This window comes from Odocoileus virginianus, chromosome 19 (assembly GCF_023699985.2).
Source record: "Odocoileus virginianus isolate 20LAN1187 ecotype Illinois chromosome 19, Ovbor_1.2, whole genome shotgun sequence".
Classification (NCBI taxonomy): domain Eukaryota; kingdom Metazoa; phylum Chordata; class Mammalia; order Artiodactyla; family Cervidae; genus Odocoileus; species Odocoileus virginianus.
The window spans coordinates 51,489,718-51,561,806 of record NC_069692.1 but is presented as its reverse complement, the minus strand read 5'-3'; the positions used below and the strand labels follow the sequence as shown (position 1 = coordinate 51,561,806).

The window sequence follows — 72,089 nt, the reverse complement described above, 5'->3', positions numbered from 1 at the left end:
GTTTATCTTTCTGGCTTACTTCACTCTGTATAATGGGCTCCAGTTTCATTCATCTCATTAGAACTGATTCAAATGCATTCTTTTTAATGGCTGAGTAATATTCCATTGTGCATATGTACCATAGCTTTTTTATCCAATCGTCTGCTGGTGGGCGTCTAGGCTGCTTCCATGTCCTGGCTATTATAAACAGTGCTGCGATGAACATTGCAGTACATGATTCTCTTTCATATCTGGTTTCCTTGGTGTGTATGCCCAGGAGTGGGATTGTGACTTTTTAACACCATACAAAAAAATAAAATCAAAATGGATTAAAGATCTAAATGTAAGACTAGAAACTATAAAACTCCTAGAGGAGACATAGGCAAAACACTCTCCAATATAAATCACAGGAAGATCCTCTATGACCTACCTCCCAGAATACTGGAAATAAAAACAAAAATTAACAAACAGGACCTAGTTAAACTTAAAAGCTTTTGCACAACAAAGGAAACCATAAGCAAAGTGAAAAGACAGCCCTCAGATTGGGAGAAAATAATAGCAAATGAAGCAACAGACAAAGAATTAATCTCAAAAATATACAAGCAACTCCTGCAGCTCAAGTCCAGAAAAATAAATGACCCAATCAAAAAATCGGCCAAAGAACTAAACAGACATTTCTCCAAAGAAGACATACAGATGGCTAACAAACATATGAAAAGATGCTCAACATCACTCATTATCAGAGAACTGCAAATCAAAACCTCAATAAGGTACCATTACACACCAGTCAGAATGGCTGCTATCCAAAAGTCTACAAGCAACAAATGCTGGAAAGGGTGTGGAGAAAAGGGAACCCTCTTACACTGTTGGTGGGAATGCAAACCTGGAAAAGCCATTTTTTTCCAAATTCATTTTTCAGCCTCATCAAGAGGTTCTTTAGTTCTTCTCTACATTTCTGCCATCATCTGCATATCTGAGGTTGTTAATATTTCTCCCAGCTATCTTGTTTCCAGCTTGTGAGTCATCAGCCTTGCATTTCACATGATGTACTCTGCATATAAGTTAAACTAGCAAGGTGATGATATACAGTCTGCATGTACTTCTTTACCTGTTTTGAACCACTGCATTGTTCCATGTCTGGTTCTACTTGTTGCTTCTTGACCTGTATACAGGTTTCTCAGAAGATAAGGTAGTCTCATATTCTTATACCTTTAAGAATATTATATAGCTTATTGTGATCCACACTGTCAAAAGCTTTAGCCTAGTCAATGAAGCAGAAGTAGATGTATTTATAGAGATCCCTTGTTTTTCCATGATTCAACAAATATTGGTAATTTGATATTCAGCCATTACAACTTGATGAATAGAGAATCTTTCCATATACGTTCATGTTTTTGTTTTTGGTTTTTTGGCAGAAAGTCAAAAAAAAAAGTGTAAATAATATGATAGTCACCACCCATGTTTCATTTTTATTTCAGTGAGTCCATCTAAAATTTCTTTTTTTATGTTTGAGAAGATTTTCCATAGAAAAATAAAATCTCTTTAATAATGTTAAGGAATGTATTCTGGAACTTTATTTCTTTTAAAAATATTTGTTGGTGTTTAAAAGATTATTTGCTAGCATTCTTGTTGATTTGCTTTTATTTTACAAATAATATGGTAGATTGTATTATGGTTCCCAGCTGTATTCTCTACTTCCTATAAAAGCATTTATTTCAGTTCAGCACCACATGATAGCCAGTGTCTCTTTTAGGAGGGATACACTGCCCCCTTAATGATATATGTAGATTTGTAAAGCCCTGGATCAATGACATTTGGGAAAGTATGAAATATTCTACTTAATAGCAAAGCTTTTAAAAAAAAATCACAAATTTTCATCGACTGTCTTGTATTTTTTGTGAGTTTTTTCTTTGCTTGTTTTGCTTTTGTTTTTCCTCCTCTGCTGAGAGAATGTATCAAATAGAGATCCTCCTCCAGACTAGTTTCCAGGCAAAGAAGACCCCAGGAGCATATCTGAACAACCTATGGTTATTAAGATAAAACAAAAACAGAACTGAGACACTTGTCAGTATCAAAGAATTTGGAGTGATTAGTCATCATAGCATTATGGTATCCAATTTTTATCTTAAGCCTCTTAGAATCAGTGAAGATGAACGTAAACTAGTACCTTATCTGAACAATGATCAGCATGATATTCATCATATCCTGAATCAAACAGTCTCCCCATGCCAAGTTTAAATGATAATCCAGCATGATAAAATATGCTTTTAAGTCAATATTTCCACCTTCAGTTTTCTAGTACTTAGGTTTATTTAGACTGCCCCCATCCTTAGAGATTTTTAAACTGAGTATATATTTTTTTATGCTTACAATTAATTGTCAGGTTTTCCATTTTCTTCTCTGTCCCATGGAAGTTCATACATCCTAATATCATTCATTAATTAAAAGTTAAAAGCAGTCTTCTTGAAATTTATTTTTGCTTTCATTATACTTATTTTTTCTTAAACTTTTGACTTTTTAACAGTTTGTATTAAGTGAAGTTTTTAAAGTTTTTAAAACTCTTTGTAAAAAGATAAACATGAACCAAAAACTTCCAGATGTACAAACTGGATATAGAAAAGGCAGAAGAACCAGAGATCAAATAGCCAACATTTACTGGATAATGGACAAAGCAATGGAATTCTAGAAAAACACCTATTTTTGCTTTGTTGACTACACTAAAGCTTTTGAGTGCATGGATCACATCAAAATGTAGAAAATTCTAAAAGATATGGGAATACCACACCACCTTAGGTGTCTCCTGAGAAACCTGTATGTGGGTCAAGAAGCTACAGTTAAAACCAAAAATGGAACAACTGACTGGTTCAGAATTGGTAAAGGAGTATGAGAAGGTTGTATATTGTCACCCTGCTTATTTAACTTATATTCGGAGTACATTGTGAAATGCTGAGCTTGAAGAATCACAAACTGCAGTCAAGATGGCTGGGAGAAATATCAACTACTGCAGATATTTAGATGATACCACTCTAATGATAGAAAGTTGAAGGGGAACTAAAGTGTCTCTTGCTTTAGAAAGAGGAAAGCAAAAAAAGTTGGCTTGAAACTCAACATTAAAAAAGCTAAGATCATCTCATCCAGTCCCATCACTTCATGGCAAATAAAGGTGAGGGTACAGGAAATGGAAGCAATGGCAGATTTTATTTTCTAAGGTTCCAAAACACTTGCTCCTTGGAAGAAAAGCTATGCCAAACCGAGACAGCATTTTAAAAAGCGGTGACATCACTTTGCTGACAAAAGTTCATGTAGTCAAAACTATGATTTTTCCATTAGGCATGTATGGATATGAGAGTTGGACCATAAAGAAGGCTTAGTGCCAAATTGATGCTTTTGAATTGTGATGCTGGAGAAGACTCTTGAGAGTCCCTTGGACTGCAAGGACATCAAACTAGTCAATCTTACAGGAAATCAATCCCAAATACTCATTGAAAGGAGTGATGCTGAAGCTATAATACTAAGATCACCTGATGCAAAGAGCTGATTCATTGGAAAGATTGAAGGTAAAGGAGAAGAGACTGGCAGAGGATGAGATGGTTTGATGGCATCACTGATTCAATGGACATGAACTTGGGTGAAGTCCAGGAGATGGTGAGGGACAGAGAGGCCTGGCGTGCTGCTGTCTGCAGTGTTGAAAAGAGTCTGACATGACTTAGCAACTGAGAAACAACAACATACTCATCTTATTCTCCTCATCTTAGGTATTTCTTGTCATTTAACTTTCTTTTTCTACTATTTCCTTCAGGTGTTTCTCATTGCATAAAAATATGTCTGCTATTGTTTATTCTCCACTTCTCCTTATTTATTACTGTTTGGGGTGATATACATTTCATTCATTCTATAATTTTATCAAGTATATATGTTCTATGAAAAATGTTAACAGATATATTCAATTTTCCACACTTACTAAAATTCCTTTTGTAAGTTCTTTATTCTTTCTTTCAAGGCTCAGTTTAAATGATACATTCAATGCCAGATCTCCTGAAATTCCAAAACAGAACACTACTCCTCCGTCTTTGCTCTTCCACAACTTTGCTCTTCATGTTAGTATAGCAATCATTACATTATATTTTAGCTACATTTGGACATATTTATGCCTTTTCTAAACCGTGTTTTACTTTGTAGCATTTTGTTCATTATTGAAAACCATCTGGCATATGGTAGGTGCTCAGTCCATTTTTGCTAAATTCAACTGGAATTCACGAAATCGTCATCCATCATATTCATCCTCCTTAAATTATCAGGTATGAGCTGGCTCCAATTGAAACTCAAATGAGTAGAAGGGGTAGAACTTTTTTTCAAATTTCCAAGACTTGTATTTTTTTCCTTTCATTAAAGTAAATATGTGTACCAATACAGTATACTAACGCATATATATGGAATTTAGAAAGATGGTAACGATAACCCTATATACAAAACAGAAAAAGAGACACAGATATACAGAACAGACTTTTGGACTCTGTGGGAGAAGGCGAGGGTGGGATGTTTAGGGAGAACAGCATCAAAACATGTATATTATCAAGGGTGAAATAGATCACCAGCCCAGGTTGGATGCATGAGACAAGTGCTCAGGGCTGGTGCACTGGGAAGATTCAGAGGGATCGGGTGGAGAGGGAGGTGGGAGGGGGGATCGGGATGGGGAACACATATAAATCCATGGCTGATTCATGTCAATATATGGCAAAACCCATTACAATATTGTAAAGTAATTAGCCTCCAACTAATAAAAATAAATGGAAAAAAGAAAAAGCAAATATGTGAAATTCGATGCATGGGACAGAGTGCTCAGGGCTGGTGCACTGGGTTGACCCAGAGGGATGGGATGGGGAGGGAGGTGGGAGGGAATTTCAGGATGGGGAACACATGTACATCTGTGGCTGATTCATGTCAATGTATGGCAAAACCACTACAATACTGTAAAGTACTTAGCCTCCAACTAAAATGAATAAATTTATTTAAAAAATAAAAAATAAAGTAAATATGTGAATTAATATTTAAGAGCAATATTTCCTTTTTCCTGGATTTTTAGTTATATAAATGTAAAGCAGATATCTTGTACTAGAATGCAAATTGTTAAGAAGAGAAGAGGTAAATAGTTCTGTCCATAATCTTAAGAGTGTTTAGACTGCAAAGTATTTCTGTTTCTGATAATATGCTTCTAACATGTGTAGGTGGAGTAAGAATTGGAGAATTCCAGCCAGGAGCTGCAGACATTTGAGCCCTTTCCGGGAATGAAAGTAAGGGGGAGGTGAGCAAGTTGTCCTCAGTAAACAAGTCTCCAGACTAAATTAGAATGGATTGTTATAAAGGACCTCATGCTATGTACTTTTGAAGTAGTCATATTGTATACATATTATGATTTTTCCCCTTTGTGCATTGTTATTCCTTACTGTTAATCCTATTTTTTATGTAAAACTTGGTTAAATGTTACTTGGCTTGGAAAATGAAAGAAATTAAAATAGTAAGATACCTGGAAAATAGAGACAGCAAGAGCCATCTGGAAAAGATTATTGTAACATATCATTCATTCATTCAATCAATCAAAAATATTTGTCAAACACCTAATATGAGCCAGATAATGGAGATAGGGCAGTGAACAAAACAGACATTATTCCTTTCTATAATCTGCTCAAGCAAATTAAACATATATTTTATGTTTTAAACATTTTAAACAAATGTTTAAATTAAAAATTAAATGTATTTCATCAACATTTAATTTTTTTTTCAATTTTGAAGATTTTCTTTCACTAGTTGAACTCATAAACAAGCATGCTGCTGTGTTGCTATTGGGATCACTATCACTTTAATACAGAAATTGTCATAAAATATAGAATTGAATTTTAGAATTAGAAAACTTGCCAAACTCCTGTAACCATAGATTCACCCTCCATTTAGAATAAATACCTATCAAGTAAATGGATTTACTTCTTTTTGGGATCAGCACTTACATTAAAGATATTCTCATGATGGTTATAGCAAGCATCTGCTGATTTTACAGTAAACTATAATCATTTGTCCAAGCCCTCAATTTGCCTGCCTTCAGAAATTAGGGAGTTAGCCATTTACCAATACTCAGCAAATATTAAAACTAGCTTTTAAAATGGGAGAAAATAATTCAAAAGATAAATTTCTGTGAAGATAAGTGAGAAATTTCTCATTAATTTTATCATACAAAGAAGGAGATAAAGAAAGAGGACTAGAGAGTGAGGTAGCGTGAACAACATTAAATACAACTGCAAAAGTATAACTTGAAATCTAAGGAAACCATTGCAAATCAAAATAAAGGGAAATGAAGTTTACTGTTGTTTGGTATGCATTCCTCATGTATAAAATTCCCAAATGTGGAAGCTAGCATTATTAGTTTACCAAAAATGTACTTACCTCACACTTATGACTGCTCCTCTATTCCATGGGCAATACAAATGTAGTTCAATGGAATTACTCATTGGGAGGTTTATAATTTTAATCCCTGATAAAATATTTCTATCTTGAGCTTCATGCTTTCTACTGTCTGACACATCACCATGTCGAAACTTCAAGTTCTTTCCAACTTACTTAAAATGAAAGCAATGAAGAATTTTTTATAAACTCCATGAGGTTACTGATTTAACAACTCATATTTTGCCCTACATAACAAAGACTAAAAAATGGAGCTAATCCATAGGGATAGAATGACTCAGGAGAGTACCTCTCATTTCTGTGTCAGTAGTTAAAATCCAGTGCAAACCTGTAGTGACTAAATCTGCTTCCATCTGGTGTTACACAGAAGCAAGTAAGAGAAGGAGGAGAAGAGACTTAACAAGGTCTGATAATCCTCATTGACAGGTAAATAACCCTGGTGGCCCCTGAAAGGATGGTTGATGCAGGAGATACAAAAGGGAGACTGATGAGGAACAGAATGGCCTTCTTCCCAGGGCTCTTCCTTCCAGATAGGGAGGAATCCTTTCCATGTTTTTGTTGTTGTTGTTTTGTTTTGTTTTGTTTGTTTGTTTTATTTAAACCTGATATAGGAATTGTCTTTAATATTATTTTGCATGGTTAAGTGTTGTTTTGTACTCTTAAGAAGGGAAATATTTTAGAATTTCATTGAGATACAGTTCAAATGACGAGAGTCAAGAAATAAAACAGAGATAACAGTGAAGTTAATGTGTGAATGCATTCTGTACATTTAAAGTATCATTATAAATAGGACATCTCTAAAATTAAATGCTTAATTCAGAGCTGCCCTTCATTTATCAGTTCAGTCGTTCACTTGTCTCCAACCCCTTGTGAACCCATGGATTGCAGCTTGCCAGGTTGTCTGTCCATTACCAAATTCATGTCAATCAAGTTGGTGGTGCCATCCAACCATCTCAATCCTCTGTCACCCCCTTCTCCTCCCACCTTCAACCTTTTCTATCATCAGGGTCTTTTTCAATGAGTCGGTTCCTTGCATCCAGCGGCCAAAGTGTTGGAGCTTCAGCTTCAGCATTACTCCTGCCGATGAATATTCAGGACTGATTTCCTTTAGAATTTATTGGTTTAATCTCTTTGCAGTCCAAGGGACAAACAAAAGTCTTTTCCAACACCACAGTTCAAAATCATTGGCTCTTCAGTGCTCTGCCTTCTTTACAGTCCAACTATCCACCATACATGACTACTGGAAACACCAAACTTTTGACTATAAGGACCTTTGTTGGCAAAGTGATGTCTCTGCTTTTTAATATGCTTTCTAGGTTGGACATAGCTTTTCTTCCAAGGAGCAAGCGTCTTTTAATTTCATGGCTGCAGTCAACATCTGAAGTGATTTTAGAGACCAAGAAAATAAAGCCTGCTACTGTTTCCCCATCTGTTTGCCACAAAGTGATGAAACGAGATGCCATGATCTTAGCTTTTTGAATATTGAGTTTTAAGCCAATGTTTTCACTCTCCTCTTTCACTTTCATCAACAGGTTCTTCACTTCCTCTTCATTTTCTGCCATAGGGTGGTGTCATCTGCACATATGAGGATACGGTTATTTCTCCTGGCAATCTTGATTCCAGCTTGTGCTTCATCCAGCCTGGCATTTCCCATGATGTACTCTGCATAGAAGTTAAAAAAGCAGGGTGACGATATACAGCCTTGTACTCCTTTCCAGTCTTTCCAATTTGGAACCAGTTTTCTTCCATATCTGGTTCTAACTGTTGCTTCTTTATCTGCATACAGATTTCTCAGGAGGCAGGTAAGGTGGTCTGGTATTCCCATCCTGTGAAGAATTTTCTACAGCTTGTTGTGATCTACACAGTCAAAGGCTTTGGCATGATCAATAAAGCAAAAGTAGATGTTTTTTCTGGAATTCTCTTATTTTTTCTATGATCCAATAGATGTTGGCAATTTGATCTCTGGTTCCTTGCCTTTTCTAAATCCAGGTTAATTTAGATCTGAAAGTTCTCAGTTTACGTACTATTGAAGCCTAGCTTGTAGAATTTTGAGCACTACTTTCCTACCATGAAAGGTGAGTGCAATCGTGTGGTAGTTTGAACATTCTTTGGCCTTGCCTTTCTTTGGGATTGGAATGAAAACTGACCTTTTTCAGTCCTGTGGCCACTGTTGAGTTTTCCATATTTGCTGGCATTTTGAGTGCAGCTCTTTCACAGCATCATCTTTTAGGATTTGAAATAGCTCAACTGGAATTCCATCACCTCTACTGGCTTTGTTCATAGTGATGCTTTCTAAGGCCCACCTGACTTATCATTCCATAAGTCTAGCCCTAGGTGAGTGGTCACATTGTCATGGTTATCTGGGTCATGAAGATATTTGTTTGTATATTTCTTCTGTGTATTCTTGTTTTCAGATTTTCATTTCCCTTAGTTATCTCATGATACTATTAATTCTATTGAACCAGGGACTAAAACATGATCTTTTCTCTTCTTCTTCTTCTTCTCACATTCATAGTTCCTAGGTCATTATTTTTTAACATTCTTTGTCACCTATGGGTTCATATCTAAATCTAATGCTTGGTATGGATAGATAAGATAGATAGATATAGATATAAATATTTGTTTCAATCAGAAAATGTTTCTACATGTAAGTTCATTTCACCAGTATCTTATAGAATTAATGTGGAGATTTTCTTTCCAGCTTATCATTGTAATTCAGAAGGTCTTGCTCTTTGTCTTTGTCTTAATTGCTAAACTTTATAGAAGTAGTCAAGTTCTCACTAAAGTTAATACTTTATCTACTCTGTTGCTGGGCTCATTTCCTCTGACTGTCATGTGTGCTTTGGAGCTCCCACATCATATGCTATACTCAGGGAATCTCTTTTGTATGTTTCTCCAGACAGGCCCTGTGCTCTCACCATCCCTTTGATTATGTACACCAACATATTCTCAGAGAGTATTTGACAAATTAAATTGACTTAGAAACATTTTTGCCTTAGGATAGATATTAATTCTTGCCCAAATTCCCATTAAATACAATTTGACAGGCAATAAGACTATTTTTTAACTTGTCTCTGGCTTTTTGCATGAAAAATGTCAAGAGAGAGGGGCAGTCCTAAGATGCTGGAGGAATAGGACAGGGAGACCATTTTCTCTCCCACAAATTCATTGAAAGAACATTTGAACGCTGAGCAAATTCCACAAAACAACTTCTGAATGCTGGCAGAGGTCATCAGGCACCCAGAAAAGCAGCCCATTGTCTTTGAAAGGAGATAGGAAAAAATATAAGAGATAAAAAGGGAGACAAAAGAGGTAGGGATGGAGATCCATCCCGGGAAAGGAGTCTTAAAAAAACAGAGAAGTTTTCAAACATCAGGAAACTCTCACGGGCGAGTTAGTGGCAAGCTTTGGAACCTCAGAGGGTAACATAACCGAGAGGAAAAATAAATAGATAACTAAAACTCACAGATTACGTGCCTAATGGCAACTCCCAGTGGAGAAGCAGCACAGACGTTCACATCCACCACTAGCAAGCGGGGACTGGACAAGGAGGCGTGGGCTGCATTGCTTAGGGTAAGGACTGGGACTGAATGCCCTGAGGGCAATCTGAGGGAACTAATTTGAGATAGCAACCCAGACTGTGGGATAGCCATCCTGCGAAAAGCCCTAACCTGAGACACTGCCAGACCTGGTCACATAACAAAGGACTGAACAGAGCTAGCCGGCTGAGGACCGGCCCATCCCCTGCCTTAGTCAGGTAAGTGAGGACAGCCAGAGCTGGAAGGGAGCAATCGCAGCCCCAGAGAGGCATCATCTACCAAACTGAAAGCAGGCTTCGTTGCTAAGCAAGACTTCTTGGAATTCTGGACGGTCAACATTCACCGGGAGGGTCTCAGCCAGAGATCAGCTCAGCAGGAGAGGCACACGGAACACCTGAGAAGGTCCGCGAGTTGTACACCCAGAAAATCGAGCGGCTGGGACAGGGGAGGAGATAAGATGCACCCTCTACCTGGGAGCGACTGCGCTCACCAAGCACCTGGTCACCTGAGCTGCTCGGACCTGGGAAGGGCACAAAACACGGGCTCAACCTGGTCTGCACCTTTGTGGAGTACCTGAGAACCTGAACCTGAGCAACTTAGACCTGGGAAGGGCACTCAACCCAAGGCCCGCCTCAGACAGTTCCCGGCAGAGCAACCTAGAGCCTGAGAAATGTAGACCATGAAAGCACACACACCGTGAGCAGGGGCAAACCCAGTGCAGTTGAGACACTGCGCGCTCCCCACACACGTCAGTAATATTTGTTTGCCGTGTCCCTCCCTCCCCCCTGCATGACTGAACAAGTGAGCCTAAAAAAGACACCACCACCACCGGCCCCTTGTGTCAGGGCAGAAATTAGACACTGAAGAGACCAACAAACAGAAGAAGCTAAAATAAATAGAAGTGATGGCTTTGGAAGTGACAGGTGCAACATATTAAAACCCTGCAGTTAGCACTGACTGCATAGGAAGGGGCCTATAGATCTTGAGAAGTATAAGCCAGATCAAGGGACTATCTGAAAATGAACTGACCCCACACTGTCCAAAACACAAGATAAAGTCCTAGATATATTTTTACTATTATCATTTTTTTAATTTTTGTTTATTATTTTTAAGTCCCCTGTTACTCCTTTAATTTTTGTTTTTATAACCTACTATTACTTTCCAAAAAAAGACCCTATTTTTAAAGCAAACTTCATATATATATATATATATATATATATATATATATATATAATTTTTGTGACTTTCTTTCTTCTTTAATATTGTATTTTTGAGAATATAACTTCTCTAGATTTTTAATCTTTGCTTTTTGGTATTTGTTATTAATTTTGTACATTTAAGAACCCAATCTTCAGTACCCACTTTTATTGGGAGTGAGATTACTGGCTTGATTGCTCCCTCCCACTTTGGACTTTCCTTTTTCTTCATCAGGTTGCCTCTATCTCCTCCCTCCCACTTCTCTTCTCTACCCAACTCTGTGAATCTCTTTGTGTGTTCCAGCTGTGGAGAACACTTAGGGAATTGATTACTAGCTGGATCTGTCTTTGTCCTTTTGATTCTCCCTTTTATCCTCCTGGCCACTCTATCTCCTTCCTCCCTCTTCTCTTCTCTGTGTAACTCTGTGAAACTCTCTGGGTGTCACTCACTGTGGAGAAACTTTTCATAATTAACCTAGATGTTTTATCATTGGTGTTGTATAGATGGAGAATTCTTGAGGCTACCATAAGAATAAGATTGAAAACCAGAGGCAAGAGGCTTAAGTCCAAATCCTGAGAACACCAGAGAACTCTTGACTCCAGGGAACATTAACCAATAGGAGCTCATCAAATGCCTCCATACCTACACTGAAACCAAGCACTATCCAAGGGCCAAAAAGTTCCAGAGAAAGACATACCATGCAAATTCTCCAGCAAGACAGGAACATAGTCCTGAGCTTCAATATACAGGCTGCCTAAAGTCACACCAAACCCATTGACATCTCAAAACTCACTACTTGACACTTCATTGCACTCCAGAGAGAAGAAATCCATCTCCACCCACCAGAGCACTGACACAAACTTCCCTAACCAGGAAACCTTGACAAGCCACCTGTCCAACCCCACCCACAACAAGGAACCTCCACAATAAAGAGGAATCACAAACTGCTAGAATACGGAAAGGCCAGCCCAAATGCAGCAATATAAACAAGATGAAAAGGCAGAGAAATACTCAGCAGGTAAAGGAACAGGATTAATGCCCACCAAACCAAACAAAAGAGGAAGAGATAAGGAATCTACCTGATAAAAAATTCAGAATAATGATAGTGGAAGTGATCCAAAATCTTGAAAACAAAATGGAGTTACATTAAATATCCTGGAGACAAGGATTGAGAAGATGCAAGAAATGTTTACCAAGGACCTAGAAGAACAAAAAAGAGTCAATATATAATGAATAATGCAATAAATGAGATCAAAAACACTCTGGAGGGAACCAAAAATAGAATAACAGAGGCAGAAGATAAGTGAGGTAGAAGATAGAATGGTAGAAACAAATGGAAGAGTGAGGAAAAAAAGAAAAAGAATTACAAGAAATGAGGACAACCTCAGAGACCTCTCGGACCATGTTAAATGCCCCAACATTCGAATCATAAGAGTCTCAGAAGAAGAAGACAAAAAGAAAAACTATGAGAAAATACATGAGGAGATAATAGTTGAAAACGTCCCTAAAATGGGGAAGGAAATAATCACCCAAGTCCAAGAAACCCAGAGAGCCCCAAACAGGATAAACCCAAGGTGAAATAACCCAACACATATTAATCAAATTAACAAAGATCAAAAACAAAGAATATTAATAGCAGCAAGGGAAAAACAAATAACACACAAGGGGATTCCCATAAGGATAACAGCTGATCTTTCAATAGAAACTCTTCAGGCCAGAAGGGAATGGCAGGACATACTTAAAGTGATGAAAGAAAATAACCTACAGCCCAGATTACTGTACCCAGCAAGGATCTCATTCAAATATGAAGGAGAAATCAAAACCTTTACAGATAAGCAAAAGCTGAGAGAATTCAGCACCACCAAACCAGCTCTCCAACAAATCCTAAAAGATCTTCTCTAGACAGGAAACACAGAAAGGGTGTGTAAACTCGAACCCAAAACACCAAAGTAAATGGCAATGGGATCATACTTATCAATAATTACCATAAATGTAAATGGGTTGAAAGCCCCAACCAAAAGACAAAGACTGGTTGAGTGGATACAAAAAGAAGACCCCTATATATGTTGTCTACAAGAGACCCACCTTGAATCAAGGCACACATACAGACTGAAAGTGAAGGGCTGGAAAAAGATATTCCACACAAATAGAGACCAAAAGAAAGCAGGAGTAGCAATACTCATATGAGATAAAATAGACTTTAAAGCAAAGACTGTGAAAAGAGACAAAGAAGGATACTACATAATGATCAAAGGGTCAATCCGGGAAGAACATATAACATATAAAGGATATAACATATAAAGGAACTATATATGCACCCAACATAGGAGCACCACAATATGTAAGACAAATGCTCACAAGTATGAAAGGGAAAATTAACAATAACACAATAATAGTGGGAGACCATAATACCTCACTCACACCTATGGGTAGATCAACTAAACAGAAAATTAACAAGGAAACACAAACTTTAAATGATACAATAGACCAGTTAGACCTAACTGATATCTGTAGGACATTTCACCCCAAAACAACAAATTTCACCTTCTTCTCAAGTGCACATGGACTCTTCTCCAGGATAGATCACATTTTGGGCCATAAATCTAGCCTTGGTAAATTCAAAAAAAATTGAAATCATTCCAAGCATCTTTTCTGACCACAATGCAATAAGATTAGATATCAATTACAGGAGAAAAACTATCAAAAATTCCAACATATGGAGACTGAACAACACGCTGCTGAATAACCAACAAATCACAGAAGAAATGAAAAAAAAAATCAATATATGCTTAGAAATGAATGAAAATGAAAACACAGTAACCCAAAACCTATGGGACACTGTAAAAGCAGTGCTAAGGGGAATGCTCGTAGAAATATAGGCTTGCCTCAAGAAATAAGAAAAAAAGTCAAATAAATAACCTAAGGATACACCTAAAGCAACTAGAAAAGGAAGAAATGAAGAACCCCAGGATTAGTGGAAGGAAAGAAATCTTAAAAATTAGGGCAGAAATAAATTCAAAAGAAACAAAAGAGACCATAGCAAAAGTCAGCAAAGCCAAAAGCTGGTTCTTTGAGAAGATAAATAAAATTGGCAAACCATTAGCCAGACTCATTGAGAAACAAAGGGAGAAAATCAAATCAGCAAAATTAGAAATGAAAATGGAGAGATCAAAACAGACAACACAGAAATACAAAGGATCATAAGAAACTACTATCAGCAACTATGTGACAATAAAATGAGCAACTTGGAAGTAATGGACAAAGTTTTAGAAAAGTACAACTTTCCAAAACTGAACCAGGAAGAAATAGAAAATCTTAACAGACCCATCACAAGCATGGAAATTGAAACAGTAATCAGAAATCATCCAGTAAACAAAAGCCCAGGACCAGATGGCTTCACAGCTGAATTCTACCAAAAAATTAAAGAAGAGCTAACACCTATCCTACTCAAACTCTTCCAGAAAATTGCAGAGGAAGGTAAACTTCCAAGCTAATTCTATGAGACCTCTATCACCCTAATACCAAAACCTGACAAAGATGCCACAAAAAAAGAATACTATAGGCCAATATCACTGATGATAACATAGATGCAAAAATCCTTAACAAAACTCTAGCAAACAGAATCCAACAAACATTAAAAAGATCATACATCATGACCAAGTGGGCTTTATCCCAATGATGCAAGGATTCTTCAGTATCTGCAAATCAACCAATGTAATACTCCACATTAACAAATTGAAATATAAAAACCATACGATTATTCAATAGATACAGAGAAAGCCTTTAACAAAATTCAATGGCCATTTATGATAAAAAGAAGAAAAAATCTCCAGAAAGAAGGAATAGAAGGAACATACCTCAACATAATAGAAGCTATATATGAGAAACCCACAGCAAACATTATCCTCAATGGTGAAAAATTGAAAGCATTTCCCCTAAAGTCAGGAACAAGACAAGGGTGCCCACTCTCATACTACTATTCAGCATAGTTTTGGAAATCTTAGCCACAGCAGTCAGAGCAGAAAAAGAAATATAGGAATGCAGATTGGAAAAGAAGAAGTAAAACGCTCACTGTTTGCAGATGACATGATCCTCTACATAGAAAACTCTAAAAACTCCACCAGAAAATTACTAGAGCTAATCAATGAATATAGTAAAGTTGCAGGATATAAAATCAACACACAGGAATCCCTTTCATCCCTATACACTAACAATGAGAAAACAGAAAGAGAAATTAAGGAAACACTTCCATTCACTATTGCAACAAAATGAATAAAATGCTTAGGAATATATCTACCTAAGGAAACGAAAGACCTATATACAGAAAACTGTAAAACATTGGTGAAAGAAATCAAAGAGGACACAAATAAATGGAGGAGTATACCATGTTCATGGATCAGAAGAATCAATGTAGTGAAAATGAGTATACTACGCAAGGCAATCTATAGATTCAATGCAACCCCTGTCAAGCTATCAACGGTATTTTTCACAGAACTAGAACAAATAATTTCACAATTTGTATGGAAATACAAAAAATCTCGAATAGCCAAAGCAACCTTGAGAAAGAAGAATGGAGCTGGAGGAATCAACTTGCCTGACTTCAGGCTCTACTACAAAGCCACAGTCATCAAGACAGTATGGTACTGGCACAAAGAAGAAATATAGATCAATGGAACAAAATAGAAAGCCCAGAGATAAATCTATGCACCTATGCACACCTTATCTTCGACAAAGAAGGCAAGAATATACAATGGAGAAAAGACAAACTCTTTAACAAGTGGTGCTGGGAAAACCTGTCAACCACTTGTAAAAGAATGAAACTAGAACACATTCTAACACTGTACACAAAAATAAATTAAAAATGGATTAAATATCTAAGTGTAAGACCAGAAACTGTAAAATTCCTAGAGGAAAACATAGGCAAAACACTCTCTGACATAAATCACAGCAGGATCCTCTATGACCCACCTCCCAGAATATTGGAAATGAAAGCAAAAATAAACAAATGGGACCTAATTAAAATTAAAGGCTTTTGCACAACAAAGAAAACAATAAGCAAGGTGAAAAGACAGCCTTCAGAATGGGTGAAAATAATAGCAAATGAAGCAACTGACAAAGAATTAATCTCAAAAATATACAAGCAGCTCAATACCAGAAAAATAAATGACCCAATCAAAAAATGGACCAAGGAACTACACTGACATTTTTCCAAAGAGGACATACAGATGGCTAACAAACACATGAAAGGATACTCAACATCATCATTATCAGAGAAATGCAAATCAAAGCCACAATGAGGTACCATCTCATGCTGGTCAGAATGGCTGCTATCCAAAAAAAAAAAAAAAAAAGAATGGCTGCTATCCAAAGCAATAAATGATGGAGAGAGTGTAGAGAAAAGGGAACCCTCTTACACTGTTGGTGGGATTGCAAACTAGTACAGCCACTATGGAGAACAGTGTGGAGATTCATTAAAAAACTGGAAATAGAACTGCAATATGACCCAGCAATCCCACTCCTGGGCATACACACTAAGGAAACCAGATCTGAAAGAGACACATGTACTATGTTCATCGCAGCACTGTTTATAATAGCCAGGACATGGAAGCAACCTAGATGCCCATCAGCAGACGAATGGATGAGGAAGCTGTGGTACATATACACTATGGAATATTACTCAACCATTTAAAAGAATACATTTGAATCAGTTCTAATGAGGTGGATGAAACTGGAGCCTATTATACAGAGTGAAGTAAGCCGGAAAGAAAAACACAATACAGCATACTAACTCATATATATGGAATTTAGAAAGATGGTAATGATAACCATGTATGCAAGACAGCAAAAGAGACACAGATGTATAGAACAGTCTTTTGGACTCTATGGGAGAGGGTGAGGGTGGGATGATTTTGGAGAATGGCATTGAAACATGTATATTATCATATGTGAAAAGAATCACCAGTCCAGGTTTGATTCATGAGACAGGGTGCTCAGGGCTGGTGCACTGGGGTGACCCAGAGGGATGGGATGGGGAGGAAGGTGGGAGTGGCATCAGAAGGGGAACACATGTACACCTGTGGCAGATTCATGTCAGTGTATGACAAAGCCACTACAATATTGTAAAGTAATTAGCCTCCAATTAAAATAAATAAATTTATATTTTGAAAAATTAAAAAATAAAATAAATTAAAAATTTAAAAAAGCAAAAGAAAAATATCAAGAGGCAGATTTATAGAATGGAATGCCTTTTATTGATTACTTAACTGTGATTTTTGCAAATAAGAAAGGAAAACATGGGACAGTCATTTGATTTTCCCAAAGACATAAAATTAGCAGACACCAGAACTGGAATGTTTTTTCCTCTGGCCCTAATGCATTATTTTTATTGTTGTTTTTCACTATACAGCAACTCACATTGATTTGTTCAAACTTATAAGTGCTTAATTTAATTACTAATTGTTACTTGGCGTGCTGCGAGTCATGAGGTCACAAAGAGTCAGACATGACTGAGTGACTGAACTGAACTAAACTCATAGTATTCCATGTTTTCCACATACAATGAAATAATGATGTCTTATAGCAAGTGATCAATTTCCTCTAAAATGAAAGTAGATTGTGCAAAAATGTAAGTCTGAAAACTATCTTCTTATGCTATTTTGCAAAGGAAATGGTAAAGTAAAAAAATTTTAAGACATTTGGTTCCAATTTAAGACATTGGTACCAATTTTCTTTCTAATGTAGTATTAATATCTTCTGGCCTAATGATTTTATTAGAAAGTTATTCCTACCACAGCATGGTCAAAACTGAACCTTATTTTTTAATCTTTTTTTATTTATGAGATAACAATGAGGTGTTATTTTAATAAACTAATACAGTTTCTTAATAATATTAAGAAAACTTCTAAGATTATGGTGAACAATATACGATAGCCACTAGCCATAAGACCATATAAATTTATATTATTTGAAGTTAAGAATTCAGTTATTCAGTAGCACTGGTCATACCTAACCACTCAATAATCACATGTGTCTACTGGATACTGTATCAGAGAGGGCTGATATAGAATATTTCCATCATCCCAGAAAGCTCTATTAGACAATGACATTCTAATATTAACAATATTTGTGAAACATTTTATACACACACACACACACACACACACGTATGTTCTTGAAGAGTTCTAATTTACCATTTTTTTGACCAACTCCTAATGGTAATATGTGTGTGTGTGTGTGCATGCACATGTGTAAATATGCTGTTAAATGGGTGGTTTCACATTATAAGAGTAATAGCAAATAAAAACAGATTTCCTAAATAAGACTCTAATTTAACTAAAATTTGAAAGTCTTATGTTAAAATAAAAATTCCCACTGATTATTTTCACAAGATGGAGTATAATATTTTGCTTCCTTTAATTGCAGCTACATTTTAGTTTGTTGTGTTGGATGTGTTAGGTAGCTAGAATAGGGAAAAAGAGTCCAAAATGGCGGTGGCTAAAAGACCTGGAAGGGAAAGCACACGAAAATAGAACAAAGGAAGGTCCGAGGACCGAGGACCGGAGTGAGAACCTCAGGTAAAACAAACAACACTCCTGGCTGGCCCAATTTACATAAGACACGCCCAGGGACAGAGAAACATATAAAAAGAGGAGCCAAGGCTTTCTCTCTCTCTCTCTCCCGCGCGATGGGGCGCTCTTCTCTTTGCGTCTTTGGATCAATGTGCCCTCAAGCCTCAAAGATGGATTTTCCTGCTATCATCTAAATAAATAGAGCTGTAACACTGAGGTGTAACATTGATTTATTTAACAGTATAACACGGTCTGTCCTCCAAGAGCTGTGACCCACCGAGGGGGCTTCAATGTCCGTCACTCCAAATTTTTGTTGTGATGAGACAAAGAACCGAGGAGCATACACTCACGTGACAGATGGTCAATGTAGCTTTGGTTAGAAATTTATCCAGGGAAGAGCTTTTGAATGTCATTAACTGCATGAAAATGGCACTCATCATTTTGTGTTTAAAAAGCAAAATGTTCTTGGAGTCTTGACTCTTTCAACTACTATACAGTTTGCTGTTTTGATTGTCCCATAAAGTTCCATTCTTTTCCTGCATGTCTCTTTTCCAGCCCAGATTTTATATTTAAATGCATAATATAATTTACAGGAATTTGAAAAGTTAGAAGCTCAAGATAAAGTTGCAGGAAATATTGTTTATAATTTAGTCCTGAAGCAAAGCCATGTTGCATATTTATAATTTTTTATTCGGTAAAAATCTATGATTTTGTTTAAACAGAAGTGTAAATACACAAAAGTTTACAATCCTCCTTTGCAGACAATCTATTGAAAGCTTCTTTTTGACTTGCATAGTTAATGCATGCTTAAGGCAGGTATACTTCCACATTGAAATCCTCCAGAGAGTAACAATAACAACTGCCTCAGGGTCTTCCTGGTTCCATTTCACCACTTCTCCATCTGGGGAGACATATGAGGATCAGTTTAGCAGATTTTGGAAGTGGCTATCATGGAGGTTATTCTTTTTAGCGGATGATTTTTTGTTTTGAAGTTCCCACATAAATGTAAAACAGAAAATATGTTCTCAGAAGAGACAAATATATATTTCAGTTTTCCTCTCCAACAGTTGAAATGACTACAAACTGAGCCTGAGGATATCCAATCACAGTATGAAGGGTGAATTTTAAACTGAGTGTGCATTAATGAGATATATGGTTCTTTCCAATCTCCCAAATAAATTTTCCTCTTTCAAGACAAATATAAGAACAAGCTGTGATATGACTTAATAATTTAATTATCCTTCATTGTGTCATTGAAACTTGTAACAAAGCAGTACTATGTTTTAGAATGATTTAATGCATGAAGATCTAACCTCAAGGACATCCAACCAGTCAATCCTAAAAGAAATCAGTCCTGAATATTCACTGGAAGGACTGATGCTGAAGTTGAAATTCCAATACTTTGGCCACCTGATGCGATGAACTGACTTATTTGAAAAGCCCCTGATCCTGGGAAAGATTGAAGATGGGAGGAGAAGGGGGCAACAGAGGATGAGATGATTGGATGGTATCACCGATTCAATGGACATGAGTCTGAGTAAGCTCTGGGAGTTGATGATGGACAGGGAAGCCTGAAGTGCTGCAGTCCTTGGGATCACAAAGAGTCAGACAGGACTGAGCAACTGAACTGAATGGAATATATGAAGTAAAATGTACTTCAAGATTCCAATAGATTTTCAAAATTAGAAAAGCATTAATTCTAAAGCATTTTTAAGTTAATATTCTTTATTATCTATGTTTTAAAGTAACATTATGTAATGTGCACGTCTCTAGCTTTTAAAATTCTAATACAGAGCATGACCTTTATTGTTATATAGTTTAAACACTTCATTTCAGATAATTAATCACCACACAATTATTACAATCTTTCCAGAAATTTAAGTGGAATTTTCAAAATATAAGAATATGATAATTACTTTGATCTTATCCTTCTATATAGATTTTATTAGATAAAGCATTATACTTCTCAAGTTTGACTCTGGCCATAGAAGAAAAATCTATACATATTTAAACAATATAGCAAAATATAAAATTGAAACTGCGTTACATGTTTAGAAAATATTCTTGCATGCTGAATCACAATTTCTGCAATTTTCTTCTATTTGACTATTTTCCCTAAGCAGGGATTCTTAGCTGAGGGCATTTTATCCTCCGTTGAACATTTGGCAATGTCTGGGGAAATATTTAGTTTTTACACCTAGGAGGTTGGCTACAACCAATATCTTTGGGTAGGGGCCATGATGGGTCTAAAAATCCCCACAACGATTTATATAATCTATAATACTGAGACTCTCTGCTCCAAAGCATATGTAAAGATCTACAAACTACCAAAATTTGATAAGTAAACACAACAAATCATGTACAGAAAAAAATTTAGAATCTCAAAGTCTTAGGAAGATGGATAATCTGCTCTGACTGATTTATACACACACACACACAAACATTATATGTATACATGATACATATGTGTGTATATAGAGAGAGTTGAACACACATATGTCAACTGGTCCTCAAATGTTGTTTGTCTGCAAATAATGCTTTGGAAGTATTGCTCTTTTTTTCAGTTACTAAATTGCTGTCTAGCCTAGATTCTTTAAGTATTAAGTGATCAGAGCCAATCAGTTTTGAGTAGGCATGGGATTTCTCCTCCTGGTTGTTACTGCAGCTATATAGGAATATGGTTTTTCTAGTGTGAGGCTTGTGTTTAAAAAACCATTCTTTTGTGCCTGTCAGATCTCTGGTTTGTTGATATTCAGCCTCTAGGACAGATCCACCTTCTAAATTAGATGGTTTTTTAAGTTATCATTTCTCTATTAAAATATACTTGATATAGATAGATATCTTAACAATGTCTAGAAATCCTTACCAGGAAAGAACTTTTAAAAGATGACTTTTAGGAAACTAAGTCAGACAGCAGTATTTTTGGGTTCCTGAACCCAGTTCCAACATGTTCTATAGAAGCTTCCCTTCACCAATAAGTAACTAAAGGACCTAAGTAGGGTGTCTGAGAATTCAACTCTATTCTGACACTAATTGGAAATAACACCAGAGACAGGTGAAGGACTCAGTCTCCTAAAAGCAACCTTCCACTTCAGATGCCAAGCACAAGTTCAAGATGTGACTTCTGAAAGTCAGTTTAAAATCTGAAGCTCCCACAATTTTTTCCTTGGTTTTGATTAATTTACTATATAAGCTACAGAACTCAGGAATCCTGTTCACACAGTATATTACCCATGTATTACAAAGAATATTACAGGATACAAATCAATAACCAGATGGAAATGTGAGGTCAGGAACAAAGGAGCTTCTGTCTTTGTGGAACTTGGAGCCTGGCACGTTGTCCATGGAAGTGTTCAGGTTCCCCATCTGGAAGTTCTCATGAACCTCCTTTTTTTGTATTTTTTATAGAGACTTTATTACCTAGGCATGATTGATTAAATCATAGACCACTGATGATTTATGCAATCTTTAGCCCCCTCCTCTCCCTGGATATGTGTGTGTGTGTATGTGTGTGTGTGTGTGTGTGTGTGTGTATAATATTATTTGAGAAGTATAATGAATGCTGAGAAGGTATACATTGAATTTTAATAAACAAGTAAAATAGCAGTTGCCATTATTAACAAGGAAGATTAATTGAACATAATTTTACCTGAACATAAATTTACTGGAAGATTTCAATACAGCACTGCTAAAATGAAAAAAAAAAAAAATCTAGAAAGTATACAACAAATTATTTCAAACTAATATACAAGTTAATATAATTATACCATCAAGAAACTTAACGTTATGTGACACACATATGCATATGTACATGTATAAAAAATCTCCTGAAAATAAAAAAAAAAAAAACTCTTTCATTATGATAATGATGGTGAAGTTTTCATAACTTTTATGAAAATTAAGCCTGGACATTAAAGGGAAAGCAGAAATTGCCAGCCTTAAAATATGTCTTTGGCATAAATGTTATTTTTATCTAGTTAGTCAAAGAAAGTACAGATACAGGAAAAGCTTTCCAAAGTAAGTAGAAGTTATCCTTTGGTGAGAAGCATTTATATTTTTAAGAAAAAAATCTTCATTTATAATTGTGTCTCCTTCTAAGTACCAGAAAGAGAAGAATGATTTTAACTGTCTAGAAATTCTTGTTAATGAAGGCAAGTACTTTAATCTGCATAAAACTTATTCTATTTACAGTGCTTTGCTCAGTAGCCTCCAGTAACTGCCCCCGTCCACATACACACATCTATACCAAACATATTCTTTTGTTTTTATCTGGAGTTATTATTTAAGGTGGTGGCTTGGGCCATATCTGGGAGTTGCTCAGTTTTCCTGGACATTTCATATGTATACAGAAGATTTACATGCCATTAAAAGTTTTCTTGGCTGCTATGTTTAAAATGGCTAACCAACAAGGACCTACTATATATGACATGGAACTCTGTTCAATATTATGTGACAGCCTGTATGGGAGCGTAGTTTGGGGGAGAATGGACACATATATATGTATTGCTGAGTCCTTCTGCTGTTTGCCTGAAACTATCACAACATTGTTAAATAGCTATACTGGAGTATACAGTATACTTTTAAAAATACATAACAAACAAACAAAACTTCGGTTTGCTATTCTACTCTTAATATGTCTTTTTTATTATATGGAGAGTGTCTCAGCCAAGAACCTAGAAAAGCAGGGGAAAAATTATGTTTCCTTCCTCACAATGCTAACAAAAACAAAACAAAACAAACAAACAAAAACTCAACAATTTGAAAATTACAGAATGTTTGCAGGCTAAATGTTTGTAAATTTATTCAATAAAATTAAAAATAAAAAAGATGAAAAGAAGTTTTTAAATATGAGGGACTTATGAAATAAATTGCTAAACAATTACATATCAAAGTTAAAAAGTAAAATGAAAGTATCACCTTCTTAGGAAACAATGAAAATGTAACCAAAAGTGCAGTCTTTGCTCAAAAACCATTAAAGAGGCTAGGTGGGATGCTGGCAGTCAGAGAACAAGGAGCATGGTTGGTGAATAAACACCTATCCAAAACCTAACTCCCCCAGCTGATAATCAGTGGGCATTTTTAGGTTGAGGGAGGAGACCTCATGCAGAAACAACACAATCAGCTCCACTTCTAACAGGAACAGAAGATATTAAGAAGAGGTGTCAAGAATACCCATAAGAACTGTTCAAAAAAGCTCTCAATAACCCAGATAAACATGATGGTGTGATTACTCACCTAGGCCAGATATCCTGGAATGTGAAGCCCAGTGGGCATTATGAAGCATTACCATAAACAAAGCTCGTGGAAGTGATGGAATTGAAACTGAGCTGTTTCAAATTCTAAAAGATGAAGCTATTAAAGTGCTGCATTCAATATGGCAGGAAATTTGGAAAGGTCAGCAGTGGCCACAGTACTGGAAGAAAGTCAGTTTTCATTCCAATCCCAAAAAGGGGAAATGCCAAAGAATGTTCAAACTACTGCACAATTGCACTCATTTCACATGTAAGCAAGGCAGTGCTCACAATCCTTCAAGCTAGGCTTCAATAGTACATGAACTGAGAACATCCAGATGTACAAGTTGGATATAGAAAAGGCAGAAGAACCAGAGATCAAAATGTCAACATTCATTGGGTCATAGGAAAAGCAACTGAATTTCAGAAAGTCACCTACTTCTGCTTTATTGACTATGCTAACTCCTTTGACTGTGTAGATCACAACAAACTGTGTAAAATTCTTAAAGAGAAAAGAATACCAGAACACATTACCTGCTTTCTGGGAAACTTGTATGCAGGCCAAGAAGCCATAGTTACAACCAGATATGGAAAAATGGACTGGTTCAAAATTGTGAAAGAAATATGTCAAAGCTGTATATTGTCACCATTTATTTAATCTGTATGCATAGTACATCATGTGAAATGTTGAGCTGGTTTAATCACAAGCTGGAGTCAAGATGGCCAGGAAAAATATTCAACAACCACAGATATGCAGATGATACTACCCTAATGGAAGAAAGTGAAGAGGAGCTAAAGAGCCTCTTAATGAAGGTGAAACAGGAGAGTGAAAAAGCTGGCTTAAAACTCAATATTCAAAAAACAAAGATCATGATATCTTGTCCTGTCTCTTCATGGCAAATGGGTGGGAAAAAAAAATGGAAATAATGAAAGACTTTAATTTCTCCAGCTCCAAAATCACTTTGCATGGTGATTGTAGCCATGAAATTAAAAGACGTTTGCTCCTTGGAAGAAAAGCTTTGGCAAAACTAAACAGCATATTAAGAAGCAGAGACATCACTTTGCCAACAAAGGTCCTTCTAGTCAAAGCTGTAGGTTTTCCAGTATTCAGGTATGGGTTTGAGATTTGGACCATAAGGAAGTCTGAGTGATGAAGAATCAATGCTTTCAAACTGTGATGATGGAGCAAACTATTGATAGCTCCTTAGACAGCAAGGAGATCAAACCAGTCAATTCTAAAGCAAATCAGCCCTGAAAATTCATTGGAAGGACTGATGCAAAAGCTGAAGCTCCAATACTTTGGTCACCTGATGTGAATAGCTGATTGGGAAATGATCCCGATGCTGAAAAAGATTGAGGGCAGGAGGAGAAGGGGACAAGAGAGGATGAGATCATTGTATGGCATCATTGACTCAATGGACATGAGTCTGAACAAATTCTGGTAGATGGTGAGGGACAGGGAAGCCTGGCATGCTGCAGTCCATGGGGTCTCAAAGAGTTGAACACCACTAAGCAGCCAAACAACAGCTCTGACAGTCATCTTGAAACTGATCATCAATTGTCTGATCAGTATCATCTTGATTGTTTTAGATACGGTTAATCTTCAGCCCCTACCCATCATCACTTAACACCTTTTATCTTGAGCTGGAGATGTTACTTAGGTAGTAGCTTGGGTCATTTGGCAGAGTTACTCAGTTCTCCTGGGCTTCTCCCATATATATTGAAGGTTAACAAGCTATTAAATTTCTGTTTGTTTTTCTCCTAGTAATCTGACTTTTTATTACAAGAGTGTCTCAGTCAAGAATTCAGAAGGGTAGAGTGTGTAAAAAAATGAATAAACAGAAACCTCAGTTAGAGTTGGGAAACCAGGAGAGATAGTTCTTGCACACTGTAATGATATCAGAGCTGGACAGGAAGAAGAAAGACTCATTTCCTAAGGTCTCAGCCAATAAAAAAAAACATGGACTGCTTGTTCACTGATGTCCTCCAAACTTCCTGTTCTCTCAATGAAGGTGGTCTTCTTCCTTTGTCATGTGAGAACTTGTACATGGCTGGCCATGGTGACAGACCTCAAATATCAACTCCCACATAAGGTCATCTTTGATAGGGAAATCTCTAACATGTACTTGTTTTCAGTCAACATTTTGGAGTCACTGTAGGTATAAGGAAGAAATGTTCTGCCTCTAGTAAGCAAATAGAGGCCATATCTGTAACTGAGTCCATTGTCATTCACTTGAAATGACAATAAAATATTTTTATTAGTATAAGATTAGATGTGAAAAATTATAAAAAATGACATATTCATGGAGTGAAACACTCTCAAATTAATATAAATGTGAATAAACTGTAGTGGCTTTCCAATGGTGATGAAGATATTATAATAGCAAAGTCCACATGGATAGACAAACTACTGACAATAGTCAATAAATTTGAAACATTTAAAAAAAACTAAAAAGGGAAGGAGAATTTATCAGTCAGATAATATAATATATTGTAAAATCTATTTAAATGATTAAAACACAACCTTAGAAAGAGAAAATATATCAATGGATATTGAGTTCCGAAACTATGTTTTCTTATATATGTATGAGTGTGTGAGTATGTGTGTGTTAGTAGCTCAGTCATGTCTGATCCTTTGTGACCCCATGGACTGTAGCCTGCCAGGCTCCTCTGTCCATGGGATTTTCCAGGGAAGAATGTTGGAGTGGGTTGCCATTTCCTTCTCCAAGGTATATGTAAATGTACTATACAGCATGAAATAATTTCATTCAATTGGGAAAAGGAAGGTTACTTTAATAGATGATGCCAGCCCAAATAGCTAATCAACTAGGAATAGAACAAGACCAGTACTTTACCTTCACTATACATAAAAATAAATTTCAAGTAGATTAAATGTTTAATTATAATTGTTGCTCTTGATAACTCAATATGTATTAAATCTGACTGATCTATCTGATTAAAAAAAATTTAAAATGTATAACATTATTTTGGATAACATGTGGATAAACTCTTAAGGTTCAGATGCTTCAATTTTAGTAAAGGGAAATTGAAGACACTATTATGGAGAAGATTGTCATAGATGACTTTGCAAAAATGAAAACTTCTTGGTAAAGGTATCAGAAAGTCAAGAAAATACATTATATATATATATATATATATATATATATATATATATATACACACACACAAATACACACAAATATACATACATGTATATAATAAATTGAAGAAAGTTGGGGAAATGACTAGACCATTTAGATATGACCAAAATTAAATCTCTTATGACTGTACAGTGGAAGTGACAAATAGATTCAAAGGATTATATCCGATAGCAGAGTGCCCGAAGAACTATGGGCAGAGGTTTGTAACACTGTACACGAGGGGGTGATCAAAACCATCCCCAAGAAAAAGAAATACAAAGAGGCAAAATGTTGTCTGGGGAAGCCTTACAAATAGCTGAGAAAAGGAGAAATAAAAGGCAAAGGAGGAAAGGAAAGATATATACATTTGAATGCAGAGTTCCAAATATAGCAAGGAGAGGCAAAAAACCCTCCTAAATGATCAATGCAAAGAAATAGAGGAAAACAATAGAATGGGAAAGACTAGAGATTTCTTCACAAAAATTAGAGATACCAAGGGAATGTTTTACACAAATATGGACAAAATAACAGACAGAAAAGGATATGGACCTAACAGAAGAATATATTAAGAAGAGGTGTTAAAAAACCACATAACTATACACACACACACACACACACAAAGATCTTAGTGACCCAGATAACCATAATAGTGTGATCATTCACCTGGAGCCAGACATCCTGGAGTGTGAAGTCAAGTGGGCCTTAAGAAGCATCACTATGAACAAAGCTGTGGAGGTGATGGAATTGCAGCTGAGCTATTTCAATTCTAAAAGATGATGCTGTTAAAGTGCTGCACTCAATATGCCAGCCCATTTGGATAACTCAGCAGTGGTCAAAGGACTGGTAAAGGTCAGGTTTTGTCCCAATCCCAAAGAAAGTCAGTGCCAAAGAATATTCAAACTATTGCATAATTTCTCTCATCTCACACTCTAGTAATGCTCAAAATCCTTCAAGGTAGGCTTCAGCAGTACACGATCCAAGAACTTTCAGATATCAAGCTGCAGTTAAATAGACAGAGGAAACAGAGATCAAATTGCCAATAACCATCAAATGGTAGAAAAAGAAAGAGTATTTAAAAAAAACCATCTACTTCTGCTTCACTAACTATGCCAAAGCCTTTGATTGTGTGGATCACAACAAACTGGAAAATTCTTAAAGAAATGGGAATACCAGACCACCTTATCTGCCTCCTAAGAAAATGTTATGACTGTCAAGAAGCAGCAGTTAGAACCAGACATGGAACAACAGACTGGTTTCAAACTGAGAAAGGAGTATATCAAGGTTGTATATTGTCATCCTGCTTATTTAACTTATATGCAGAGTACATCATGGAAAATTTCAGGCTGGATGAAGCACAAGCTGGAATCAAGATTACTGGGAGAAATATCTGTAACCTCAGTTATGCAGATGACACCATTCCAATGTAAGAAAACAAAGAGTAAGTAAACACCCTTTTAATGAAAGTGAAAGAGTAGAGTGAAAAACTTAGCTTAAAACTCAACATTCAAAAAACTAAGATCATGGCATTCAGTGCCATCACTCCATGACAACAGATGGAGAAACAATAGAAAGAGTGACAGACTTTATTTTCCTGGGATCCAAAGTCACTACAGATGGTGATTGTGGCCATGAAATTAAAAGACACTTGCTCCTTGGAAGTAAAACTATGACAAACTTATATAGCATATATTTTGCCAACAAAGGTCCTTCTAGTCAAAGCTATGGTTTTCAGTAGTCATGTATGGATAAGAGAGTTGGACCATAGAGAAGGCTGAGTGCTGAAGAATTGATGCTGTTGAACTGTAGTGTTGAAGAAGACTCTTGAGAGTCCCTTGGACTGCAAGAAGATCAAACCAGTCTTTCCTGAAGGACATCAATTCTGAATATTCATTGGAAGGACTGATGCTGAAGCTGCAACTCCAATTGTTTGGCCACCAGAGGAGAAGGACTGACTCATTGGAAAAGACCCTGGTGCTGGGGAAGAGTGAAGGCAGGAGGAGAAGGGGACGACAGAGGATGAGATGGTTGGATGGCATCACTGACTGGATGGACATCAGTTTGAGCAAGCTCCAGGAGCTGGTGATGGACAGGGAAGCCTGGCATGCTGCAGTCAATGTAGTCTCAATGAGTCAGACATAACTGAGCAATTGAACTAAACTGAACTGATATAATAAATCACAAAATATAAAACAAATTCAAATTTCTTAAAAAAAGATGATAAAATACAAACCATATATACTTACATATAAGATATAATTATTAGTGTATATTTTTAAAAGTATGTACATCTTTAGTATTCAGTAATATAACTAGATTAAGTAAGAGTAAAATCAATGATTTAATCAGGGTTAAAAAAAAGTGAATTGTGGATATGGGCAAAAGATGTAATTTAAAAAGTAGCTAAATGGGATTTGCATGGACAAGTAGAAGAACAGTGTTTTCTTAAAGTCACAGATACATGTTGAAGAGAAGGTAAAAAAACAGATGTTTTTGGATAGAAAGGGAAGTAGAAAAGCAATGATTTTTTAAAACTACAAATTGTTGGTCCCTGTTCCTAGGGTTTCAGATTCAGAGGGTCTGGGATGGGCTGATGTGCATCTCTAAAAATGCCTTTCAATTCTAGCTGTATACTAGAGTCAGGTGAGGAGATTTTAAGAACACTAATGTCTGGGCAGTATGTCAGACTCATCTCCACAGATAATCCAGAGGTTTTTTGTTTGTTTGTTTTGTTTATTTTTTTTTTTTCAATCTTCCCATGTTATTCTGAGTACCAGAAATTGTGAGCTCTCATAGGAAAGAAAACTTCATGGGGAGTGGCACTGGTCATTGAACAAGGACCATCTGTAGGTATCTGTTGGAGGAAAGTGGGCTAGAGGTACACTGAAGTTTTTTTAATAATTTCAGCATGACTTGAGACTCCTACTACCCATTGTACTATCATGTATAGGACTGGATCTTTAACATAGCTACAGTCCAATGGAAATTTCTGCATTGATGAAAGTCTTCCACATCTGTGCTCTTCAGTGCTATAGCCACTAGCTGCGTGAAGCTCTTAAGCACTTGAAATGTGACTAGTGCAAGTGAGGAAATTAATTTTTAATTTTACTTTATTTTAACTGATTTAGATAGCCATGCATAGCTTGCAACTATATCAGGCCAAGCAGCTTTAAAATTTCAGCCAATAAATTAGCCACAATCTACCCTCCAAGGGAAGTATTTGAAAATAACACACACACACAAAGAAAATAACACAGAAACCTAGTTGCCCTGATATACTGCTGTCTAGATAGAAAAAATACAGAAAATTTGTTCCACTGCAAATTAATGTCCAGAACAGAGACTCCCTGACTTGAATAATTTGGTCTTTTTGACATGTGTGCATAGTGCAACTGTAGTGTCTTTGTTTTTCCTAGATTGGCTTTTCCCTCACCTGATTTTGAAAGAGCACCCTCCCTCCCCCAGCATGATTCCTAAGAGACAAGAAACTTTTCTAATCCAGTTCCTTTTTCTAACGAAATTTGAAACTGTGTTTCCTTCCTGCTTAACTGACTGAGATATTGTGGCTCTCAAATTTTATTTTCTCCAACTGGATTTGAAAGAGTGCACAATTCTTACATTCTTATTTAAGTTCTTATGCTACTGAAACAAACCCTAAGTAATTTCCCTCTAAATTAGAACTAGCATTCTCATAACATTTATGGCTGAATTCCCTGAAATAGAGCAATGCATGGGTCAATATTTCTCTACAACTAGTATTCTTGTAGAGATAAAACTAATATTTCTAGACTGATAGAATATAACTATTCTAAATTTTTATATAATATATTCAAATATCACAAAATTAAATATTATAAAAATAAGTGATAATACAGTGTTCCAATCCCACTGTGATGACTAATACAACTAGTTCAGATCAACATATATGAATTTTATTTGTATCACTCTAGAGTTTTAAATGTTTAATATCTAAATATACACAGAGGATATTTTATATGCTAATTGCACTTTATCAGGATATATAGAAAATCTTTCAAAATAGCAATACAACTTCAATTGGAGTTATATTGACTATCTAAATAAACTTGGGGAAAAATGACACTGTAATACTATTGAAATTTCCAACATATAAATACAGGATCTTTCTACACTTTGGAAGATCTTATTTTAATTTATCTTAGTTATCCTTCATCATTTCCATTGTGCAGGTTTTGCACATCTTTGTTCAAAGTTTTTCCAAAAAATTTATTATTTTAACACAATTATATGCTTTATTTGGGCCTTCCCTCAGAGCTCAGTCAGTAAAAAAAGTCTACCTGCAATTCTGAAGGCCTGTTTTCTTTTCTTTTCTTTTTTTTTAATTTTAAATTTATTTTTATAAGTTGGAGGCTAATTACTTTACAATATTATAATGGTTTTTGCCATATATTGACATGAATCAGCCATGGATTTACATGTATTCCCCATCCCTATCCCCACTCCAACCTCCCTCCCCACCCCATCCCTCTGGGTCTTCCCGGTGCACCAGCCCTGAGCACTTGTCTCATGCATCCAACCTGGGCTGGTGATCTCTTTCACCATTGATAATATACATGTTTTGATGTTGTTCTCTCAAAACATCCCACCCTCGCCTTCTCCCACAGAGTCCAAAAGTCTATAATGTACACCTGTGTCTCTTTTTCTATTTTGCATATAGAGTTATTGTTACCATCTTTCTAAATTCCATATAAATGTGTTAATATATTGTATTGGTCTTTACCTTTCTGGATTACTTCACACTGTATAATGGGCTCTAGTTTCATCCATCTCATTAGAAATATATCCTAGAGGAGAACATAGGCAAAACACTCTCTGACATAAACCACAGCAGGATCCTCTATGACCCACCTCCCAGAATATTGGAAATAAAAGCAATAAATAAACAAATGGGACCTAATGAAATTTAAAAGCTTTTGCACAACAAAGGAAACTATAAGCAAGGTGAAAAGACAGCCCTCAGATTGGGAGAAAATAATAACAAACAAAGCAACAGACAAAGGATTAATCTCAAAAATATACAAGCAACTCCTCCAGCTCAATAACCAGAAAAATAAATGACCCAATCAAAAAATGGGCCAAAGAACTAAACAGACATTTCTTCAAAGAAGACATACAGATGGCTAACAAACACATGAAAAGATGCTCAACATCACTCATTATCAGAGAAATGCAAATCAAAACCACAATGAGGTACCATTATACTCCAGTCAGGATGGCTGCTATCCAAAAGTCTACAAGCAATAAATGCTGGAGAGGGGGTGGAGAAAAGGGAACTCTCTTATACTGTTGGTGAGAATGCAAACTAGTACAGCCGCTATGGAGAACAGTGTGGAGATTTCTTAAAAAACTAGAAATAAAACTGCCATATGACCCAGCAATCCCACTTCTGGGCATACACACCGAGGAAACCAGATCTGAAAGAGACACGTGCACCCCAATGTTCATCGCAGCACTGTTTATAATAGCCAGGACATGGAAGCAACCTAGATGCCCATCAGCAGATGAATGGATAAGGAAGCTGTGGTACATATACACCATGGAATATTACTCAGCCATTAAAAAGACTTCATTTGAATCAGTTCTAATGGAGGCCTGTTTTCAATTCCTGAATTTGGAAGATATCCTGGAGAAGGAAATGGCAACCCACTCCAGTTTTCTTGCCTACAAAATCCCATGGACAGCAGAGCCTGGTGGGCTACTGCCAATGGGGTCTCAAGAATTGGACACAACTGAACAACTAAACCATCACCATGATTTATTTATTTTTATGTTGTGGTAAATAATTATAGACCATATAATCTGCTGAATGACCAAGTTGTAAGTATACAGTACAGTATTATTAACTATACCTGTGTTGTTGTGCAGCAGATCTTGAATTTTTTCATTTAGCCTGAGTGAAAGTCTATGCTTATTTGCACAGCAACTTCTGTTAGCCTGTCCCCACAAGCCCTTGTAGCCACCATTCTACTTTTGCATCTGTAATTTTGACTAATTTAGATATCTCATATAAGTATAATCATATTTGTCCCTCTGTAACTAGTTTATTTCATTTAGCATAATGTCCTCAAGAATCACCCATGTAGTAGCATATGGTAGGACTTCCTCATTTTTAAAGTCAAATAATATTCCATTTTATGTGTATTTTATCTATATAACATGATTTCTTTATTCATTTATTTCATATGTTGGTGTACATATAGATTGTTTCCATCTCTTGGTTCTTGTGAACAATGATGCAATAAGCATGGGGGTCAAAATGTATCTTATTTTTTTAGATAAATACTCAGCAATGGGATTGATGACTCTGTTTCATAGATCTATTTTTAATTTTGTTGGGAATCTCCAGCAGTTCAGTTCAGCTGCTCAGTCGTGTCCAATTCTGAAACCCCATGGACTGAAGCATGCCAGGCTTCCCCGTCTGTGACCAACTGCCAGAGCTTCCACAAACTCATGTCCATTGAGTCGGTGATGCCATCCAACCATTTCATCCTCTGTCATCCCCTTCTCCTCCAGCCTTCAATCTTTCCCAGCATTGGTGTTTTTTTCTTTCACATGAGTCAGTTCTTTGCATCAGGTGGCAAAGTATTGGAGCTTCAGCTTCAGCATCAGTCTTTCTAATGAATATTCAAGACTGATTTCCTTTAGGATGGACTGGTTGGATCTCCTTGCAATCCAAGGGAATCTCAAGAGTCTTCTCCAACCCCACAGTTCAAAAGCATCAATTCTTCGTTGCTTGGTTTTCTTTATGTTCCAAATCTCATGTCCTTACACGACTACTGGAAAAACCATAGCTTTGACTACATGGACTTTTGTCGGTAAATAATGTCTCTGATTTTTAATACATCCATAGTATCCCGCACAATAGCTTTACTATTTTACATTCCTATCCACAGTACACAAGTATTCCAGTTTTTCCACATCTTCACCAACACTTATCACTTGTCTTTTTGATGATAGCCATCCTAACAGTGTGAATTTATATTTTGTTGTGGCTTTGATTTGCATTTTGGGATGGATTGTGATGCTGAGCATCTTTTGATAGGCCCATTGTTCATATGACATTTGTAAATCTTCTTTGGAGAGATGTCTACTTAAGTCCTTAGCTCTTTTTTTTTCTTTGAAATATTTATTTTTATTGAAGGGCAATTGCTTTACAGAATTTTGTTGTTTTCTGCCAATTCTCAACATTAATCAGCCATAGGTATATAGATATCCCCTCCCTTTAGAATTCTCCTCCCTCTCCCTCCCCATTCCGCCCCTCTAGGTTGATACAGAGCCCTTGTTTGAGTTTCCTGAGCCCTACAGTAAATTCCCTTAGCTATCTATTTTACATATGGTAATGTAACTTTCCAAGTTACTCTTTCCACACATCTCACCCTCTCCTCCCTTCCGATGTTCATAAGTCTGTTCTCTATGTCTGTTTCTCCATTGTTGCTCTGTAAACAAATTCCTCGGTACAATTTTTCTAGAAGAGAGGTAAGTAAGGAATTACCTAGCTCTTTTTTAAATAGGGTTATTTGTTGCCATTGCTGTTGTTTGTTAAAATTCCTAATATATTTTGTATATTTCCCAGTTATTAGAATTATGACTTGCAAACATTCTCTAACATTCCATAGGTTGCCTTTTCACTCTGCTTATTATTTCTTTTGCTGTGTGAATCTTTTTCATTCTATGTGTTCCATTTTTTCTATATTTTGTTTAGTTGATGGTATGTTTGATATCATATCCATGAAATAATTGCCAAAACAAATGTCACGAAAAAAAATGCCCTATAGTTTCTCCTCATGGTTTTATAACTTCAGGTCTTATGTTTAAGTTTTTAAACCACTTGTGTTCATTTTTGTATTTGGTATAAGGATCCAGTGTAATCCCTTTGAATTTGAGTACCTAGTTTTATTAACACATTTGTTGAAGGTACAATACTTTCATCTTTGTGGGATTTTGGCACCCTTGTCAAAGATGATTTGCCCATATGTGGCAGGATTTATTTCTGGGCTTTATTACTGTTCCTTTGGTCCATGTGCCTGTCTTTATTCTGGGATATATTGCCTTGTCTGATAATATGATGGTATGTCTTCAGGTCAAGAAGAGTGAGGTCTCTCTTTATTCTTTATTTTCAAGATTGTTTTGGATATTTGAGGTCCTTTGTTTACTCCATATAAATATTTGATTTTTCCCACTTTTACAAAAATATCTTTAGAATTTTGATAAGGACTGAGTAGAATCTGAAGGAATCTGAAGATTGATTTGGGTTGCACAGACATCTTAATAATATTAAATTTTATAATCCTGGGACATGGAATATCTTTTCATTGATATCTGTCTCTTTTCTTTCAGCAGTGCTTTACAGTTTTCAGTGAATAAGTCATTCATTATCTTGGTTAAATTTATCCCCTAGTATTTTGTTTTGTTTTCTTTAGATGTCATTGTAAATAGGATAATTCCCCTATGTCCTTTTCAGATTGTTTTTTGTTTGTGTACACAAAGGCAACTGATATATTTATGTTGATTTTGCAATATGCAACTTCATTAAATTTGTTTTTTAGTTCTAAAATGTGTATGTACAACACTTTGTTTTCTATATATGAAGTTATGTCATCCACAATCAGAAATAATTTTACATCTTCCTTTCCAATTGGGGTGTCATTTTTTTTTCTTTCTTGTGTAATTTCTAGGCTAGTATTTCCAGTACCATGTTGACTAGAAGTGATAAGGAAGGAATTCATCCCTTGTTCCAGGTCTTAGTTTAAAAGTTTTCAATTTTTTACCATTGAGTATGCAGATAGCCACTAGAGAAACCCAATACTAAGAAATAGATGAAAACAACCTCCTGATGAAGGTGAAGGAGGAGAGTGAAAAAGCTGGCTTAAAATTAAACATTAAGAAAATAATATCATGACATAGAGTCCCACTACTTCATGTCAAATAGATGGGGAACAAATGGAAACAGTGACAGACTTTATTTTCTTGGGCTCCAAAATCACTGGAGATATTGACATGCAGCCATGATATTAAAAAAAAAAAAAAAAAAAAAAAACACTTTCTCCTTAGAAGAAAGGCTATGATAAACCTAGACAATGGATTAAAAGGCAGGAACATCACTTTGCTGACAAAGGTCCATGCAGTCAAAGCTATGACTTTTCCAGTGGTTATGTATGGATGTGAGAGTTAGACCATAAAAAGACTGAGTGCTGAACTCTGAGGAACTAACTGATAGCTTCAGACTGTGGTGCTGGAGAAGACTCTTGAGAATCCCTTGGACAGCAAGGAGATCAAACCCATCAATCCTAAGGGAAATCAACCCTGAATAGTCATTGGAAAGACTGATGCTGAAGCTGAAGCTCCAGTATTTTGGCCACCTGATGCAAAGAGCTGGCTCATTGGGAAAGACTCTGATGCTGGGAAAGATTGAGAGCAGGAGAAGAAGAGGGAAACAGATGATAAGATGATTGAGTGGCATCACTAACTCAGTTGACATGAATATGAGCAAATTTCAGGAGATAACGAATGACAGGGAAGCCTGGCCTGTTGCAGTCCACGGGGTCACAAAGAATTGGATACAACTTGGCACCTGAACAACAAATGCATACTACTGCCAATTTGTTTGCTTGTTTGTTTGTTTTTTGCCCATCTTACAGCTTTTTTGTTTTTATTTTCCTTTCTTGCTTTTTTTCTTTCCTTTGTATTTATTTTTTGTGTTTGTGTTGACATGCTTTAAATTTTTTCTCTTTCATGCTGTATCATCAATATGTATTTTCTTTAGTTTGACTATGTATCTTACTTAAAGTTTATTATATTTATATCATTCTAATTTTATATCATTCTATCTTTAATTGATAATTTTATTTCATTTGAACACTAAAATTTTATCCTTTCACTACTCTTTGCTCACATAATTTATGTTATTGATGTGAAATTTACCTCATTTTATATTTATATCTGGTATTCCCATATTTATTCTATATATTCATATTATGTTCCAAAACATATTTTATATTATAGCTATTTTTAATATTTTTTGTGTTTTAAATTCTGTTTCAGAGGAAAAGTTATTTATGTACCACTATTATAATATGGCTCTATTCCATATTTGTCTATATATTTATATGTACCAGTGAGCTTTGTACTTCCATATCATTTAGTTTTGCTAACCTTTTATTTCAACTTGAAAGACTCACTTTAATTTTTCTTCGAAGGTAGTTACAGTGGTGATAAACATTAACTTTTGTTAATCTAGGAAAGTATTTCTCCTTAATTTTTGAAGGACAGTTTTGATGAATATACCATTCTTTATTAGCAGTTGCTTTTTTTTCTTTTTTTTTTCCTTTCAGCACAGATATTCTATTTTGGTTGCTATAAGGCCTATGTAAAACATCTTATAAATATTACATTCTATTTTTAAGTGGTAACAAGATCATTTGAATTGCATACAACCACTCCACACTTTAACTTCTCCTCTTTCCACATTTTTATTATATGTATTTGTCATAGTTTACATCTTTTATATATAATGTATCTATTAACACATTGTAGCTACAGTTACTTTTTTTTCTGTTTCTTTTTTTTCTTTTTCATTTATTTTTATTAGTTGGAGGCTAATTACTTCACAACATTGCAGTGGGCTTTGTCATACACTGACACGAATCAGCCATGGAGTTACATGTATTCCCCATCCCGATCCCTCCTCCCACCTCCCTCTCCACCCAATTCCTCTGGGTCTTCCCAGTGCACCAGGCCCGAGCACTTGTCTCATGCATCTCACTTGCTATAGTTATTTTTAATACTTTGCCTTTTAACTTTCATAGCAGAGTTAAAAGTGATATACATATGACCGGTATAGTATTAAAGTATACTGAATTTGATAATATTTTTATATTTACAATGAGTTTTATACTTTTATAAGTCTTTCAACTTGAAAAACTCTTGTATTTTCTGTAAGGCATGTCTAGTGGTACAAACTGCTATCACTTCTTCCTTCCTTTCTTTCTTTTTTTAAATTTTACTTCAGAAGAGTGCTAAACTCTTCATTTCTGAGGAGTAGGTTTATGGGGCAAACTATTATTGCCCCATAATAGGTGGCAGGGTTGGCAGGGCTGGCAGGGTTCCACATGCTTCCTCCACCCCTACCGCCAGAACTTTAAATGTATTTAATATAGTGTCTTACTCTTTCTTAGCCTGCAAGGTTTTCATTAAGAAATCTGCTAATAACCTTGCAGGGCTCCCTTTTCTGTGAGGAATTATTTTATCTTGCTGCTTTTAAAAATTATCTTTTGTCTTTGATTTTATGCAGTTTTAATGTATCATTAAAAGAATCTTTTTAGATTGAGTAGTTTGGAAGGTATATGAACTTAGTGAACTTAAACTTCTAAATCTCTCCTTATATTTGGGAATTCCTTAGCCATTATTTATTTAAATAAGCATTCAGCCACTCTTTCTCACTCTTTCCATTCTGGGGTTCCAACAATGTATTGATGGTTTTTTTCTTAATGATAATCCGTAATTCACATAAGCTTTCTTCATTATTATTTGTCTTTTTTTTTTCCCCTTTTCCTTTTCTTTATTTTTTTGATCCTCTGGCTGAATAATATTAAATGACCTATTAGTTCACTGTTTCCATTTGTTTCATTTGAGCCTGTTGTTGATGTTCTTTTTTGTTGTTGTTGTTGTTGATGATGTTCTTTATTGAATTATCCTGCTTGATCATTTTGTTCTTCAGCACTATAACTTCCACTTGTTTTTTTTTGGTTTTTTTTTGGTTTTTTTTTTTTTTATGCTTTTGTCCATGGAGACAAGATTAGAAACTGAATCCCCTGGAGAAGGCCTTGGTTTTGGATCTGTGAGTGGGTCTGGCACTTGGGTCCAAGGTGCTGGGCCTGGCACCTGAGTCTGCACAGGCAGGCCTGCACCTTACGTCACTGGGAGCTGACCAGGTGCCAGGTACTCTTGGGGGTAAACCTGGTTACAGAGTGTTTAGAGGCCAGCATGGAGTCTAACCTGATGCAGATGTGGGCCAGGAATCTGGATTTTTGAGAGCACACCTGGAGCCTGAGCCCACAGAGTGTGACCTGGCACTTGGATGGCTCTGTGCTGGCTTTGTCGCTTATTTTACTCTCCCTTCGCAAGGAAACTGTCTCTTTCTGTGCAAAAGATCAGGAGCAAGTGGTTAACATGAAGTTGTCTTTCCTGTCCTCTCCAATGTATCTTTTCTTATTTCTGGGCTTCTCCCTAAGTCCTTTACCTGGAATTCATAACTCTTGTCAAGATATTTTTGTACATGGATAGTTGTTCAAATTGATGTTTTTAAAAGAGGATGAGCACTAGAAACTCTTATTGCTGACATCACTTGTGTCTCCTTCTTTCATTTTTAAAACCACATACAACATAGTATGAACACAATAAGCACATCGGTCATTGTTGTCTTAACCAATCAAAAACTAATTGTTTTAATACTCATTCTATTCACCAACCCTTCCAACTACAGCTATGTATTATATAACAGAGAAAATCTTACAATAATTTATCTGATCAGTTTTATTCTTTCTATATGGATGTTGGGGTGTGGGATTCTTCTTTTACTGGTTTACAATGAGTTTATTACAAATAAATAATTTATTTGAAAGAGAAAATTAACTGAAATACACTAAACAATTTTTAGAAGATTATATTAAAAATCATCTAAATCAACTTATAAGTTTATCATGACATCTGGCCAACAGCCCATGATACAAATATTCCAACTTTATATAAAACATTTTTATAGATAGCAAAGAAGATTTAAGTCCACAATTATTTAAAATTAAGATATTAATCTAGAATCATCCTCATATTGATGGAATATTGGTTAATGACAGTTTACCTTGAACAACAGGGGTTTGAATTGTTTGGATCCATTATTTTTATAGATCATTTTTCACAATGTTAATTCTACAGTACTGCTTGATATGTTGTTGGTTGAATTATAGATGCAAAAGCTTGCATATGGAGGAATCATGTATATGGAGAGTTGAATGTAAGTTATATGAAGGTTTTCAAGAGTAGAGGGTCAGCACCCCATCCTTCATATTCCCCAAAGGCCAAATGTGCAATGATTTGAACTGAGAAAATTAATGGTTGGCCTGTCCTATATATACCAATTATTGATTTATTTCCTGTCAAAATTCAGCATCTGGCCTATAAAAATATACTGGACTGCTAAGCACTTCTTTCTTTCTTTCATTTATTTTTATTAGTTGGAGGCTAATTATTTTACAATGAGCACACTGTTAAACTTGTCTACAGAGTGGGTGTGAGTGTTCAGTTCTGTCTGCCTCTTCGTGATATCATGGACTGTAGTCCACAAGGCTCCTCTGTCGCTGGAATTTTCCAGGCAAGAATACTGGAGTGGGTTGCCATTTCTTACTCTAGGGCATCTTCCTGTCCCAGGGATCAAACTGTGTCTCTTGCATCTCTTGCATTGGCAGGTGGAATCTTTGCCACTGTGCCACCTGGGAAGCCCTATCTAAAGTGTACTGGAAGGATACAGTAGAAAAGAGGGTGTTTTATTTCTCATTAAGGTGTGTTGTAGGTTTTTTAAAATTAATTATTAATTTTCTATTCCTACTACACAGTCAGCAGCACAAGTATGTGTAGACATCTAGTGGTGACCTGTCCCAGGTGCACGCCTAAACACACACTGTCCTGGGACAACCGTAGATGCCCAAATCTGAATGCAGTAACCATCTTCCAAAGTTTTTCCAAAGCAGATACTGCCAGCTCCAGTCATCACATGTGAAACTGTGTCCCAGTTCATTCCAGGTAACTGTACACCAACATTGGCTTGCTCGTACCCTAAAGGGGTCTTTCCTACTTGACTGACGGTAGTAGACAAGCTCTGACTCCTGCAACCTGGCAAAAACATCTGTCATCCAGTGGCTGTATCATACCTTCTCCAATGAGATCCTTAGCCAAGTTCTGGAACTTTCCTTATTTAAGTTTGCTGTCCCTCAGGTATATACCCTCAGACAGAGTGTGTATTTTATAGATACATTTTTTATATTTTAATAATTAATCTCCTTTCATAACATAATCATTCTTTGCATCCCTTGTAAATAACTCTGTAGTTTGTGTCCTGATTAGAGTTATACATTATGTACCTCATCTTAAAAGAAGAGACTGACCCTTTCCAAAGAAGATTGACTTTTTGTTTTGTTTTTAGCCAAACTGACTCACATTCCAAACCATATAAGAATTAGAAATTAGACTACATCCTCACTGTTCTGACAGCATTTTTGATAAAGGAAAGTTTGTGTGATAAGAATAATAATTTCTTCATTGCACTATTGTTTTATATTTTTTTAATTTAAATTCCCAGAGGAATGTGGTAGAAAATGAGACAAGGTAAGTGTTAAAAATATCATTGTGTATTGTGTGAACTGAAATCCATGTTAATAAACAATTGTAAAATACTTAGATAATAAAGACAGTGTATAGTGCAAGAAGGACATTTGTCCTATGGATATATAATATGAAGCCAAACTGAGAATAAATATTTTGGCTTAAGAGTTACTTAAACTTTTTTTATGCCTTCAAATTTCTCTTATCTGGAGAATGCAATAAGAAAAGTATGTATTTGGAAGAAGGCATACAACCGTTTCTGATTCTTGACTTCTTTATCTCTTGTGAAGGAAAAAGCTACTTCCTCCAAGAGTGCAGGCAACTTTGGATTAGATTTATGAGACTTTAGGAAGATATTTCACATACATTGTATGACATGTGGATTTCTGTGGTAGAAGTGGTCACTACTATATTTTAGTGTGACTTGCTTCATGTTTTGATCTACTCATTTGAACACACCCTTGATTTTCAGAGATATAAGAAGCAATGACCATCTATATCTGTAGGCCCCAGCTCTTGGGATAGAAATTTCTACCCATCAACTTAGATATCTGTGCTTCCTACTTTGATCAATTATTTTTATTAGAATCATATATTTTACTGTACATATAAATTCTGAGTCTCCAACTTACAAATTATAAATTAAATTATCTTCTCCTCCAAAGTCTTAGGTGTTCTAGACTTGTAAAATTATACTACATATATTTTCACTAACACTCAAAAACTGGTAGAGCTTGTGTCAGGTTTGCCACAAATCTTCACTTTGTAAAAATGCAATATCTGCAAAATGTAATAAAGTGGATTGCAATAAAATGAGGCATACCTGTACATTTAAGCTGGAAGTGACACCATTCAAAGTTCTAGACAGAAAATAGAAGTGCAGAAGCATATACAATTCCTCTAAAACTTAAAAGTTTTCCTCATCTTATTTCTATCACATTTGAAAATGTGAAACTAAACCCTTTCTGAGTATTAAACAGTGAAGGAAGAAAAAAGTGTCCCCTATCCAAGAGGGATTGCACTAGATCACTGACTGGCAAACTATGTCAAATGAGCTAAATCTGGCCTATTGTCCATTTTTGTGAACAAAGTTTTATTAAACCAGAGTCATGTGCATTTCCATGCCATTTGTTTGCATTTTGCCGTCAGTGAATTTTAGTGTTGGAGAGGACCATAAAGATCTTTCCTTTTTATTCTCTTATTTCACAGATGAAGAACCTGAGGTTTAGGCAAGTTATGTGACCAGTTCAGTAGCCATTTATATAAAAAGAACCAAAAATAACATACAGCTCTTTTCACTTTGTTGTTTCACCCATTCTTTTTTTTTTCTAGCACACCTGGAGGAAGGCTGGGGAACTACTAGCTTGAGCCACTGGTCTGGCTTGATAATGACATGTGTGACCCCAAAGAAACTAGAGAAAAGTCTCCACCTGTCTTTTTCCATGTTATTGTGACCAAAGTGGCCATATATTATGTATAGGATACTAGGAGCCTCCAGCATCCTTGGTCCCTGAATGTCTCCATGTGGTAGAACTCCAGCAAGCTGGATTAGGGGAACATGGCATGAATTTGAAATGGACTGTACTTTGAAGAGTGGTCGAAGATGATGATTTAGAAGTCCCTGAACCTACCTCTCCCAATAGACACAGTGAATCTATACCTTTGTAAATAGCAATTTCTCTCAAAGAATACCCAAATGTTGATTGTACAGGGAGTGCACATAGAATGTGAGCATAGGAAATGGCAGAAAAGATGGAGAAACAGTATCCATAGTAACTCCATCCTCTATGTGGCAATCTGTAATAGTGGTATTGCTGAGGGGCCTGAGCACAGACTTGCCCACCCAGGTACACAGTGAAAAAAAGTCAGTAGTTTAAGTGGCACCTAGGCTATATGGGAAGTAAATTTATTTATGAAACCTGGAAATTCTGCCAAACAGGCAGAGAATTGCTGGAGTTTTCTCCAGAGTTGGAGGCATCATTGGTTGAGATCCTCTGGGATACCTCCTGGCCGTGCCTGCACCCCTCCCCAACCACATTACCAAGTTGGCTTTGGGCCAGGAACTGACCCAAATCAGGGCTTGCTGTAGTTCCACCCAGTCTGCCAAAGTTTCCAAGTGCATGCAGTCTACACATAACTACTCCTTCAAGACTACAAGTAGGTATTTTACCTAAATCATAGCAAAAAGTTAAACAAATGAGAAAAGAGAGGAATATGACCCAAATGAAAAAGGAAAATAAAATTACAGGAAATAAACTTCAGTGAAATGGAGATAAAAAATTTACCTGATAGAGTTCCAAAGAAACAGTCATAAGGCAGCTCACAACCTGGAGAAGAGAATGGAGAAACTAAGAGAGTTTCATCAAAGAGACTATAAAAAAAAAGTCAAAAAATACAATATATGATGTAAAAATATAATAGAAGGATTCACCAGCAGATTAGATGATACAGAGGAAAGAATATGCAATCTGGAAGATAGACTAGTGGAAATCACCAAATAAGAATGCAAAAAAAGAAGTTTTCAAAATAAACAGAATTTAAGGGACTAAGCATGCAACTACTATTAAAATTAGATAAAACTATCTACACAGAAAAATAAGGAAAATCGTATGGTTGCAATATTTAAATATATACAGAATATTCCATCCAAAAGCAACAGAATGCACATTATTTTCAAGTGCACAGGGAAAATTCTCCATAGTAGACCACAAGTTGGGCCACAAAAAAATCTAAATACTTGTAAGAAGATTGAAATAATATCAAGATTTTCTTTAACATTGCAAATGTATGAAATTAGAATTCAACTACAAGAAGAAAACTAGAAAAATACTGAAATGTAGAGATGTTAAGCAGTGTGCTGCTAAACAACCATTGATTTAACAAAGAAATAATAGAGGAATTTTAAAGAAAAATATCTGAGATTAATGAAAATGCAATACAACTGTCCAGGATCTATGGGACACAGAAAAAGCAGTGCTAAGTGGGAAGTTCATCTCAATACAGGCTTACCTCAAGACTTAAGGAAACTCTCAAATAAGCAATTTAAATGTACACTTGGAAAACAAAAAAATCTACAAGAAAAAGAAGACAAAAGTTACTAGAAGAAAGGAAATAGTTAATATAAGAGTGGAAATAAATGAAACAGAGACTAAAAAAGTCATAGAAAAATATGTGAGACCAAAAGTTGTTTCATTAAAAAGATAAACAAAATTGATTAACCTATATCCTGACTTATCAGTAAAAAGTAGAGTCCAAATAAATAAAATTATTTATGAAAGAAGAGAAATTACAACCAACACAAAAGAAATACAAATGATCATAAGGGACTTTGTTTAAAAAAATACATGCCAACATATTAGACAAACTAGAAAATTGGCAAATTCTTATAAACATACAATATAAAGAAATAGAAAACTTGAATAGACCTGTTACTTGTAACTAAATTGAATCAGTAATCTAAAATCTCTCCAAAACAAAAGCCCAGGTTCAGGTAGCTTCAAAGGTAAATTCTTCAATATCTATCTATCTCAACTTTTTTCCAAAAACTTGAAGAGAAAGAAATACTTCTGAATTTATTTCATAAGATCAACATTTCCTTGATAGCAAAAACAAAGGACACCATAAAAAAAAAAAAAAAAAGCAAGTTACAGGCCAATATCCTAAATAACATAGTTTTAATCATCTTTAAGAAAATATTACTGAACTGAATTCAATGACAAATTAAAAGGATCATAAAATATTATCAACTGTGTTTCACCCCAGGGGTGCAAGAATAGATTAATCCCCATAAATCAATCGATGTGATACACTGTATTAAGAAATTGAAGGATAAATATCATATAATCATCTCAATAGAGGCATAGAATTTTTTTGACAAAAATTAGACATTCATTTATGATAAAAACTGCCACCAAAGTGGGTATAGAGGGAAGATATTGCAACATAATAAAGTCTATATATGACAAACCCTCAGTTAACATAATTATGATGAAATGCTGAAAGCTTTTCCTCTAAGAGTAGGAACACAACAAAAATTCACCCACTCTCACCACTTTATTCAACATATTGTTGAAAGTTCTAGCCAGAGCAATTATACAGGAAAAGTAAATAAAATACATCTAAATTGGAAGGGAAAATATAAAACTGTCACTATTTGCACATGACAGGATACTATATTTCTCTCCCTATACATATAAAACACTAAAGTCCCCACTGAAAACCTATTAGAATTAATAAATTAATTCAATAAATTTGCAGAATGCAAAATTAATGTACAAAAATTAGTTGCATTTCTAGACACTAACACAGAACTATCAGAAAAAAAGAAAGCAATCATATCTTCCTGTTGGTCTTTTAATAGACCGGAACCTGGTGGTCTGGAGTCGCCGACAATAAAGAGAGACAAAGAGGCTGGTGTCCCCTGGTTTACGCAGAGAGCCAATGAAGCCCTGTTCTTAGGGCTCGCGCCGCTGCACGTGGGCACCAGGCGCCCTCTCGAGTGGGTGAAGGCACAGTGCGCCTCTCGAGAGGGTCTCAGAAGCCCGGGCAAGAAAGTGAGCTCAGAGGGCCTCCATGCTCCGAGGAATTATCCTGAAAGAGAGAGAGAAGGAAAGAAAGACACGGGGACCAAAGCTGTGATGGAGCAAAGGTGTTTTAATCAACATGGCGTGGGCATATATACTGTCTCACAAGGTAGCTACTCTCAGCAAAGATAACGATTAAAATTCCAGACTTACAAAATATAGGGCAATCCCTATCAAAGAGAGAGAGTTGTAAACAATCACTTTTTTACCCTATGGTTCATAAAAAGGAAGAGGGTACTTATCACCACAATGAGAAACTAACGAAGGAAACGTCTGGATTCCTCAGCCCCAGGAAAGGCGTGCTTCTCCTCTTAATTCCTGAATATTCAGGAATTAATAAGGACCAGAGGATTCCTGACAAATCCAAAATAGCACACAGGAACCCTCCTGTTAAATGCTTCCTGACATCTACCATGGCATCAAATATAATAAAATACATAGACATAAATTTAAGGACACATAAGACTTGAACTCAGAAAACTGTAAGAAACTTTAATCAGAAAGAAACTGAAAAAGACATTAATAATTTGAATGTTATTCTGTGCTCATAGATTGGAAGAATCAATAACATTAAAATGTACATATGACCCCAAACAATCTATAGAGTCTTTGCAATCCCCATCAAAATACCAATTTTTCATAGAACTAGTACCAATAATCCTAAAATTTGTATGGAAACACCAAAGACCTAAAGTAGCCAAAGCAAACTTTAGGAAAAAGAACAAAACTGAGATAGCATGTTATCAGAATATAAATAAATATAAAATATATAGGTATACTTTATATATAGAAAACAATCAAAACAGTATGGCACTGGAAAAAAAAATACAGACATACAGGTAAATGGAACAGAACAAAGAGTCCAGAAATAAATCCATTCTCATTTCCTCATTCAGTCTACAAGAGGAAATAATATACAGTAGGGAAAGGCAATTTATTCAAGAAATGGTGCTGGAAAAACTGGATATTTATAGGCAAAATAATCAAACTGGACCACTTTGACTCACTGGATATAAAACTAAACTCAAAATAGATTAATAACATAGTTCTTACTTACATTTAAGACCTGTAAGTTCTTATAACTTAATAGAAGAAATCTCCTAGAAGAAAACAGGGACTCTACTCTTTGATATTGGTCCTAGCATTATTTTTGGATACCTCTCCTCAGGCAAGAAAAACAAAAGCAAAAATAAACAAATGGGACTACTTCAAACTAAAAAGCTTTTGCACAATGAAAAAAGATATCAGCATAATGAAAAGACAACCTACTAGTGGAAGATATAAGCAAATTAGATACTGGATAAGGAGGTGATATCTAAAATATATAAACAAATCATACAACTCAATATGAAAAAAAATTCTGATTATCAAATGGGCAAAAGAGCCTGAATAGATTTTTTTTCCCAAATAAGACAGAAGTAGATGAATATGTATCTATATGAATATGTATCTACATGACTATGTATATATATTCAAAATACACATATATGCATAAATGTATAGAATATTATTCTTGCTCAGTCATATCCAACTCCGTGCGACCCCATGGACTGTAGCATGCCAGGCTTCCCTATCTCCCGGAATGTGCTCAAACTCATGTCCATTGAGTCAGTAATGCTATCCAAACATCTCATCCTCTGCATCCCCTTTTCCTCCTGTCTCCAATCTTTCCCAGCATCAGGGTCTTTTCCAATGAATTGGCTCTTCACTTCAGGTGGCCAAAGTATTGGAGCTTCAGCTTCAGCATCAGTCCTTCCAATGAATATTCAGGACTGGTTTCCTTTAAGATTGACTGGTTGGATCTCCTTGCAGTCTAAGGGACACTCAAGAGTCTTCTCCAACATTGTTCAAAATGTTCAAAATTGTTCAACATGTTCAAAAGCATCAATTCTTCAGTTCTCAGCCTTCTTTATGGTCCAACTCTCACAATCATACATGGCTACTGGAAAAACCATAGCTTTGGCTACATGGACCTTTGTTGGCAAAGTAATGTCTCTGCTTTTTAATATGCTACCTAGGTTTGCCATAGCTTTTCTTCCAAGGAGCAAGGATCTTTTATTTTCATGGCTGGAGTTATCATCTGCAGTGATGTTGGAGCCCAAGAAAAATTTCATTACTGTTTCCATTGCTTTTCCACCTATTTGCAATGAAGTGATGAGACAGGATGCCATGATCTTCATTTTTTGAAAGTTGATTTTAAACCAGGATTTTCACTCTCCTCTTTCACCTTCATCAAGGGTCTCTTTAGTTCCTCTCTGCTTTCTGCCATAAGGGTGGTGTCATCTTCGTATCTGAGATTGTTGTTATTTCTCCTGGCAATCTTGATTCCAGCTTGTGTTTCATACAGTCCAACATTCCACATGATGTTCTCCACATATTTGTTAAATAGGAGGGTGACAATATATAGCCTTAATGTACTGCTTCCCTATTTTGGAACCAGTTCATGTTCCATGCCCATTTCTGACTGTTGCTTCTTGACCTATATTCAGGTTTCTCAGGAGGCAAGTCAGGTGGTCTCGTATTCCCATCACTTTAAGTATTTTCCACAATTTGTTATGATCCACACAGTTAAAGACTTTAGCAAAGTCCATGAAGCAGAAGTAGATGTTTTTCTGGAATGTTGTTTTTTCAATAATCCAACAGATGTTGGCAATTTGCTCTCTGATTCCTCTGCCTTTTCTACATCTTGCTTGAACATGTGGAAGTTCTCAGTTTACTACTGTTAAAGCCACTTGGAGAATTTTGAGCATTAATTTTCTAGTATGTGAAATGAGTGAAATTGTGTGGTAGTTTACACATTCTTTGGCATTGTCTTTCTTTGGGACTGGAATGAAAACTGACCTTTCAGCCCTATGGCCACTGCAGGGTTTTCCAAATATGTGGGCATATTGAGTGAAGCAATTTAACAACAGTACAGTATATTACTCAGCTATTAAAAATAATAAAATATATTTATGGAAATATGAATGGACCTATAGTGTATAATAAATGAGATAAATCAAACAAAATAAAAGACATAATGTAACATTTCACTTACATGTGAAAAATAAAAACAAAATAAATGAATAAAACAAAACAAACAGACTCACAAATACAGCGAACAAACAGGTGACTGCCAGAAGAGAAGAGTGTTTGGGGATAGATGAAAAAGTGAGAAATTTTTCCAGTAGTAAAATAAATAATAATGGGAATATAGTATGCATATAGGGACTATCGTTAGTAATATTGTAACAACTACGCCTTGCGATGGATGGTAACTGGTCTTATCACAGTGATTCTGTTATAATGTATAAAGATGTCAAATCACCATATAATATTGAAGCTAATATAAAGTTGTAGCTAATTATAACTCAATGAAAAAATTGAAAGATGTTTAGGGATATTTAAGATTATTAATATTTGAAAATTAACCACATAGATAACAACTATTATTAGTACATTGTCATATACAAATACTCATCCTCTGGAAAAAAAAGAAAAAAATAGCTTATAAAATGCCAGCAAGATTTATGGAGTTTTCCTACATCAAGTTTTGTCTTTCATGAACAAGTCTTTTCAAGACTATGAAACATAGATTGGCAAATATTTTCAAATATGAAATTAATCCTAACATTTTTAAATTAAAATGGCTGGTTATAATATAACTCAGTGTAGCATATTGTTGCATATATGACTCTGCCCTTTTTAATATTATTATGTAGATTTAATATTAATCTTTTATAATAGGTCATTTATAATCATTATAATAGGTCTCTTCTGATGACATATCTATTTAGTTTGGAGAGAATTTACATAGGCTCTGTGAAGTGAAGTGAAAGTTGCTCAGTTGTATCCGACTCTTTGCAACCCCATGGACTCTAGTCTGCCATGAAATGCTCCAGGCAAGAATATTGGAGTTTGTTGCCATTCCCTTCTCCAGGGGATTGTCCTGACCCAGTGATCAAACCAGGTCTCCTGCATCAACAGGTGACATGCATAGAACTCCTTGGAAGGTGACATCAAATTTTTCCTTTGAATTTATATTTACACCTGTTATCTTGGCATTATGCTTATAATATTTTCCATTCATCCTTAAGTGTTGGGAATTAGACAATGAATTATACAATCACTCTATCAATAACCATTTTGACAACATTTTATCCCAACATTATATGTAGCAGAATAAGTGATAAAACCATTTTTTAGCTCGGCCATTGCATTTGTGAAAGAATTTAAGGAGAGATAGACATCAGGATGGGCATATTAGAAATCATCATCTCCAGAATTTCTATGGATAAGAAAATGTCTTAGAGTGAAAGCATCTTGAATCTTATCTACAATTTCTCATTGATTATTTTCTCACGATCTTATCTGTTTCCACCTGATACAAACATAACAGTCCCACAATTTAATAGAGAAGCCTTGGAACAATTCTGCAAGAGTTGCCATCTACAATGAGGACAGATTTTTTGGTAAATTTACTTTTGACTCTCACAACATAAATAGTGAGATGAACAGATGTATATAAGTTGACTTGAACTTATATATTAGAAGCAAATTTTAATACTTAAATTATCACAATTAGAAACCCACAATCCAGGAATATTAAGCAGCATTTTAATGACCCTAACAAAAAAATCTACTATGGAAAGGATAATTCCACTACCCTCATATAGTAACATCTAGAGGTTCTCCATAAGCTTTGTTAGTTAAAATTAAAAATGATAGAGAGATCTAAAGATATACCCAGAGACTGGTTCAAGTGCAATGGTGGAATGGAAGGATATGCATTCATCCCTCCTGTGAGAACACCAAAATCACAACCAAGTGTTGAACAACCATTAACAGGAGAATGCTTGAATCCACCGAAAAAGACAAAGACAAAGGAGAGACTGCAAGGGTGATGGTAAGAGGGGCACAATCATGATAAAATCAAATCCCAAACTCACCATGTAAGTGACCCACTAACTGGAGAATAATGATACAAAGAAGCTCCCCCACTGTAGTGAAGTTTCTGAGCCCCACATCAGTCTTTAAAGCCTGGGGATCCAGCAAAGGGACTGGGACTCCTCAGGGAACCTGACTTTGAAGGCTAGCAATATTTGATCATAGGACTTCCACAGGACAGGGGGAAACACAGACTATACTCATGGAGGGCACAAACAAAATCCTGTTGGTACCAGGACCCAAGGAAAGGGACAGTGACCCCACAGCAGACTAAACCAGACCTACATGCGAATGTTGGAGGGTCTCCTGTGAAGGCATGGGTCAGCAGTGTAGCTTGCTGTGTGGACAGGGACACTGGTGGCATCAGTCCTGGTAGATGCCCCAATGCATAGGCCCTCTTGGAGATGCTATTACCCCACCACTGAGCTGCATCACCTCAGGCCAGTCAACTAAGAGGGAGGGAGCACAGCCCGACCCATCAGAAGACAATTGCATTAAATTTTACTGGGTACATTCCTGCCTACCAGAACAAGACCCAGTTTTTCCCACCACTAGTTTATCCCTCCTCTCCAAAAGCTTACACAAACCTCTTAGCTTCATCCACCAGAAGGCAGACAGAAGAAACAATAACTACAATCCTCTAGCACTAGAATGAAAATCACAACACAGAATGTTAACCAGAATGAAGAGGCAGAGGGTTATGTCCCAGGTGAAAGGGCAATAAAAACCCCAGACAAACAATCAGGTGAAGTGGAGATAGGCAACCTTCCATAAAACATTTCAGAATAATGATAGTGAAGATAATCCAGGATCTCTGAAAAAGAATGGAGAAGATGCAATAAAAGTTTACTTAAGGCCTAGAAGAAATAAAGAACAAACAAAGAGAAATTAAGGATAAACTAAAAGAAATCAATATCAAAATAACTGAGGTATAAGAATGGAAAAGTGATCCGGAAGACAGAGTTGTGGAAACCACTACTGCAAAGCAAAATATAGAAGAAAATGGAAGAAAAAAAAAAAGCAAACAAATAGAGAGACCTTTGGGACAACACTAAATTCACAAATACTTGTATTTTGAGAGTCTCAGAAGAAGAACCAGAGATAGAATTGCCAACATCTGTTGGATCCTTGAAAAAGCAAGAGTTCCCAAGAAAACATCTACTTCTGCTTTACTGACTATGTCAAAACCTTTGATGGTGTAGATCACAATAAACTGTGGGAAATTCTTAAAGAGATGGGAATGACAGACCACTTGACCCACCTCCTGAGAAATCTGTAAACAGGTCAAAGAGAAAAGTTAGAATAGTACATGGAAAAACAGACTGGTTCCAAATGGAGAAAGAAAGAAATCAAGGTTGCACATTGTCATGCTGTTAATTTAACTTATATGCAGAGTACATCATGAGGAATGCTGGGCTGGATAAAGCACAAGCTGGAATCAAGATTGCCGGGAGAAATATCAATAACCTCAGATATGCAGATGACATCACCCTTATGGCAGAAAGCAAAAAAGAACTAAAGAACCTCTTGATGAAAGTGAAAGAGGAGAGTGAAAATGTTGGCTTGAAACTCAACATTTAGAAAACTAAGATCATGGCATCCAGTCCCAGCACTTCATGGCAAATAGATGGGGAAACAATGGAAACAGTGAGAGATTTTATTTTCTTGAGCTCCAAAATCACTGCAGATGGTGACTGCAGCTACTAAATTAAAAGATCCTTGCTCCTTGGAAGTAAAACTATGACCAACCTAGACAGCATATTAAAAAGTGAGACTTTACTTAGCCAACAAATGTCTGTGTAGTCAAAGCTATGATTTTTCCAGTAGTCGTGTATGGATGTGAGACTTGGACTATAAAGAAAGCTGAACAACTAATAATTGATGCTTTTGAACTGTGGTGTTGGAGAAGACTCTTGAGAGTCCCTTGGACTGCAGGGAGATTAAACCAATCAATCCTAAAGGAAGTCAGCCCTGAATGTTAATTGGAAGGACTGATGTTGAAGCTTAAATGCCAATACTTTGGCCACCTGATGGGAAGAACTGGCTAATTTGAAAAGACCTTGATTCTGGGGAAGATTGAAGGTGGGAGGAGAAGGGGATGACAGAGGATGAGATGTTTGGATGGCATCACTGACTCAATGGGCTTGAGTTTGAGTAAAACTCTGGGATTGATAATGAACAGGGAAGCCTGGTATGTTGCAATTCATGCTGTAACAAGGAGTTGGACACGACTGAGTGACTGAACTGAACTGAACTAAGAGGGAGAAGAGAGAGAGAAGGGATCTGAGAAAATATTTGAAGACATAATAGTTGAAAACCTCCCTACCAAGAAATAAGTTGATGAAATAGTCAAGAATATCCAGGAAGCTCTGAGAAGCTTCAGAGAATTCCAGACAGGATAAACCCAAGGAGGAATACTCCAAGACACATAGGAATCAAACAGACAAAAATTAAAGACAAGGTAAAATAATAAAAGCAATAAGGGGAAAATGGGAAATAAAATATAAGGGAACTCCTACAAGGTTATTAGCTGATTTCCCAACAGGTACTCTACAAACTGGAAGGGAATGGCATGAGGTATTTAAAATGATGAAAGAGAAGAAATTAAACCAAGAATGTTCTACCTAGCAAGACTCTCATTCAAATTTGATGGAAAAATCAAAAGCTATACAGACAAGCAAAAGTTCAGCACCATCAAATCAGCTTTACAAGATATGCTAAAAGGATTTTTTCTAGGCAGGAAACAGAAGAAAAGAAAAAAAAAAAAAAAAAACAACACTCACATCACATAAACCCAAAAGAATTAAGAAAATGGTCATAGGATCATGCACATTGATAATTACCTTAAATGTAAATGGATTAAGAGCAGCAATACAGATTGGCTAGGCAGATGAAAACATGTACATATAGGCACCTCCACTTACCACATCACTCTACTTAATCCGTCAAACTGCATGTGAGTTCCTTTTATTGTTAGGATAATCATGTTTCAATTGTATCTTCTATTTTCTGTCTCACTATTGATTGTGAAAACTAATAAACATCTTTTACCATTGTGACTATGTAAATATTATTTGTTCAATACCTTTATATCATGATTGGCCAACAGAAAAAAATGGAATTCTGTATCAAGAAAATTACCATTTAATAGAAAAACTTGTAATCACTTTTTGAAATCCTGATGCACATTAGAATTATCTTGGAATATTTTGAAAAACATAAATGCACAGGTATTGTTTGTCTTCCAAATTATTTTTAATATTAATTTCTTATTTTAATATTAGTTTCTCATTTTGATATTAATTCCTCATTTAAATGCTTTCTTCTCTGCAATCACTCTCTGAGTATTTTCAGTCTTTTAAGTTTACTGAAGCTTTCAATAATTAAGTCGAAGATCTCTGTTGGTTATTGTCACATTGCGCTTAAAATATGTAGGTTATTTTCAGTACATTTTGATATTGATTTCTAACATAATTCCATAGTGATAGGAGAGCAAAGTTTATATAATTTCAACATCTTTAGACAGTGAATTTTTTGCACCTTGTTTTATGTTCCTAGATATGTTCCAGTGTCTATAGCTTTACAGTTTATGGTAACTTGAATAGAATTTATATTTTTCTGTTGTGTGAAAATTGTATAAATCTTAATTATGATGAATTGGTTTGTAGCCCTTTTTGGGTCTACTGTTTCCTTCTACTTTTCTGTCTATTCATTCTATTATTTTTTGAGAGTATAATATAAAAAATCCAACTAAAATCTTTATTTATCAATTTAAAAATAATAATAGTAATATATAGTGGAACTAAATATAACTTTGTTCTGTATTTTCTAAGTCTCCTGCAATGTGTTAACATACCTTAATAATTTAAAAAGTTTTAAATTAAAACTGATAGGAGAAAATTGATGAAGTATGTGGCAATATGTGTGGGTAATCTAGATAGATGATAAAGACACTTCCAACTTTGCCTAAGTATTACATTATAATCAGATGAACCCATGAACAAATGCCTTTCCAAGTGATTCTCTAGATTGTGACTCAACTTCTGTGTCCTGTCTCTCATTTGGGGATTCATCATATGACATGGACCTTTAGCTTACACTGATATTAGATTTATCCTATCTGACTAAAGCACACTTTGTTTGTAATAAATTCACAAAAAGAGATCGCATAATGATTATTCTGTATACTTATAAATAAAATTTAAAATAAATTCTAGCTATTTTATTTAAGGTATGTCTTGGCAACAAGACTTTTGGTAACAGGCTCATATACCTCCATTATCCTTAATTATTAGCCCTAGCTTTCAGTTCTGTTCAGTTCAGTCGCTCAGCCGTGTCCGGCTCTTTGCTGCCTCATGGACGGCAGTACATCAGGCTTACCTGTCCATCACCAACTCCCGGAGTTCGCTCAAACTCATCGAGTTGGTGATGCCATCCAACCGTCTCATCCTCTGTTGTCCCCTCCTCTTCCTGCCTTCAATCTTTCTCAGAATCAGGGTCTTTTCCAGTGAGTCAGTTCTTTGTATTAGGTTTCCAAAGTATTGGAGCTTCAACTTCAGCATCAGTCCTTCTAATGAATATTCAGGGCTGATTTCCTTTAGGATTGACTGGTTTGACCTCCTTGCAGTCCACTGGACTCTCAAGAGTCTTCTTCAACACCATGGTTCAAAAGCATCTTTTCTTCAGTGCTCACCTTTCCTTATGGTCCAATTCTCACATCCATACATGATTACAGGAAAAACCATAGCTTTGACTAGATGGACTTTGCCAGCAAAGTGCTATCTCTGCTTTTAGTACACTGTCTATTTTGGTCATAGGTTTTCTTCAAAGGGGCAAGGATCTTTTAATTTCATGTTTTTAATTAATTAATTTCATGACTGCAGTCACCATCTGCAGTGATTTGGGAGCCAAAGAAAATAAAGTTTCTCACTGTTTTCATTGTTTCCCCACCTATTTGCCACAAAGTGCTGATTTGAATGTTGATTTTAAGCCAGGTTTTTCATTCCCCTCTTTCACCTTCATCAAGGTGTTCTTTAGTTCCTCTCTGGTTTCTACCATAAGGGTGGTGTCATCTTTGTATCTGAGATTATTGATATTTCTCCCAGCAATCTTGATTCCAGCTTGTGCTTCATCCAGCCCAGCATTTCACATGATGTTCTGTGCATGGAAGTTAAATAAACAGGGTGACAATATACAGCCTTCAATTAAAAATAAATAAATTAAAAATGAAAAAAAAAGTGTATATTGTAAATTTGAGGGAAGTCATATGAAAACTTTAAAGAACGTAAATGAAAAAATGATAAAAAATAAAAAAGAATGATGAAAAATGCTCACTTAAAACCAGAAATGACAAAAATAGAAAAAAATTAAACAATGAACAAATGCATGACAAAAAACTGTTAGAAATATAGCTATCTTTACCCAACTATAGCAATAGTTACTTTAAATATGAATGATCTAAACACACCATTAAGAAGATAGAGAAATTTAGGCTGGGTTTAAAAAGTAAAAGTAATACTGAAAAATCTACAAGAAACTCACTGCAAATATTGACTCAGATAATTTAAAAGTAAAGTAGATGGAGAAACATATGTAATTACTAACCAAATGAAAGTTTGTATAACTATTTTAATGTCAGACAAAGCTGTCTTTATAACAAAGAAAATTAAATGTAATGGAGGAACATCACATAATGATAATATGTTCAATTCTGCAAGAAGATGTAATTATCAAATCACACAGTTACATAAAGCCAATACTTGGGAGAAAATCATCATTTTTATGATATCCATAAAAGTTTCCTATGAAATAACTATTGATTGATTAATTTACTTAACATTTGTTTAAAATGTTTATGCTTTTGGTAATATCACTAAACTTTGGGGAAAAGTTCAGTAAAGGAAAAAAAAAATAGGTAGAAAACAATACCTAACTTAGCTGATGTAATAAAAATGTGTCAACTTCATTTTGCAGTGTTTTGATTGTATTATATGACTATTTCTTTCTCCAAGAGGTGTCATATCTGTTCTATTTGATACTTTTCATGAAACTAAAAGATGCTTGCTCCTTAGAAGGAAAGCATATTGAAAAGCAGAGACATCACCTACTGACAAACGTCCATTGAGTCACAGCTATGTTTTTTTCCAGTAGCCATGTACAGATGTGAGAGTTGGATCACAAAGAGGGCTGAGTGCTGAAAACAAATTATGTTTTTGAATTTTGGTGCTGGAGAAGACTCTTGAGAGTCCATTGGACAGCAAGGAGATAAAATCAGTCCATCCTAAAGTAAATCAACACTGAATATTCATTGTAAGGACTGATACTGAAGCTGAAGCTCCAATATTTTGGCCATCTGATGCAGAGAGCCAGTTCATTGAAAAAGACCCTGATACTGGTGAAAATTGAAGGCAAAAAGGAGAAAATGGTGGGAGAGGATGAGATAGTTAGTCATAAAACATGATTGGCTCAATGTACAGGAGTTTAAGTAAAACTCCAGGAGATAGTGAAGTACAGAGAAGCCTGGCATGCTACAGTCCATGGCATCTCAGAGTTGGACATGACTCAGTGAGTGAATAACAATGGCAATTTAGGCATGAGTTAAGAAATTTTATAGCTTCCAATTATTGAACCATGTGATACTAGCTAGTTTCATCTTCTTATATTTGAATTATCCTTAATCAACTTCAACTCAGTTAAATTTTACTTTAATAATTTTAGATTTCAAACTAAATGCAATTCTTTATAGATATCTTGTATATAATACAAACATATTTCCCATTTTCCCAGATGTCACTGACAGCCTCTAATGTGGCCCTCAATCATGTCCCAACATGGTATTCATGACTTTGTACAATTCTCTCTAATTCAATATGGCCTGAATATCAGATCAGTTCAGTTCATTTGCTCAGTCATGTCCAACTCTTTGCAGCCCCATGGACTGCAGCACTCCAGGCCTTCCCATCCATCACCAACTCCCGGAGTTTACTGAAACTCATGTCCATTGAGTCGATGATGCCATCCAGCCATCTTATTCTCTGTCATCCCCTTCTCCTCCCACCTTCAATCTTTCCCAGCATCAGGATCTTTTCCAATGAGTCAGTTCTCCACATCAAGTGGCCAAAGTATTGGGGTTTCAGCTTCAGCATCAGTCCTTCCATTGAATATTCAGGACTGATTTCCTTTAGGATGGGCTAGTTGATCTCCTTGCTGTCCAAGGGACTCTCAAGAGTCTTCTCCAACACCAGGGTTCAAAAGCATCAATTCTTTGGCACTCAACTTCTGGAAAAGGGAATGGCAACCACTCTAGTATTCTTGCCTTGAGAATCCCATGAACAGTATGAAAAGGCATAAATATAGTGACTCCTAAAAGAATAACATCCATAAAAGTGATGGATTGTCACTTACAATAGAAATGATGTTACAAAATTAACGTAGCTTTTATCCTGGATGCACTTTCTTACCCTTACTGGCTCACTCTGAAAGCAGCCAGCTAGCATGTTGGGAAAGCATCCTCTTTACCAATTAACTCTTCAAATGAGACTGAAGTCCTGGCTAAAAGTTTGAATCCAACATCATGAAAAGCTTTTAAACAGAGGTTTAAACTAAGTCCTACACCACAGAAACTGAGATAATAAATGTTTGTTTTAAGTGGTCATATCTTGTGTTGCAGTAACAGATAATTCATATAATGGAAAGTATAATCCACAAGAGCAATGAAAGAGTAACCATCATTGCTACAACATCAATAATTTTACTTACCATACCCAGTTGTGGACAGGCTCTGTAAAAATGATCTTTAACTTGGATTTTGCAGAAAGAGTAAAACTCTGGGTCAGAGAACAAAAAATTTGAATTGGTAATATATGCAACCAGGAGGGGCGGCTGTGAGAAGATACCCCTCATCCAAGGTAAGGAGCAGCAGCTGTGCTTTGCTGGAGCAGCTGTGAAGAGATACCCCACTTCCAAGGTAAGAAACCCAAGTAAGATGGTAGGTGTTGTGAGAGGGCATCAGAGGGCAAACACACTAAAACCATAATCACAGAAAACTAGCCAATCTGATCACAGGACCACAGTGGTGTCTAACTCAGTGAAACTAAGCCATGCCATGTGGGGCCACCCAAGACGGTTGGGTCATGGTGGAGAGGTCTGATAGAATGTGGTCTACTGGAGAAGGGAATGGCAAACCACTTCAGTATTCTTGCCTTGAGAACCCCATGAATACTATGAGAAGCCAAACTGATAGGATACTGAAAGAGGAACTCCCCAGGTTGGAAGATGCCCAATATGCTACTGGAGATCAGTGGAGAAATAACTCCAGAAAGAATGAAGGGATGGAGCCAAAGCAAAAACAATACCCAGTTTTGGATGGGACTGGTGATAGAAGCAAAGTCCAATGCTGTAAAGAGCAATATTGCATAGGAACTTGGAATGTTAGGTCCATGAATCGAGGCAAATTAGAAGTGGTCAAACAGGAGATGACAAGAGTGAATGTCAACATGCTAGGAATCAGAGAACTCAAATGGACTGGAACAGGTGAATTTAACTCAGATGACCATTATATCTACTATTGTGGGCAGGAATCCCATAGAAGAAATGGAGTAGCCATCATGATCAACAAAAGAGTCTGAAATGCAGTACTTGGATGCAATCTCAAAAATGACAGAATGATCTCTGTTTGTTTCCAAGGCAAACCATTCAATATCACGGTCACCCAAGCCTATGCCCCAACCAGTAATGCTGAAGAAGCTGAAATTAAATGGTTCTATGAAGACCTACAAGACCTTTTAGAACTAACATCCAAAAAAGATGTCCTTTTCATTATAGGGACTGGAATGCAAAAGTAGGAAGTCAAGAAACACCTGGAGTAACAAGCAAATTAGGCCTTGGAGTATGGAATGAAGCAGGGCGAAGGCTAATAGAGTTTTACCAAGAGAAGGCACTGGTCATAGCAAACACCCTCTTCCAACAACACAAGAGAAGACTCTACACATGGACATCACCAGATGGTCAACACCGATACCAGATTGATTATATTCTTTGCAGCCAAAGATGGAGAAGCTCTATACAGTCAGCAAAAACAAGACTGGGAGCTGACTGTGCCTCAGATCATGAACTCCTTATTGCCAAATTCAGACTTAAACTGAAGGAATTAGGGATAACCACTAGACCATTCAGGTATGACATAAATCAAATCCCTTCTGACTATACAGTGGAAGTGAGAAATAGATTTAAGGGACTAGATCTGGTAGACAGAGAACCTGATGAACTATAGACAGAGGTTCATGACATTTGTACAGGAGACAGGGATCAAGACCATCCCCATGGAAAAGAAATGCAAAAAGGCAAAATGGTTGTCTGAGGAGGCCTTACAAATAGCTGTGAAAAGAAGAGAAGCAAAAAGCAAAGGAGAAAAGGAAAGACATTCCCATTTGAATGCAGAGTTCCAAAGAATAGCCAGGAGAGATAAGAAAGCCTTCCTCAGCAATCAATGCAAAGAAATAGAGGAAAACAACAGAATGGGAAAGACTAGAAATATCTTCAAGAAAATTAGAGATACCATGTGAGCATTTCATGCAAAGATGGGCTCAATAAAGGACAGAAATGGTATGGACCTAACAGAAGCAGAAGATATTAAGAAGAGGTGGCAAGAATACACAGAAGAACTGTAAAATAAAAAGAAGATCTTCATGACCCAGATACTCAAAATGGTGTGATCACTCACCTAGAGCCAGACATCCTGGAATGTGAAGTCAAATGGGCCTTAGAAAGCACCACTATGAACAAAGCTTGTGGATATGATGGAATTCCAGTTGATCTATTTCAAATCCTGAAAGATGATGCTGTGAAAGTGCTGCACTCAATATGTAGCAAACTTGGAAAACTCAGCAGTGGCTACAGGACTGGAAAAGGTCAGTTTTCATCCCAATCCCTAAGAAAGGCAATCCCAAAGAATGCTCAAACTATGGCACAATTGCACTTATCTCATATGCTAGTAAAGTAATGCTCAAAATTCTCCAAGTCAGGCTTCAGCAACTTGTGAACTAAGAACTTCCAGATGTCCAAGCTGGATTTAGAAAAGACAGAGAAGCTAGAGATCAAATTGCCAACATCTGATGGATAATAGAAAAAGCAAGAGAGTTCCAGAGAAAACATCTATTTCTGCTTTATTGACTACGCCAAAGCCTTCAACTGTGTGGATCACAGTAAACTGTGGAAAATTCTGAAACAGATGGGAATTACCAGACCACCTGACCTGCCTCTTGAGAAACCTGTATGCAGGTCAGAAAGGAATAGTTAGAACTGGACATGGAACAACAGACTGGTCCCAGATAAGAAAAGAAGTATGTCAAGGCTGTATATTTTCAGCTTGTTTATTTAACTTATATGCATTGTACACCATGAGAAATGCTGGGCTGGGAGAAGCACAAGTTGGAATCAAGATTGCTGGGAGAAATATCAATAACCTCAGATATGCAGATGACACCACCCTTATGGTAGAAAGTGAAGAAGAACTAAAGAGCCTCTTCATGACAGTGAAAGAGGAGAGTAAAAAAGCTGGCTTAAAGCTTAACATTCAGAAAACTAAGATCATGGCATCTGGTGCCATCACCTAATGGGAAATAGATGGGGAGACAGTGGAAACAATGTCAGATTTTATTTCTTGGGGCTCCAAAATCACTGCAGATGGTGACTGCAGCCATGAAATTAAAAGACGCTCACTCCTTGGAAGGAAAGTTACAATCAACCTAGATATCAAATTAAAAAACGGAGACATTACTTGGCCAACAGAGGTCCGTCTAGTCAAGGCTATGGTTTTTCCAGTGGTCATGTATGGATGTGAGAGTTTGACTGTGAAGAAAGCTGAGCACTGAAAAATTGATGCTTTTGAACTATGGTGTTGAAGAAGACTCTTGAGAGTCCCTTGGACTGCAAGGAGATCCAACCAGTCCATCCTAAAGGAGATCAGTCCTGGGTGTTCATTGAAAGGACTGATTTTGAAGCTGAAACTTCAATACTTTGGCCACCTCATGCGAAGAGTTGACTCATTGGAAAGAGTTGACCCTGATACTGGGAGGGATTGGGGGCAGGAGGAGAAGGGGATGTCAGAGGATGAGATGGCTGGATAGCATCCCCGACTCAATGGGCATGAGTTTGAGTAAGCTCTGGGTGTTTGTGATGGACAGGAAGGCCTGGCCTGCTGCGATTCATGGGGTTGCAAGAGTCGGACACGACTGAGCAACTGAAGTGAACTGAACTGAACTGAATATGTGCAACTAATAATTAACATAATGGGAAAAGATAGATATTATAGTCCTCTTTATTATTTGAAGTCCATGGAGCACAAGTGACTAATGTATAGTAAAATGTAAAAATTGAAATCCTCAGCAATGAATGTAACTTGAAAATCCTCTCTGCATGTAAAATTCAGTTTGGTATCAGGTGGCTGAAAACCAGATATTAACTGGAATCTATCTTCCCATTTAAATACTTCTGAATACATCTTGTAGAACTTCAAAGTCATTTGTGTGCAAAGAGTTTATGCATGCTAAGTCACTTTAGTTGTGTCTGACTCTTCGTGAGACCCTACATAGCCTGCCAGACTTCTTTGTCCATGGTATTCTTCAGGCAAAAATATTGGAATGGGTTGTCATTCTCTCCTCCAGAGGATCTTTTCGACCCAGGGATCAAATCTGTGTCTCTTATGTCTCCTGCATTTTCAGACTATATATATATTACTTATAATACAGATCATACATGCATATTTCTAATACTTCTGACTTCTAGAATCATTCATGGTTCCCATACACGATGCTATGGTAAATAGATAGTAATGTTCTCTTTTCTTCACCAACAGCAGCAAGACAAATTTAAGTGAATTTAGTACTCAAAAGGAAAGTTGCACAGATAAATTTCCACTGATTATTGCTTTCTTTTTGAATTCCAAAAGTTTATTTCACCTTCTTACACCATATGATTATTTATTACTTATATAGAAAAAAAGTAAGTTTTTTTTTTCCTAAAAGAATAACAGAATGAAGGAAATAAAAGAGGCAGGAATATATCATCAGATATTTATAGACACACCACTGTTGAGAATGAATACCAGTGAGAGACAATGGAATCTATTAATAAGTATCTACACTATCTTTACCCATTACGCAGAACTAGGGTGAAATCATTGAAGAAAGTTTTAGTTTTGTTTTAAATTCAAGGATAAATTAAACACACAGTGGTTAAAAAAAAAAAAAAAGGAATGATTCTCTCTTGATGTATCTTAAAAGCAGTGCAAAATTAGAACCAAGCCAAGTCCTAATGTGTAAGTTCTCAAAAGACAAGTCAGTTATGAATAGAAAACCAGAGATCGACTGACTGGTAGCTAGAGTTCGGATCACAAATCTGTCTTGTATTTTTTCCAGTCTCCATAGTCCTGAGACAGAGGAATGTTGGAAACATAGAAGTACCCTGGGTGGAGATGGGCTCTGAAAGTAAAAACACTGTGATTCAGTAATGTCGTTAATTATAAACTACTATAATAATGAACATTTCATTGACAAAAAACACGTGCATTTTTCAGCATGCAGTGATGGTCAGAAGTGGCCACAGGACTGGAAAAGATTAATTTTAATTCCAATCCCAAAAAAGGGCAGTGCCAAAGAACGTTCAAACTACCCTACAATTATATTCATTTCCCATGCTAATAAGGTTATGATCAAAATCCTTCAAGCTAGGCTTTAGCAGTATGTGATGTGAGAATTTCTAGATGCACAAGTTGGATTTAGAAATGGCAGAAGAGCCAGAGATCAAATTGCCAACTTTCATTGGATCATAAAAAAGCAAGGGAATCCCAGAAAAAAAGAAAAAAATCTTATCTGCTTCATTGACAACATTAAAGGCTTTGACTGTGTGGATCACAACAATCTGCGGAAAATTCTTAAAGATGTGGGACTACAGTACAACCTTTTCTGTCTCTTGAGAAACTTCTATGCAAGTCAAGAAGCAATAGTTAGAACCTTACATGGAACAAATGACTGGATCAAACTTGGTAAAGGAGTATGGCAAGGCTGTATAATGTCACCCTGTTTATGTAACTTCTATGCAGAGTACATCATGTAAAACTCCAGGCTGGGTGACTCATAAGGTGGAATCACATTTGCCAGGAGAAATATCAACAACCTCACATATTCAGAAGATACCACTCTAATGTCAGAAAGTGAAGAGGAACTAAAGAGCCTCTTGATGAGGGTGAAAGAGGAGAGTGAAAAAGCTGATTTAAAGCTCACCATTCAAAAAGCTAAGATCACTGCATCTGATGCCATCATTTCATGGCAAATAGAAAGGGAAAAAGTGGAAACAGTTACAGATTTTATTTTCTTGGGCTCCAAAATCACTGCAGATGGTGACTGCAGCCATGAAATTATAAGATGCTTGCTCCTTGGAAGAAAAGTTATGACAAACATCAAGAGCATATTAAAAAGCAAAGCTATCACTTTGCTGATAATGGTCCATATATTCAAAGCTGTGGTTTTGCCAGTAGTTACATATGGATGTGAGAGCTGGACCATAAAGAAGGCTGAGCATCGAAGAATTGATGCTTTCAAATCGTGGTGCTGGAGAAGACTCTTGAGAGTCTCTTGACAGCAAAGAGTTCAACTCAGTCATCCTACAGGAAATCAACTCCGAGTATTCATTGAAAAGACTGATACTGGAGTTTTAATACTATGGCCACCTCATGCAAACAGCCAACTCATAGAAAAAGACCCTGATGCTAGGAAATATTGAAGGTCAAAAGAGAAGAGGGCAATAGAGGATGAGATGTTTGGATAGCATCACTGACTCAACGGACATGAACTTGAGCAAATTCCAGATGGTGAAGGACAGAGAAGCCTGGCATGATGCAGTCTGTGGAGTTGCAGAGTCACACATGACTTAGTGACTGAACAACAATAGTAATGGTCTACTAAGTTCAGAACTTAGTAGAAAGTATTCAGAGTCATACTGGGAATAAAAGGTGTGATTGTCCAATCTGGTGAGTGGAAACTAAAACTTAAAAATTTATAAGATCAAGTATACAAATTGCAATATAAATTAGCATCTAGAAGCAACAATTACAAAATGAATTGACACCACAGGTGCTATCTACCTGTCCTAGGCATTGATAGCTTTGTTTAGAAATTGTGTTTCAAATATACTTAAGGTAATCTCTTAGTGCTTTTCTATTAATGCTTCTTTTCTTATGAAAGGTCCCATTTGCCTGTGAACGGCGGTCAACTGGAGCATCTCCTTGGCATCTCAGGTTCATCCTACAGCTAGACATGAGTGGTTTTATTAGAGCCTTTGCCGTATTGTGTCTGCCTCTGTCTCAAGCTCTTTGAGGAGCAAGGGCCATGTGGGTGGGGATGAATGATGTGCTCCGTCCGGCCTCTGCCTTTCTCTCCTCTTCCAGCCTTTCTGTAGAGGGTCAAGTGTGGGGCGAGCTCTCCCTACACTTCATGTCCTCGCTACTACAAGGTAGGGGGCCCTCCAACCTCAGAGATGTGGCCGTCTGATGTTTTGGCCTCAAATTTCCATCTTTGTTTTTTTTGTTTCCTATCCTGGTGCCAAAATTTTATATAAAATTCATTATTTAGAATGTCTATATCCTGAAATAATTTATAGTTAAACCAAATACATTGTAGGGATTATCGATGCATTTAGGCAAGTACCCAGCCTCACAAAACCACTTTTAAAGACAGTTTAGAATATCCTGTATTAGAAAATTATGTAAGAATTTACATTATTATATTCCCTAAACATAAACAATTACATTTACTACATTACAGATCTCTTTTTAAAGGCTACCATTTCCTGAAGACTTTCTATATCAGAGGCTTCATAAATGTTTCCTCTCCTAGAGGGCATAACATTGGTACAGGATTACATGGACTAAAATAAATGTTCAATGTGTGAGTTGTGAAGTTGTATTTGGAGCTTACTGAGAATTATAACCTGGGAGGCAACCTCTCAGATAGCTTTGAGGGACTGCTCCAACAAGACAGGGCATGGTCATTGGTACACATGACTTTGGTGAAGGAGGGTACATGCAGTCAACACGCATTTTAGTTGAAATTTGCTGCTAATTACAGGGAGCACATGTGTCCATTAACAGTTTTAGTGCTTTTCTAGACATGAGAAGATTCAAGAAACTGGGCTCATAAAAATCTCCTGAAAATATCTAAGTATCTGAAGGTCTGTTCTGTCAATTTTTCCCAGAGTACAGAGTATCTCATTCTTGACCTCCACCCAGAACTCTGTCAAGGGGTGATGAAGGTCAGTGGCTGCACTGGCTGGTGACTTAATCCTTATAGAGCCAGATAGCAAGTGACAGCCTTTAGTTCACATTTGATAGTATTTTAATTTTAAAGTTTAAAGGAACTCAGTGTGGTTATTGACTAAAATTACAAGTTTATTTGAAGAGGTAGGATTTAAACTCAGATCTCTTCTCTCTAAAGTCTGAAATCTTTTCTAAATACCACTGAAAAGGAAAGAAAGTAGAAAAAAACAAAATATCATTTAGAGATTTAGTCCATCATGCCAGGATTTGCAATACTATAAATTATGTTTTAACATACGAAGAAATTTAGAGAACATAGGACATGAGAGAGTGAAACTAAGTTATTTTAAGATTATCTGTGTTTAATTTGAGAAATTGAACCAATTGTATTGTGTTGGTCAAAAAATAAAAATAGACACATTCCATTTTCAATTAAAGTAAAAATTTTAAAAATATATATTTCATTTTCACAAAGAACTGTTTTGAACCATTTCCTCACAATTTTGTCCCACCACCTACTGCCATTCTTCGGGAAACTTCATAACGCCATTCTCCCAGAACTTTTTCTAACCTTTTTTTAAGTAAAGAACTGTTCCAGGTATCTCTTACAGTCTTCCAGGGAGTTTAAATGTTTTCCATCAAGATAATTTTGTAAATACTAAAATAAACAACCCTCTAGCGTGAGCACTGGGCCAGGGTGGGAGGCGGCGAGAGGCCGGCACTGGCTCCTTCCGCAGCTGAGTCTCCATCCGCGCCCCTCGCCGTCCTTGGGGCGCCGGGTGCTCCAGGCCCGGCAGAAGCTGCGGCCTACGCCGGCGGCCAGATCCGCGTCCCGCCTCAGCGACCGGAGGACACGGAGAAAGGAGGAGCCAGAAGCACCTGTTGGCCAGCGGATGTGGAGGCGCAGTGGGAGCCATTCTGACATGTCCGCTGGAAGTTGTGAAAACACGGCCGCAGTCATCTTCTGCGACACCTTGTATCTCTGCAGTTCAGCTGAGCACCATGGCCGGAGCCAGGGTCAGTGGAGTCGTGTCTCCTGGACCTCTCCATTGTCTGAAGGGGATATTGGAGAAAGAAGGGCCTCAGTTCCCTGTTTGGAGCATTAGGCCCCAATTTGGTGGCGGTGGCCCCTTCCAGAGCAATATACTCTGCTGCTTATTCAAACCGCAAAGAAAAGTTGAATGGTTTATTTGATATTGATTCTACCCAGGTACACATGATTTCAGCTGCAATGACAGGCCTTTACTGTATATTTCTTCCCGAGAAAAGAGTGAGATCGTGTCATCTCATGCTCCCCATCTGCAGGTCACGTCCAGCATGGACTAACTTAAACCTCATTTTACCACAATCACAGTGACCAACCCCATTTGGCTTTTAAAGACCTGATTACATCAGTTCTAATGAGATGGATGAAACTGGAGCCCATTATACAGAGCGAAGTAAGCCAGAAAGATAAAGACCATTACAGTATACTAACACATATATATGGAATTTAGAAAGATGATAATGATAACCCTATATGCAAAACAGAAAAAGAGACTCAGATGTATAGAACAGACTTGTGGACTCTGGGAGAAGGCGAGGGTGGGATGTTTCAAGAGAACAGCATTGAAACATGTATATTATCTAGGATGAAACAGATCACCAGCCCAGGTTGGATACATGAGACAAGTGCTCGGGCCTGGTGCACTGGAAAGACCCAGAGGGATCGGGTGGAGAGGGAGATGGGAGGGGGGACTGGGATGGGGAATACATGTAAATCCATGGCTAATTCATTTCAATGTATTACAAAAACTACTGCAATGATGTAAAGTAATTAGCCTCCAACTAATAAAAATAAATGGGAAAAAAAGAAAATAATGCTTTTGTAAAGAGAAAAAAAAAAAAGACCTGATTACAGCTTGATGCAAGGAACCGTGGGGAAAGCGAATGGTGGTTTCCAACGTGTCTCTGTAGTGTGTCAGACAGATGGACTTAGAGGATTTTATAGGGGCATGTCTGCTTCATATGCTGCTATATCAGAAACTGTTATCCATTTTGCTATTTATGAAAATATTAAGCAAAAACTACTGGAATATAAGGCTGCTTCTACAATGGAAAATGAAGAAGAGTCTATAAAGAAGTGCCAGATTTCGTTGGAATGATGCTAGCTCAAAAACGTGTGCTGCAAGTATAGCATATCCACATGAAATAGTAAGAACAAGACTGTGTGAAGAGGGTACAAAATATAGCTCCTTTTGTTCAGACATTATCTTTGCTTGTTCAAGAAGAAGGCTCTGGGTCTCTTTACCGTGGTCTGATAACTCATCTGGTGAGACAGATTGCAAGCACAGCCATTATAATGGCCACCTATGAGTTGGTGGTCTACCTGCTCAATGGATAGCGCCGCCAAACTGCTGTGCTATAAAGAGGGAAGACCAAAGGGGAAAGTGGGCCATGGAGTGCCAAAGCCAGCATGGTGGACAGAAGGAAAAGAGTGTGGGAACATGGAACTGTGTCTAAGTGGAAGTTTAGTTGTAGGAATTAAAGTAATCCTAAACACAATAGTCTTTTTAGTTGATGTGGAAAAACAAACAAACAAACATGGCTACCTCCAAGAAAAAGCCTTTAGAAGCACTCTTTCCTCAAAATTGCCATTTTCTCTATCATGTCCACAGGATACTGTTGGTGTTTTGTTGATTTATGGCAACCAGAGTACAGTGTTTATTCCATGAGCACTTTTCCAGTCTTCTAGACAAAGCCATCTGGAACTATATACTATACTAGAACTATCCAAAGAAAGTGTTAACAGTCATAAATTTCTAACTTCTGGCTTCCATATAGTTCCCATAAAATTAGAAAGTAGCAATACTAGTATTTACATTTCCCTGAGAGGACCTGGCACTGTATTTTAAAGTTAATTGTTTGGTATTAGTAGCCACTGTTTTTGACAAATAAAGTAGTGTCCAAATATTGTGCTTACTTTTAGCTTTAAAATGTCTTGGTTTCCACTGCTCACAGGTGCTTTATGTTTGACCCAATGTGAACACTAAAATTGTTTAATGTATCAAATCAAATGGTAATAGTTTGAGACAGAATAAGCCTGTAAAATGTTGATTCTTGGCCATTTTGATAACTTGAGCATATCCTCTTATCTTTTCTAATCTAATGATACGTGAATGAATGCAATGTCTTTTCAGTGACTTAGTAATTATGAACTTGAATTATCATCCGTCATACCTAGGTATCATTTTCTTAAAGTGGAAAAAAAAAAGTACTGCTTCTGAATCTTTCTCTGGTTTCACTTTAAGAATTTGAACTTTTGGATTATTTCTGGAAGATCTGCATACATTGCTTTTATTTAGTAGAGAAAATGGTAATTTTCAGCTTTAAAAGGTGCTTCTCTTTTTAAGGAAACATTTTAAGTATCTGGGGCAGCATAAACATTCATAGAAGAAGGGCCTCTGTTATCTGATTGAGTGGGTAGGGATCCTAATTGACTTGTAGTTTTATAAGTGAACAAACTAATTTGGATAAGAACTTTATTCCATCCTAATATCTTGAATGGTATATCATAAAAAAAAGATGCAAGTTAATTCAGATTAAGTGTGTTAACAGAAGAGAGCTTTTACATTTTGCTGTTGAGTTCAATAGCACCTTTTAATACTGTAAGTGACTTATATGTTTGACCCTTATGAAGATATTTGCTGTAAGTCTATAATATTAAATACTTTTGCTTATGGATGTTGCTATACTGGTATATGAAGCTTATACCACTAAACTCCAGTGTGGTACTCATTTCATTATACAGGAACTGTACATTGTGGGCAATGGCTTTATCTTAAGAACAACTCTTTGTGAATGCACTTTGTGGCCTTTTGGGGGATTAGGGGGCTGTGATCAGGAGAAAATTCCCATGTTAGATTATTTTTTAAAACACTGGTTAAAAAAAAAAAAACACTGGTTAATGTATTTGGCAGAAACTGTATTCATAACATTTTTTTTTTCTGGAATTTAAGTGTATTGTTTGGAGGATCTTTAATACAAATGTTTCAAGAATTCTTATGTGTACTGCAGTGCCTCAAAATAAAATTCATATTATGTCATTGCAAGCTTTCTCTGCTGTCACCAGTGAAACACAGTGCCCTGTTGAATTCTTCCACCTTCTTAATTTCCTTGTAATCAACAGTAACTGGATGTTTTTGAGGTGTTTCGATTGGAATTACTATTCCAATCTATTTGGAGACCAGGAAGGCAAATTCAGTTTCATTACCTTTGGTATTATTCATATCTTTTTATGGTGAATTTCAGCTTTGACATTTATTGTGAGAAACATGCCAAAAAAAGAAGAGTAATGGAGTTTATAACTTCAATCTGTAGAGAAAGTGCCAACCTATAGTGTTTTGATTTTCAGGTGCCACTTATACTGCCTTATACAGTGTCATTTGCCTTGTGAAGATCTGTAAACATTAGTTGTTTTGAATGTGCAAGAGACTCTAATTTTAGTGGTCTGAATACCCCACAAACGGCTAAGAATGATATGAAAACCAGCAACTAAGGAACATCTTAGTTGTAGCAAATTCATAACAAGTGTCCTTCAAGAATAAACTCATATTCTGTTCCTGTTTGTATTTGTATTGACCTTTTAGTGCATTATATTCAGCTTTTAAAAGTGAGTATATTTCTGTGCTGGAAGTAAAGGATCTTTATCTCAGACTTTGTTTGTGCGACAACTGGAAAGGAGTGATGATGTTTAATTGTTTTGTCCCCCCTAAAGTACAATCTATTACAGTTTACTTTATGTGTGACAGAGATAACTTTTAAAAATACTATAAAAATAAAATAAACAGACATCTGTTGTGGTGAATATAGGGAATGAATCAGAACTTTCAAACCAAACTGTAATAGCTTTTGCCCAATTATCAAAGAAACATGTGGTCTGTGATATCCTGATGGAAGATTATGCATAAAGTTGACTAACCCCAGATGCTTTTTGTTGAGTGCTGCCTACAGTTGGTCTAACTGGGAGTAGTACTTGGAATTAGTTGTTTGGTTCTCCAGAATGAGTTCATAATAGAGGATTCCCTTCCAATCCCACCATATACACATCACCTTTGGATGAAGACCAGCCTTTGGTGTGGCTGGTGGTAGTTCATTTCCCTTTCTCCATGATCTCATCCATTCCACATAATTGTACAGTATTCACCTTTTATTGCCTGTTATGATTTGTTTTAAAAATGGAACATTTTTGTTACATTTAAGTAGAGAATTGAATGCAGAAATATAATCAAAAATATTTTTTGTTTGTTTGTTTTTGTTTAACCTATGTGAAACCCAAACATCAAAGCAATTAGCATAACTAAGCTGGTGGAAATAATTTTCAGCACTTGATTTGGATATTTTGAGTATGTCTGCTATCTCCTCCATGATGTAACACTGATTATACTCGAATATTGTCTCAGTTGAATCATTATAAAATTCAACTGGTCTACCCAACTGTGGGGCAACTTTCTGTAAAAAATCTCCAGCATGAAACTTCCTAAACCACTTTCAACATGTTCAATCAGTTGCAGCACCTTCCTCATATATGCACAAATCTTTCTTGCATCTCAGTTGAGTTTCTACCCTTAAGTACTAAAATATAATATGCTGGAAATTTTGCTTTTCTTCCATCTCCAATATTAAAATAGCTACACAAAAATTCACCAACTTTGATAACTTTTTCAATGCATGCTGATATGTTTGCTGTCATAAGACAATATAATAAAAGTGTTT

The 72,089-nt window shown here is 36.2% G+C and overlaps 1 pseudogene; it reads left to right on the top strand.

Annotated features, from left to right (window-relative positions):
• The first annotated feature begins 40,835 nt into the window (after positions 1–40,835).
• Positions 40,836–68,748, top strand: LOC139029726 (solute carrier family 25 member 36-like; annotated as a pseudogene).
• The last annotated feature ends 3,341 nt before the right edge of the window (positions 68,749–72,089 follow it).